This window comes from Oncorhynchus mykiss, chromosome 15, assembly GCF_013265735.2.
Source record: "Oncorhynchus mykiss isolate Arlee chromosome 15, USDA_OmykA_1.1, whole genome shotgun sequence".
NCBI lineage: Eukaryota > Metazoa > Chordata > Actinopteri > Salmoniformes > Salmonidae > Oncorhynchus > Oncorhynchus mykiss.
The window spans coordinates 23,843,795-23,907,565 of NC_048579.1; the positions used below are offsets into that span (position 1 = coordinate 23,843,795).

General features: G+C 44.4%; 1 long non-coding RNA gene across 1 annotated transcript; it reads left to right on the forward strand.

Moving 5' to 3' along the window:
- Window positions 1–13,618: 13,618 nt before the first annotated feature.
- On the forward strand, window positions 13,619–60,598 carry LOC118938911. The gene is made up of 3 exons (XR_005036305.1): window positions 13,619–14,002; window positions 59,805–59,910; window positions 60,464–60,598. It is a non-coding gene; the product is annotated as an uncharacterized LOC118938911 (long non-coding RNA).
- The last annotated feature ends 3,173 nt before the right edge of the window (window positions 60,599–63,771 follow it).

A 63,771-nucleotide genomic window follows, 5' to 3' on the forward strand; every position in this document is an offset into this window, starting at 1 on the left:
ACGTTGTACATCTTAACTTGATTGCTGACATGCAAACATTTAGAGACTATATCAACAATGGACTAATAAAACAAATGCCAAAAGAGAGATTTTGGGTGGAATTTTCCTTTAAGGAAAAAAACGAAAGCAAGTAGGGTGGTTGGTCAGGGTGGATGGTCAGGGTGGATGGGTGAACGCATGATGCGAACGTCTAGCAACCCAAAAGTTGCGTGTCTCTTCACGGACAACCATTAGCATTTTAGCTAATTAGCAACTACTTAGCCTGCTACTTTCCAACTACTCAGTATGTTAGATAACCCATCCCATAACCCTAACCTTAACCATTTAACCAAACTCCTAACCTTAACCCAGCTAACGTTAGCCACCTAGCTAGTGTTAGCCACCTAGCTACAACAAATTGGAATTCGTAACATATCATATGAATTGTTATTCCTAACAATTTATATGAAATGAATGATAAACATCCACAAATGAATACATACCAAACGTTACATGTCATACTAATGAGTGTCCCGGATTTACATTAACTATGTTACCCCTGAGTCCAAGTTGTTTTTAGCATTGCTGAAACCAGAAGTTATTATACACTGTCGTTTGGGAATGGCTGCTGCTAGGAGTGTGTGTGTGTGTGTGTGTGTGTGTGTGTGTGTGTATTGGCTTGGCTTGGCTTGTACTGTGTTGAAGGACAGATTGCCAGTATGAAACAAGTGTATTATGGCTGAGACATTTACAACATGTCTACTGAACCAGGGCAGTGCCCCAAATGGCACCCTATTCTCTATTTAGTGCACTAGGTCTTTTCACTATAAGGGAAAATGGTGCCATTTGGGACACAAACCATGTTGTTTACTTACACTTGAACCTCACTAGATGTCAGCTGACATCTCCTACAATATTAAAAAACATGTTTTTGTTATGTCCCAAATGGCACCTTATGCCCTATATTCTGCACTACGTTTGACCAAGCCCCATTTAGAGAATAGGGTAGGCGCTCCATAGGGTTCTGGTATAAAATGGTGCACTACAAAGGGAACAGGGCACCATTTAAGAGGCAGACTTTATATTTGATGTACTCCTTGGAAGATGACAGTGTAATGGTTAGATCCTGTGTTTCTGTCTCGTCTGCGTGCACAGACATCCACACCCAGATAAATATTGGGCCTCGCCGAGACTTTTAGATTTTTTTTCCTCTGGAACATGATCATTGTGTGTCTCGTCTTCTCTGCCATCCGTTCCAAAAAGCCGTTCTCCAAATTTTCCAGAGAAATACAGTATCAATGAATACGCTGAAATAATATGGAGATTTCTGTCTAATTGAAGAGCTTTTGAGTCAGCTGTGTTTAAGGTTGGCAGGAAGGTCAGATTAATGAGGTGGAGTACAGCCGTGTGTATATGTGTGTGTGCAGTACGCTGGCAGGTGGTGCGGTGGGTGAGGCTCAGACCTCGGTCAAATGAGTCGCACAAACTTGGCGTAACCTCTCGCTCGCTCTCTCAAGTCAATAAATGTTTTCTTGGCATGAATGGGTGGTTGCCACTGTTGCCAAAGCATGACAGACCAGGACGGTATCTGAAGAAAGATCTACTCTCTTGTTTTCTCATAACAAAATGCAGATTTTCTCAACAAGCAGTTCAAGTCTCTCTCTGTCTTTCTGTCTGTGTGTTTGTCTCTGTTTATGTCATAGAATCATCAGCCCCGTATAACTGGTGTTATTCTTTTAAATGGAAAAGGTCTGAGCTGAATCCTGTGGCGAACCGTCTTCTGTATATGTTTTGATGTGCGTTTATGTTTTATCCCATTCTGGAGAGGATTGAAACAGTATCTGATGGCAGAGAGACAAAGTACTGGTTAATGTGATATTTATACCTATTGTAAAAAAAAGGTGTGTGCCAATGATGGATCGCATTCGCTCTCTCCCACACTAGCCGTTAAACTCCCCTCAGGCTAGTGTCTGTGTCAAATCAAATGTTATTTGTCACATGCTTCACAGACAACAGGTGTAGACTAACAGTGAAATGCTTACTTAGGGGTCTATTTCCAACAGTGCAGAGTTAAAGATATAAATTAAAAACTATGAATAGTGACATGAAAAATAAATACACAGTGAATAACAAATTGAAGTGAATAACAAAAAATTAAGAGTAAAAATAAATGGCTATATACAGGGAGTACCAGTACCAAGTTGATGTGCAGGGGTACGAGGTAATTGAGGTAGTAGCTATGTACCTATAGATAGATGTAAAGTGACTAGGCAACAGGATAGATAATAGACAGTAGCAGCAGTGCATGTGGTGAGTGTGAAAGTGTGTGGTGTCAGTTTGTATGTGTGTGTGTGGCGTCAGTATGCATGTGTGTGCATGTTATGTGTGTTGGGGGGTGTGTGTGTAGAGTCAACGCAAGAGAGCAAAAAAGGGTCATTGCAGGTAGCTGTTTAGCAGTCTTGTTTAGACGTCTTGTGGCTTGAGGGTAGAAGCTGTGCAGGGTCATGTTGGTTCCAGACTTGTTGCATTGGTACTGCTTGCTGTGCAATAGCAGAGAGAACAGTCTGTGGTTTGGGCCTTCCTCTGACACTGCCTGGTATAGAAGTCCTGGAAGGCAGGCAGCTTGGCCCCAGTGATGCACTGGGCCATACGCACTCCCTCCTTAGCACCTTGCGGTCGGATGCCAAGCAGTTGCCAAGTGGTGATGCAGCCAGTCAAGATGCTTTCTGGTGCAGCTGTAGAACTCTTTGAGGATCTGAGGGACCATGCCAAATGTGTGTGTGTGTGTTTTCCCTGTCCCGTTCTGTTCCCGAGTACTAAAGCCTGAGTTGGGCTACTCATGATCCGGTCAGATCTCGTCTCTCTTATGTTAATTTACATATAAAGTTGCAGTGAATTTGATGCTCCTGCATATGGCTTTTGATTTAAGCCCTTATTTATTAGGTATGTTCATACTGTTTCATTTTCTGCCAGCTTCAGCTCTTATTCGTGCCTTTCCCCATTTTTCAAAGAATTGGGCAAATGCTGCTGGATGACAGGGGAAGGAGAGAAGGACTTTAGTGTGGGGCCAGAACCTTGTCCATGGCTTCAACTCTTTTTATTGGAGAGTATTTGTTTGTCTGTTGAGTCTCCCGTAATAATTTTCCTGTCCAAGTTTTGTCGCTGCGTGAGTGAGTCGAGTGCATGCTAGTGTGTCATCAAATGCATGGCTCCCTCTCTTTTCTACATTCTTAAATCAATGCCTCTGCGTTCCAAATTCCCTATATAGTGCACCACCCTACGGGCCCTGGTCAAAAGTAGTGCACTAAATAGGGGGCAGGGTGCCATTTGTGACACAGGCCAAGAAGTTGAGTAACAAGGGCTTTGGGTCTTAGAGGAGGCATCTAATCTGAAGGTAGCAGCACATTTGTGTTTCATGGCTCTCTTTATGATTCCAATCTCCAGATGTTATTGAGTGTGTCCCAAAAGGCACCCCATAGGCCCTGGTCAAAAGTAGTACGCTATAAAGGAAATGCCATTTGGGATCTATCGAAGGACAGCCAATCCAATGTGTTGTTTACTCCCCCTCTCGCTCGCTGATGTAGCATTACTAAGCAAATAGGACCAAGGAGCCATGATAATACAGCCCTGACAGACACTAATTGGAATCATGCCTCAGTAAATGCACTGTCATCGACATGAATGTTGTCTACCAGTCAGAGATATGGCCATTAATCTCATCTCCCAGTCAGATATAGGGCTAGCTAGCTGTCTGGGAGAGGCCAACGCACATTCATGTGTATGGGGGGATGTTATGTTAGATGGGTAACTGATGGGTATTGATAGCCTTACTCCTCAGTTTGAAATGTCTCTACCCGCACCATCGAATTGATAGCTTTTGGTGGCACAACTGGCTACAATCTTTCAGGAGGTCCGTCACGTGTGTGAAGAAATGGTCGTTGATGAACTTGTTGAACTTCTTACTGGCAGTTAGACAAATTAGTCTTTCAATTTGTGTGAGGAAAATATATATAATTCTCTCTTTGGGAGGGTGGTACATACCTTCTCTTGCTATAGGCTAGTCATTCATAAAAGATGGCTTTTTATAGCAGGAAATGTGTTACTGGAATGTTCAATACAATCAGTCCAACACGTTGTTTGCCGAGTTCAGACCGTCACTCTAAGATCCAAACTGCGTCGGTTCCAGTAAGTGACACCATGGATGGGTCGGCCACGGAGAGGAAGGGTGTGGTGGGAGAGACATGGGGTTGTAGGCCCACAGGGAGAGGAGGGAACGAGGGAAGGCGATCCCTCCCTCAACACCCCTGTTTACTAGCCCAGGACTCCTCTGATCACAGTAACCAGTAACACAAGAAAGGTGTAGCCACCATCCGCCTCCCTCCCTGCCACAGACCCAGCTGCTGCACGCACACACACCCATACACCCGTGCTGCCAAAAGTCTGATGTCAATTTCCCCAGCAAAGGGAAAGGCAGGGAGAATTATCCAGGCCTCAAAATGCATCAGCTTCAGCTACGATCTGGGACTGTGAGATGTGATGGGTGGACCAAGAAATGAAGAAGTTGTAGAAGTTTGTTGTCGTGAGGTACTGTCATGTTTCGCTAGCAAAAGATGGTAAGAACATCAGCGCTGTGGGACGTGATTCAGTGACTTTCTTTCTCAGCCCTGGCGTCGCGTAACTTTTTTTATTTCACAGTGCTTATTTAGCTCTAGAACACATTTATGAAAATTACTCAGTGTTTTTACTTTGGCTGTAAAAACGCTTTCCGGTTTTCTGGGCTCCAGTTATTATTTCCTTGAAGCAAGGAAGGAGTGAGAGGATGTTTAAAACAGCTGTCCTAACCCACTAACTCTCTTTCCTTACCCCAACGTGCACGCTCGCACACACACAGCCTTCCCGAGGACAGTTTAAACCTCCCCCGTGATTTACTTCCATGTACAACCGGCTGTAAACGTAATATTTATTCACAGATTGACTTCCTCCGACCCGTCAGCAGGTCGTTGGAGACACGAGTTGCAGGTTGTACTGTACCAGAATAAAAAGCAGGGGTCAGAAGGTTACGTAGTAGATAGAATATTACTATACTACTGTAATGTATGGGCCTACCTTAGGAAAGGCCCAAGAGGTGCACAAGGTGTTTGGTTACATTTCAAATGGCAGCCAATTCCTATATAGCACAGTCTTTGACTGATACTCTACTGTTTTACGGGTTAACAACATGACCAAACTATCTGAATGTATGGTACCAATAGCGCAATACCACAATGATACATTTTCCATATCAAAAAAAGAAAACACGAAGTAGCCTAAAGTCTATGGTCCTTTTGAAAAACCCTGCTGTATGTAAATAACTGTGTGCTATAGCTTGGCAAATAAACAAATGTGATTCAAACTGTAACAACATGAGGCTGTGAGTTTAGAAGATTAGAACTGTTTTCTGAGTATCGTAATACTGGTATCCGCCGAAATTGTTGAAACCCTTGTTACTAGCCTATTCAACCTCTCTTTCGTATCGTCTGAGATCCCTAAAGATTGGAAAGCTGCCTCAGTCATCCCCCTCTTCAAAGGGGGAGACACTCTAGACCCAAACTGTTATAGACCTACAGTTGAAGTCGGAAGTTTACATACACTTAGGTTGGAGTCTTTAAAACTAGTTTTTCAACCACTCCACAAATCTTGTTAACAAACTATAGTTTTGGCAAGTCGGTTAGGACATCTACTTTGTGCATGACACAAGTAATTTTTCCAACAATTGTTTACAGATAGATTATTTCACTTATAATTCACTGTATCATAATACCAGTGGAAAACTCCAGAAAAGGATGGATTTAGAAGCTTCTGCTAGGTTAATTGACGTCAATTGGATGTGTACCTGTTGATGTATTTCAAGGCCTGCCTTCAAACTTAGTGCCTCTTTGCTTGACATCATGGGAAAATCTAAAGAAATCAGCCAAGACATCAGACAACAAATTGCAGACCTCCACAAGTCTGGTTCATCTTTGGGAGCAATTTCAAGGTACCACGTTCATCTGTACAAACATAAGTACACAAGTATAAACAATGGGACCACGCAGCCGTCATACCGCTCAGAAAGGAGACGCGTTCTGTCTCCTAGAGATGAACGTACTTTGGTGGGAAAAGTGCAAATCAATCCCAGAACAACAGCAAACGACCTTGTGCAGATGCTGGAAGAAACGGGTACAAAACTATCTATCTGGATTATCTAAGTGAAATAATCTGTCTGTAAACAATTGTTGGAAAAATTACTTGTGTCATGCACAAAGTAGATGTCCTAACCGACTTGCCAAAACTATAGTATGTTAACAAAACATTGTGGAGTGGTTGAAAAACAACCTAAGTGTATGTAAACTTCCGACTTCAACTGTAGGTATTACAGACTTTGTCAGGGAGAGATTGAAAATATCAGTTAAGACACTTGCCAGTTGGTCAGCGTATGCTCACAGTACACGTCCTGGTAATCCATCTGGCCCTGCGGCTTTGAGATTGTTGACCTGTTTAAAGGTCTTGCTCACATCGGCTACCGGTAGCATTATCACACAGTCATCCAGAAAAGCTGGTGCTCTTGCCAAAACAATAGTTTGCTTACAATACATTTCTGGAGTGATTGAAAAACAAATTTTAATGACTCCAACCTAAGTGTATGTAAACTTCCGACTTCAACTGTACATCTGGCCCTTCTTTGGACACTGTGCTAACAAACCTCCAAACGAGTTTCAATGCCATACAACTTTCCTTCCGTGGCTTTTAAATGCTCCTTAAACTAAGTGCATGCTCTTCAACCGATTGATACCCTTACCCTCCCGACTGACTAGCATCACTACTCTGGACGGTTCTGACTTAGAATATGTGGACAACTACAAATACCTAGGTGTCTGGTTAGACTGTAAACTCTCCTTCCAGACTCCTATTAAGCATCTGCTATCCTAAATTAAATCTAGAATCGGCTTCCTATTTCGCAAACAAAGCATCCTTCACTCATGCTGCCAAACATACCCCAGTAAAACTGACTATCCTACCGATCCTTGACTTTGGTGATGTAATTTACAAAATAGCCTCCAACACTCTGCTATCACAGTGCCATCAGTTTTGTCACCAAAGTCCCATACACTACCCACCACTGCGACCTGTATGCTCTCGTTGGCTGGCTCTCACTACATATTTGTGGCCAGACCCACTGGCTCCAGCTAATTTATAAGTCTTTGCTAGGTAAAGCCCCACCTAATCTCAGCTCACCATAGCAACAACCACCAGTAGCACGTGCTCCAGCAGGCATATTTCACTGGTCATCCCCAAAGCCAACACTTCCTTTGGCCGCCTTTTCTTCCAGTTCTCTGCTGCCAATGACTGGAACGAATTGCAAAAATCACTGAAGCTGGAGTCTTATATCTCCCTCTCTAACTTTAAGCATCAGAGCAGCTCACTGAGCACTGTACCTGTACACAGCCAATCTGTAAATAGCACACCCAACTACCTCATCCCCATATTGTTATTTATCTTCTTTCTCTTTTGCACCCCAGTATCTCTACTTGCCCATCATCATCTGCACATCTATCACTCCAGTGTTAATGCTAAATTGTAATTATTTCACCTCTATGGCCCATTTATTGCCTTACCTCCCTACTCTTCTACATTTGGACACACTGTTCCTAGATATTTATGTTGTGATATTGACAGTATGATTGTTTATGTGCACCTCTGTGTTGTTTTTTGTCACACTGCTTTGCTTTATCTTGGCCAGGTCGCAGTTGTAAATGAGAACTTGTTCTCAACTGGCCTACCTGGTTAAAAAAAGGGGAAATCAAAAATAAAGAAATAAAATTGTGACAACCCTATCTGAAAGGAAGCGAGGCTGTAACCATGTTGTTGTTTGTTTGGAAAAAGCACCGCTTGCACAAATGCTAGTAAGGAGAGAGCAACTTACACCGTGTAAAAAGTGCATTTGTCGACCTCATGTGTAGGACACAAATGTATCGGTGCTGTCTGTGTGTAGGTGGTCAATTCCACTGCACGCAAACAATCTCCCGTGATCTCACTATCAGCAATGCTGTGCTACAAGAGAGAACTTGAACTGGAACTGTGCCACAAATGGCACCCTGTTCCCATGGGCCCTGGTCAATAGTAGTGCACTGTGTAGGGGGAAGGGTGCCATTTGGGATGCGGGCATAGAGTAGATTTATTGTACGACCCTGAGACGCTTCTTTGGCATCCGACGCAGGTTCTTGTTGCCTTGTTTGACTGTGGGAGGGAGCAAGAGCTTGTTATCACTAAGGTCTTACTATGATCATTCATTCAGCTGACACATTTTACTACCTGTTAGGGAGGTGAAGTATCGTACCGTCCTCACAGAACCAGACAGTAAAGAGGTTTTGGGTGTCCTGCCAACTCAATCCCACGTAACCGTCTTGAAATTTCTTCAGCTCTTCTCTGTGTTAGTATTGGCGTCTCAAATGGCACCCTATTCCCTATGTAGTACACTACTTTTTACCAGGGCACATATGGCTCTTGTCAGAAGTGGTGCACCACATAGGGTATAGGGGGCCATTTGGGTGGCAACCTTAGTTGGTGCATCTCATCCATTGGAGACCAACTGGGGTGATTCCTCACCACACCAGAACAAAAAAAAGATAATGATTCCAAATGGCACCATGTTCCATACATAGACCCTATGGTTCCTGGTCAAAAGAAGTGCATTAAGTAGGGAATAAGATTCTATTTGGGATGTAGACCCAAGCAAAACCTTAAAGTAGGCAATTATCACTTTATTCAGTACTGGCACCAAAATCACGAACCATAAACCGTTTTACTGCTGAGAGATTTGTTAAAGATTGATGTCGATGACTTCTGTGCATTGGCTCTGAATTGACACAGAACCAAATGGTTCCTATTACCGGTTAGTTTCCGCTCCTTTCTGACTCATCCCGTTCCATCATTGCGTCGCATCACCACCATCTCAACGAGACAGAAGCTGCTTATAAAATCCCTCATTCAGATTGCTCTATGATATTTATGTTACTGGCTGGTCGAGTCACCAATGACACCCAATATCCTATGTAGTGCACTACTTTTGACTCGGGCCTATGTAGAGAATAGGGTGCCAACTGGGAAGCAACCACATTCTGGTCGGCGTTAAAGAGCGGGACGCTGAGGGATAAATATTGGCTCAACTGTATTGGCTGATCCCTGGTTTAGTTTCATCCCTATTGGCTCAGCCATGGATTCGGCTGATTGCTATTGGCTCATCCTGGTTTCCTGGGGACGTTCTGCTCACTCATCAATAACGGAGTGCGTTTCTTTAGCGTTGGTTTCTCCATGATGTCAGTGGCAGTCAAGGCGAGGCGAGCTTAGCTCACAGTTGGAAGTGGGCTTATTGGACATAGCACCACTGCAGTTTAAGAGGCTTTTAAGCCCAGTCAAAACATTGATGGCTTTGGGGGTGATATTATTTTCTCTAATCCATTTCCATAAAACCGAGAGGTGCATGTCCTCTGCCAGGGAGGCAGAGATGCGGGAGGAGGGAGAGGGTGGGAAAAGTTAAGGGAGTGGATTGAAAGGAAGAGGTGTGGAAAGTTGCCTGCCGACGCATTCTCTTCTCTCTGGGCCTGTAAGAGAGAGGGAGTGGAGAGAGTGAATGAGCGAGAGAGAGGGAGGAGAGTGAGTGAGGAGAGTGGCTGTCCGTTGAACTGTGCCAATCTTCCACTAGAGGTCATGTAGAGTCAGCTGACATTGTTAAAGGGCCTGTTTCTCCTCCCAGAATCCTTGTCATGGTTTTGATGACATGACTGTTGGGCAGCCATAACGTTGGTCTCTGCTATGGTCATTACTCTCCTGCTGTTTGTTCATTATTAGCTGGGGCTGGTGTTGACTTGACTGAGGGGAAACAAAATCCTTGTAGGGACATTACAGCACTCATATGGTCATATCTCAATGATGACTGAAATGAAATAAACCCCATTTTTAGTGTGTACTGCTCTGTGTTGGGAATAAGGTTATTAGGAATGACTTATTCACCCAAATTGCTAAATTACATACTGGTGTTCCTACCCTGGAAGCAGTCTACGGATAAGGTAATCCGTAGGTAAGGTAATAACGCAATCCATGCTTTTGTTTTGTTTACCTGGCCACGCTTTCAAATGCTAACTTTTTAGCATTATTGACACAAATCCAATGCGCTTCATGTCCACAGTCTATAAGTAACTTCGTTGAGTCAAACAATCCATTTGTAGATACCTTTTGTTATTCCTTTTTGGGTAAGTCTTGATTGCAGTGTGGAGTGATGTTTGCTCTTATGACTAGGCAGAAAAGCATTTTGCTACTACTAAGATGCGTGAGAGCCTGCAACAAATTGAAACAACTTTTGTTTTACAGTTCAGATGGGCATCGAGCAGTGCCAAGGATTTTTAACTGAGGCATGTCAAGGGGCTGCATAACATCCAGCATTATAAAGTTAGAGTTTCATTATATAAGCCTTAATCCTAGTGTCATGGCTGTTTATGTTTCCTCTGACTGGGAGAGACTGAACGGGGTCTAATCCCTACGGCGGAAACACACATTAGTCAGAGACGCTCCATCCCTCTCCACCGTTCCTCGTGTCACTGTTTTAAACTGTTACTATAATCCAAGCTCAACCATGTTTTTCTAATGAAGCCACGAGTGGAAGCGTTTACAGTTTTTTGTAATTGTTAATAAATCATCGTAATGATTTCAGGGCGTGTCTTTACTCGAAACTCGAAACCCCTGGCATGGTCCTATGTATTCAACAGCATGACAGAAAGACAATGCATTACAGTTTCCTCCCCACGATCCTACTTCTAAACCCAATCAATTTGTCACATTTAAACAATCATTCAGGGACTGTTCTCGTTTTGCCGTGTATCAAGTGGCTTGATGACAATTGGCCAGAGAGTACGTGATATACATGTATTCATTACTAAACCAAGATCATGGCTTGCGTCTCAAATTGCACCGTGTTCCCTTTTAGTATCTTAATTTATGTCAGTTTGCTAAAGCAGCAACAGGAAATGTGAATTATTTTGGGGGATTATTATTAATGGAACATTTTGTAGGGATTGATACATTTTTCGAAAGGGAAAATCAAGTCTGAAATTTCAAAGTGTAAATTACAAACTTCAGAAGCCTTTTTAAACCTGTAGTGCAGGAAAGTTCTCCTTCAACAGGGTGATCAAATTCAGATTCTACATCTGTAGGGAAATGGATGCCATTTGAGACGGATATCCTGGAGTAACGGAGATATGGCTGATGACATGTGGTCCTAATATTCCACTGGACATGATGGATGATGGTCAACTGTGTTTAGTCTACTATAGCACCCTTAGGATGACAATGAACATCCTGTCTAAATAACAGTTCATCCATATCGTTTAGCCTAGTGTTAATGACCACTAAACTCCACCGCCACCCTATGGACTCATCTAAGGATTTGAATCAATGTAATGTAGCACATTTACAATTATTCTATCTGCCTATGTAAATGCATACGTTTTAGGACATTACAGGATCATTTAACAGATTTAGCCTGCTTCTGGACTAAAAAGCATGTTAAATGGACAATCTTCATAAGAAGACTAGTTCTTGAGAAAAAACCACTTTCTGCCGATGTACAGTAACTACCACGTAAATACACTGAACAAATACATAAACACAACATGTTAAGTATTGGTCCCATGTTTCATGATCATTACACAGGGGCACCTTTGCCACAGAGCTGCCACAGAGCTGTTGCCAGAGAATTGAATGTTCATTTCTCTACCATAAGCTGTTCTAGTGAGTTTGGCAGTACGTCCAACCGGACTCACCACCGCAGATCAGGTGTAACCATGCCAGCCCATGACCTCCACATCTGGCTTCGTCACCTGCGGGATCATCTGAGACCAGCCACGTGGACAGCTGATGAAACGGTGGGTTTGCACAACCAAATAATACCTGCACAAACGGTCTGAAACCATCTCAGGGAAGCTCATCTGTGTGCTCGTTGTCCACAACAGGGTCTTGACCTGACTGCAGTTCGGCAACGTAACCGACTTCAGTGAGCAAATGCTCACATTCGATGGCCACTGGTGGGCTGGAGAAGAATACTCTATGGCGTCGTGTGGGCGAGCGGTTTGCTGATGTCAACACTGAACAGAGTGCCCCAGCCAAGGACAATGAACACAATTGCAATTTAAATGCACAGAGAAACCGTGACGAGATCCCGAATCCCATTGTCGTGCCATTCATCCACCGCCATCACCTCATGTTTCAGCATGATAATGCACGGCACAATGTCGCAAGGATTTATGTAGTTCTGTCCTTGAGCTGTTCTTGCCTATTAATGTTCTGTCATCTTTAATGTTCTGTGTGGACCCCAGGAAGAGAAGCTGTGGCTTTTGCAACAGCTAATGGGGATCCTAAAAATATACTATCTGTACATGATTCCTGAAAGCGGAAAATGTCCCAGTTCTTCCATGGCCTGAATACTCACCAGATATGTCACCCATTGAGCCTGTTTGGGATGCTCTGGATCAACGTGTACGACAGCTTGTTCCAGTTCCCACCAATATCCTGCAACTTCTCACAGCCATTGAAGAGGAATGGGACAACATTCCACAGGCCACAATCAACAGCCTGTTCAACTCTATGGGAAGGAGATGTGTCACGATGCATGAGGCAAATGGTGAATACACCAGATACTGGCTGGTTTTCTGATCCACGCCCCTACTTATTTATTTATTTACCTTTTTCTTCCCAATTTCGAACTTGTCTCATCGCTGCAACTCTCCAACTGGCGTGGGAGGCGAAGGTCGAGTCACGCGTCCTCCCAAACATGACCCGCCAAACTGAGCCTGTTTAACCCAGAAGCCAGCCACACCAATGTGTCGGCGGAAATACCGTTCAACTGACGACCGAGGTCAGCCTGCAGGCACCAAGCCCACCACAAGGAGTGGCTAGAGCCAATGAGCCAAGTAAAGCCCCCCCGGCCAAACCCTCTCCTAACCCGGGCAACGCTGGGACAATTGTGCGCCGCCCTATGGGACTCTCGATCACGGTCGGTTGTGACACGGGATCGAACCCGGGTCTGTAGTGACGCCTCTAGCACTGCGATGCAGTGCCTAGGCTGCTGCGCCTCTCGGGAGACCCCTACTTTGGTATCTGTGACCAACAGATGCATATCTGTATTCCCAGTCATGTAAAATCCATAGATTAGGGCCTAATGGATTTATTTTCAATTGACTGACTTCCTTTAACTGTAACTCTTTTTAAAATCTTTGAAATTGCATGTTTTGCGTTTTATATTTTTGTTCAGTGTACATAGGGTGACATGTTCCTCTCCCAAAGAGGGATCATTCTCAGCCGGAACGTCTTCATTCTAGCTCCACTCTCCCTGTCTATCCAACAGATTGTCCGTCTGTCTATTAAGTGATCAGTGTGAACAGCTTCTCAGGGTAATGATATGAGCTGACCTCTGACCTCTGAGTCAAGAGTTCACCCAGAGAATAGTCCATCGCTGATTTACAGGACCATGTGGTCTCACCAGCGCTAGGCTTTTTGTCTTTGCAGTTGGTGTGTTGTTCCACAGCTTCACAGACAGAGTTGCACAGACCGCACTAGACAGTTACACTGTCAGCATTATGGGCGGTAGGTAACCTGATCCCAGATGTGTTTGTGCTCTTACAAACTCCATTGCTGTCATTGTCAAGCTAAACATTTTAGAGGAGTTGGCAAGAAAACGGAAACGGACTGGCATCAGGCAATGTGTAGTATTCAGACTTGATATCTGAGATCTCCTAACTTTAATCCCGTTGACAAAGTTTTTATGTGACAGTCAGTTGTCTCTCCTCTAAACTCTTAACACTATGGGCTTGTTTCCCAGACATAGATTAAGCCTAGTCCTGGACTAAAAATCTTTTTTTAATTGAGAATCTTTATTGATGATTATAAACTGGACGGTTCGAGGCCTGAATGCTGATTGGCTGAATGCTGTGGTATATCGGACCGTATACCACGGGTATGACAAAACATGTATTTTTACTGTTCTCATTACGTTGGTAATCAGTTATATATTATATGGCCAATATAACACGGCTAGGAGCTGTGTCCAGGCACTCTGCGATGCGTCGTGCCTAAGAACAGCCCTTAGCTGTGACATTTTGGCCATATACAGTACCCCACCCCCTCGTCTGTCAGTGTGCATTTTTTGCCTATAATACACAGAATATTTGCACGGTAGAATTCAATGGCTCTAGTTCATTTTTACATGTTGTGTTTGAGCTGCTTTTGAAAGCAAAAGTCTAATTTGAAAACAGTATCGGTATTGTTGAATTCGATTTTCATAATAGCAAGCTAAGACCGATGGTTTGAAACTAGCAAGTCTGTTTGGTTACCATAGCGACTACTGTAGCTATCTAGTAAACTTGCGAGCTACTTCAGTGGATATTGAACACATTTCTACCGGCAAATTAACACATTTCTAGTGGCAAATGTGTTCAATTATAGACATGGAATAAAAGGGATATTCAACTCGGGGCTGTATGCGTTAGAATGCAACTCCGTGGAAGGTCAGTTCCACTCCGCTGGCGCGGAGGTTAAAGGAGTGAAACACACCTTCCACATTGTTCGTTGTTTTCCATAGAATACATAGCCACTCCTTGATTATCCCTTACTTATTTTTAGTCCAGGATTCATCTGTATCCAGGAAACCAGCCCTATATGTGTCTGCAGTTCAGTTTCCCTCTTTGAGAGTTGAGTCTTGATAAAAATGTTTCATTTAGAAAGAATTGATCTTGTTATGGTAAATTATATGAGAACCGAGGGTGACATTTGTCTTGATATAAACCATACAGTAGGATGATACTGTAAGTATTGCTGTAAGTTGATCCTCTCAAAGTATAACCTCAGTGAGCCTCAACAATACATATTTACATACCTAGAAACTATCCCAGCGTAACATCCCATCTGTGTTTGAAATGTAGAGGCTGTGTCCCAAATGGCGACCTACATCCTCTGTATAGTACGTTACTTTTGACTGTGGAGCCTTCTGGCTCTACAGCCTCTATATAGGGAATAGGGTGTAATTTTGGACACATCCAGAGAGAAACCATCTGAGAACCATTTGACTGACTCCAACCCCTCCTCAACCCTCAACTGTAATCTGTACAGTAAACATCGAAAGCTTTTCATTTCAAATGGGCACTGTGCTGTTTTGATTGCACACTGTGTGAACACTCTTCCTCTGTAACCCCGGTCTAATTGATACCTATGCCAAGTGTGGGACACACACACACACACACACGCTAAGCCAAGTGACAGAGATCAAACATTTAACATGGAAGCAGCTATATGGGCGGTCCTGGGTCACTACAGGGGGGGGGGACCAACACTACACACACACACTACACACACACACACTCTCACCCCAACCCCTCTTCTGTGGCTGTCAGGGCAGAACAGAGGCGAGGAGACAACCACACAAAGGAAATATTTGTCCAGTCTGTCCAAGCAAGCTCTCCAATTGAAGGGTGAACTTTCCCATCGCCCGGGCCTGTGTTAGTGGGAGATGTAACTGGAAGACGGATGATGCTTTGAACTGAGCAGGAGGCAGCGGCCGCATCGGACAAATCGGACAAACCTAAATAAATTCTGCCATATTAGCCGTAATTAGCTTTGCCTTACTAAACGGTGCACCTGTTCTTCTCCTCTTTGTTGACCGAAGTGAAAATCAGCATTGAAATGTAACGATGAGGCAGATGAAAAGAGATCCCAGCATAACAATAACTTGGCACGGTGGTTCAAACACCAGCAGTCCTTAAGTGTTTCTGAACTAAACTTGAAAGCTAGGGGAAAAGAATATAAAAGATAAAGCCATAATGCTTTTAGACGACCACACTTATTTGTTTGTACGTATGTTGATCTTCCAGGATGTTAAAGATGTTATTTTTACTCCCCACATTAGACTATTGACCATTTAACGGGCCAGACTGATGTGAAGCCAATCATTACCATATGCAAACACTAAGGATGCATCTCAAATGGTACCCTATTCCCTATATAGCACACTACTTTTGACCAGAACCCTATTTGCCTGGTCTCAGTAGTGCACTATGTAGCGTATCGAGTGCCATTTGGGACACAGCCTATATCCCAACAGTGCTATGTCCCACAGTTCAGCAGCTTGCCCTTAAAAACCCAGTGTTTTCTCAACCCCTGTGTCCCATAGATATGTTCTTCTATTCCCTCCTTTCAGACTTTCAACCTCTTCCTGTCGTTATCTGGTAGTTTCCCAGAAGAGTTTGCAGCCGCCGCCCAAACACCCTGGAAGTCTTGGTCAGTTCCAAACGGCACATTATTTCCTACATAGTGCTCTACTTTTAACGAGAGACCCTTGTCAACAACAGTGCACTATGTAGGGAATAGCGTGCCATTTGGGACGCCATCTTATCAGTTGGTGACTACCCAAATGTTCATCTCCCTTCTACTTCTCCATGACCCATGTGATGTTGTTTAGGTGTGTGTGTGTGTGTGTTACCCCATTATACAGTGTTTTTTGAAAAAGATGGTATGATTTTCAATACCGTTTAAAAATATATAATTCAGTTGGGGACCCACCCGCCTCACGGGGTGCTTGAAACACCACTGCTTATAACTATAGTTAACTATTAGTTAGGCATAACTGTTAGAACTCTAAGAGGCTCCAAATATGCACTTGGTTTGCTAACTTGCTAGCTAATTGGCTAGATGTCAAGTTCAAGCTTCTTCGTAACAGCAGAGCCTGCCGTTCAGTGTGAACTGAACGGCAGGCTCCAGTCCAGTTAGTGTGTCAGGAGTCAGAATGGTTGCCAGGCAGGGCGCTGAAAGCCGGTGGTGTGAAAGCGATGGTGTTTGCTCATGTCCAGGCTCTGAGAATGGAGGAGAACACAGATGGGTTCTCTGTCTGACTGACCGCTCTCTGCTTCTCTCTTTCCTCTGTCTCTGTATGTTTGGACAGACATGGAAACGCTGCCTGGAGTAGACAGGAATCTTATTGAGAGGAGAGTTCACCCTTACAAGGCTTGAATAGGACGGGGGAGGTGTGTGTGTTTCAGGGGGATGAGGTCAGTGTAATGTGAATGCCCCTTACTGTCACTGAATGTAGGGGTTAAGGCTTGAAAACACATGGCTTTTTATACTACAATGTGATGAAAATCTTTTGAGAATCATATTGACAAGAGCAGTAAATGAAAGTCAAACTGTAGCTTACTGTCAGTGTATTTGTTGGAGGTTTCTAATGGACGTCCTGAGTATAACTGTTTTGCATTCTGTTACTACGATCGGTGTGTGTGTGTGTGTGTTTGTGCACAAACTTCTACAGGGCCATTAGGAGCATGTGGTAGTCATTGAGCGCGGCAGAGCAAGCGCGGTAGCCTACAGATGTGTGTGAAAGCCTTGTGACTGAAGTCCAGTACCATAAAACATCAAAGATCCTACAGCAGCACAATCGCCCTCTCCTCCCCTCTGGCCAGCCGCTCAATACCTCTGTTTGTGTTCTACATCTGGACCTCTGACAGTCTACAGGGGATTCGCTAAACAGCAGTGTATTGTCAGTCCACAGGGGATTCACTAAACAGCAGTGTATTGTCAGTCCACCGGGGACTCATTTTGCCCATTCTAATGTTCAATCGAACAGTAACTAGATGCCTGTCTGCCTGCTTTATAGAACAAGCTACGGGCCACCATTTTCATTAACGTGTTGGTATATCTAATAAACTGATCACTGAGTGTTTGTCTTCTGCAGAGAGATGAGAGAGCATGAGAAATTCGTTTTTTTATCAGTCATGGAAATAAAAATCCTGAAAACATGTTGGCTCACTATTAAAAAATATGGAGAATGAGCTATAGGATGAAAAATAGCTGAGTTTTGGAGCAGGTACAGCATACTAGCCCTAGCTAACTCTACTTGGACACTATTGAAGGGAGGGGAGGCAATGTCAGTGTGTCAATCATCAGCTTGCCTTCCCTCCCCTCAGTCTCTCTCCGTTCTTCCGTTCCTCCGTCTGACAGACAGGTCAAGGGCAGGTTTAGGATCTGGCCACATGAAACATGAACCTGGCCACTTCTCTCACTCGCTCTCTAGTTCTCGCTTGCTCGCTCGCTCTCTAGCCCTCTCGCTCTCAAGCCCTCTCGCTCTCTAGCCCTCTTGCTCTACCCAATACTCTCTCTTTCTCTGTTAGTTTAACCTGATATTAAAGGGATACATTGGTATTTTGGTAATTTCCTACTTACCTAGAGTCAGACAAACTCATGGATACCATTTTTATGTCCGTGTGCAGTTTCAAGAAAGTTGAAGGTAGCATATTGTTAGCTTAGCACAATTGCTGGAAGTCTATGGGTATCTACTAGCCAGCTCATCTCAAAAACAAGGAAATAGACCTAACTACTCCAAAGCTGGGTGGTTAGTTTGCACTTTGTACTCTTTTATTTACAAGTATATGTGAAATTATAATATTTACTCTCTCTTCCCTTCTCGGATGAAGTCTGTTCAAATAGGCCGCCCTCTCTCTCTTGACCTCTCTCTCTACCTCTTTCACTGAGGACAGCGTCAGTGTTAGCCCTACCTATATCTCTCGTTAGCCTCTCCTGTCAACTACAATTTATGGACATCACAACCTAACTGAGCTGGAATGTGCTTTCATGTCTGCAATCAAAGATGTGTACTGTACATGTGTAGTATGTAGTCAACACCATGCCAAGCACCGCAAGAGATTTATTACACAAGTCCTTCATAAGGGCCCAATCTGCCCCTTCAATAGCATTCCTCAACCACGTACATTAAATAAGGATCCTATTTACAAGGTGATATGAATGAATACACTTAGAAGGCAATAAATCACACCAAAATAATGTGCTTTAAGTAAACTCTTAGCTTACATAGTGTTTTATTTTAAGATGAGACAAATAGTACCAGTAAAAAGTTTGGACACACCTACTCATTCATGGGTTTTTCTTTATTTTTTACTATTTTCTACATTGTAGAATAATAGTGAAGACATCAAAACTATGAAATAACACACATGGAATCATATAGTAACCAAAAAAAGTGTTAAACAAATCTAAATATATTTTCTATTTGAGATTCTTCAAAGTAGCCACCATTTGCCCTGATGACAGCTTTGCACACTGTTGGTATTCTCTCAACCAGCTTCACCTGGAATGCTTTTCCAAAAGTCTTGAAGGAGTTCACACATATGCTGAGCACTTGTTGGCTGCTTTTCCTTCACTCTGTGGTCCAACTCATCCCAAACCATCTCAATTGGGTTGAGGTCGGGCGATTGTGGAGGCCAGGTCATCTGATGCAGCACTCCATCACTCTCCGTCTTGGTCAAATAGCCATTACACAGCCTGGAGATGTGTTGGGTCATTTTCCTTTTGGAAAACCAATAATAGTCCCACTAAGCGCAAACCAGATGGGATGGCGTATCGCTGCAGAATACTGTGGTAGCAATGCTGGTTAAGTATGCCTTGAATTCTAAATTAATCACAGCCTGTGTCACCAGCAAAGCACCCCCACACCATCACTCCTCCTCCTCCATGCTTCACGATGGCAACCACACATGCGGTTCACCTACTCAGTGTCTCACAAAGACATGGTGGTTGGAACCAAAAATCTCAAATTGGGACTCATCAGACGAAAGGACAGATTTCCACCGGTCTAATGTCAATTGCACATGTTTCTTGGCCCAATCATGTCTCTTCTTATTATTGGTGTCCATTAGTAGTGGTTTCTTTGCAGAAATTTGACCATGAATGCTGATTCACGCAGACTCCTCTGAACAGTTGATGTTGATGTGTCTGTTACTTGAACTCAGCAGCCCAAATATATGCTTCACAATCTGAGGTGCAGTTAATTCTAATGAACTTGTCCTCTGCAGCATAGGTTACTCTGGGTCTTGGTTTCCTGTGGCGGTCCTCATGAGAGCCAGTTTCAACATAGCACTTGAATTTCTCCACATTGACTGACCACAAGTTCATATCCCAACCAGAAGTCATGCATTACAGGCAACATCCGCATTTAGCTAAAGGCTAGAGCTGCCGCTTTCAAGGAGTGGGACACTAATCCGGACGCTTATAAGAAATCTCGCTATGCACTCAGACGAACCAACAAACAAGCAAAGCGTCAATACAGGATTGATATTGAATCCTACTACACTGGCTCTGACGCTCGTCGTATGTGGCAGGGCTTGAAAACTATTACGGACTACAAAGGGAAACCCAGACGTGAGCTGCCCAGTGATGCGAGCCTACCAGACAAGCTAAATGCCTTTTATGCTCGCTTCGAGGCAAGCAACAATGAAGCATGCACAAGAGCACCAGCTTTTCTGGATGACTGTGATAATGCTACCGGTAGCCGATGTGATCAAGACCTTTAAACAGGTCAACAATCACAAAGCCGCGGGGCCAGACGGATTACCAGGACGTGTACTGTGAGCATACGCTGACCAACTGGCAAGTGTCTTCACTGACATTTTCAATCTCTCCCTGACAAAGTCTGTAATACCTACAGTTGAAGTCGGAAGTTTACATACACTTAGGTTGTTTTTCAACCACTCCACAATTTCTTGTTAACAAACTATAGTTTTGGCAAGTCGGTTAGGACATCTACTTTGTGCATGACACAAGTAATTTTTCCAACAATTGTTTACAGACAGATTATTCCACTTATAATTCACTATCACAATTCTAGTGGGTCAGAAGTTCACATACACTAAGTTGACTGTGCCTTCAAACAGCTTGGAAAATTCCAGAAAATGATACCATGCCTTTAGAAGCTTCTGATAGGCTAATTTACATAATTTTAGTCAATTAGAGGTGTACCTGTGGATGTATTTCAAGGCCTACCGTCAAACGCAGTGCCTCTTTGCTTGACATCATAGGAAAATCAAAAGAAATCAGCAAAGACCACTGAAAAATAATTGTAGACCTCCACAAGTCTGGTTCATCCTGGGGAGCAATTTCCAAATGCCTGAAGGTACCACGTTCATCTGTACAAACATCAGTACGCAAGTATTAACACCATGGGACCACACAGCTGTCATACTGCTCAGGAAGGAGATGCGTTCTGTCTACTAGAGATGAACGTACTTTGGTGCGAAAAGTGCAAACCAATCGCAGAACAACATCAAAGGACCTTGTGAAGATGCTGGAGGGAACAGGTACAAACGTATCTATATCCACAGTAAAACAAGTCCTATATCGACATAACCTGAAAGGCCGCTCAGCAAGGAAGAAGCCACTGCTCCAAAACCACCATAAAAAAAGCCAGACTACGGTTTGCAACTGCACATGGAGACAAAGATGGTACTTTTTGGAGAAATGTCCTCTGGTCTGATGAAACACAAATATAACTGTTTGGCCATAATGACCATCGTTATGTTTGGAGGAAAAAGGGGGAGGCTTGTAAGCCAAAGAACACCATCCCAACCGTGAAGCATCATGTTGTTTCACAAAATAGATGGCATCATGAGGTGGAAAATGATGTAGATATGTTGAAGCAGCATCTGAAGACATCAGTCAGGAAGTTAATGCTTGGTCGCAAATGGTTCTTCCAAATGGACAATGACCCCAAGCATACTTACAAAGTTGTGGCAAAATGGCTTAAGGACAACAAAGTCATATTGGAGTGACCATCACAACGCCCTAACCTCAATCCCATAGAAAATGTGGGGGCAGAACTGAAAAGGCGTGTGTGAGCAAGGAGGCCTACAAACCTGACTCAGTTACACCAGCTCTGTCAGGAGGAATGGGCCAAAATTCACCCAATTTATTCTCAATCGCACTCCACGCTGCCCTTTCCCACCTGGACAAAAGGAACACCTATGTGAGAATGCTGTTCAGCAGCTCAGCATTCAACACCATAGTGCCCACGAAGATCATCACGGAGCTAAGGACCCTGGGACTAAACACCTCCCTCTGCAACTGGATCCTGGACTTCCTGACGGGCCACCCCCAGGTGGTAAGGGTAGGTTACAACATGTCTGCCACGCTGATCCACAACACTGGGGCCCCTCTGGTGTGTACTTAGTCCCTTCATGTATTCCCTTTTCACCCACGACTGCGTGGCCAAACACGACCCCAACACTGTATCATTAAGTTTAATGACGAAACAACAGTGGTAGGCCTGATCACCGACAATGACGAGACAGAGAGGTCAGAGAACTGGCGGTGTGGTTCCAGCACAACAACCTCTCCCTCAATGTTAGCAAGACAAAGGAGCTGATCATGGATTACAGGAAAAGGGGGGACGAGATGGCCACCATTAACATTGATGGGGCTGTAGTGGAGTGGGTCTAGAGTTTCATGTTCCTTGGTGTCTACATAACCAACGAACTGTCATGGTCCAAACACACCAAGACTGTCGTGAAGAGTGCACAACAGAACCTTTTCCCCCTCAGGAGACGGAAAAGATTTGTAATGGGTCCCCAGATCCTCAAGATGTTCTTCAGCTGCACCATCAAGAGCATCCTGAGTGGTTATATCAGTGCCTGGTATGGCAAGTGCTCGGCATCTGAAGGCGCTACAGTGGGTAGTGCGTACGGCCCAGTACATCACTGGGGCCAAGCTTCCTGCCATCCAGGATCTATATAATAGGCGGTGTCAGAAGATGGCTAAGTCATAGACTGTTTTCTCTGCTACCTCACGACAAGTGGTAGCAGAGAACGAGTAGGTGTGTACAAACCTGGTACTGTAAACCAAAGGGTTAACCCTATTCTTAACCTTCTTTCCCAGTGGCGCAGAAGTCTTGCCCAACCGCCTTTTATTGGTGGTGTAGTGAGGACATGCTTCAGTTTGTTGTTCTAGTCTTTTAGTCACTGTGGTTATACTGCACTAACCTACACCGTGAAGTGAACTGCCCAAACCTGTGTTGCCACAGTAGCCTATGTGACCCTTAACACCGCTGGTCCTCTTACACTTGTCAGCATGTCCCAACTGCACCCTGGGTTTCTGTTCGGTCTGTTCGAGTGGAGGAGAGGGAGGCTCCCCATCCCTCCCCCTTCACCAGCTGGCCAGTTGGTCAGGAAAGCGAGGGAGGAGGGAGGGAGAGAAATAAACAGTGACCGAGGTAATGAATGATGAGCAAATATATCTGTGTATGTCTGGACTAAAGAAGGGGAGCACTCCTACTGCTAGTTCGTCATACAGTCAGGTGTGTGTGTGTGTGTGTGTGTGTGTGTGTGTGTGTGTGTGTGTGTGTGTGTGTGTGTGTGTGTGTGTGTGTGTGTGTGTGTGTGTGTGTGTGTGTGTAAGGGAGGTTTGGGAGTGGTTGTCTGTGGCAGCCAGTAGTGAAAGCGTCGGCGTGTTTGTTTATGACTTGTGAAATGGAGGAAGTCGCAGTGTGGCGGAAGAGAGGACATGAGTGTGTCAGACTCAGGACAGGAGGGGAGAATTGACAGATGTGGGAATGGGAACTGACTGCCAGGTTGTATGTGTGTTTTTACTTTACAGTGTGTGTATGTGTGCGCCACTGCTTGCGCATGTGGGACAGTGCGGTAAGAATGTTGTCTCTGTCCTGCTGTTATTTACCTCGCAGGCCCTCACACAGGAAACCAGAGGTTGTGGTGAGGAGCAATAGACACACACTCCCTCGCTGGACCAGCTGACGGCTGCAGGCCGTGTGTGTGTGTGTGTACCCCTTGTAAAATCTCTCGTCTCCCTGACAGTAAAAAGCTCTAAAAGCTCTGATAAAGGAAATCATTACATACCTTCTTCAAAATGTTGTCCATGTAACACAATCTTAATCTTGTAAGAGGCGACAGTCACTTAATAAAGGCCTGTGGACAGTATGTACAGGTGGCTGAAATGGATAGGCATGAGAGTACGACGTAAAATGAGAATTTTAACTACTTTTACTGTTGACTTTTCCATTCAGGTGTCAAATGGAGCCGTATCTGGAATTTTACGATGGGTGAAAGCCTATAACATGTTGATTGATAAGTGACCGTTATGAGTCATGTTTTTTCTATCTGGATACCTAGGTACTTCCACAGCCCATGACATCAACTACGGATATAAAGCCAGCTGTCAAATCTACAAATATTTCCAATGGCTGTCCCAAATGGGACCCTATTCCCTACACAGTGCACTACTTTTGACTAGAGCCCTATCAAAATGAATGCACTACATAGGGAATAGGGTGCCATTTGGGATGTAGCTGACGTTATGGATTTACAATATTATTACCTAGCGAGAACTGTTGACACACTTTATGCTGGTACTTTATTAGGTTACAAGGTTGTGGAGGCAGCTGAAAAAACAGCCTGTACGAATGGTGTCGATTGAGAAAGAACTTTAATCCAATAGGTTTTTGTAACTATTTCAATTGGACTGATAATAGAACATTGTGTTTGTATCCCAAATGCACCCTATTCCTTATATAGTACACTCATTTTGACCAGCGCCCTATGGGGCTGGATGGAATAGGGTGCCATTTGTGACACAGACATGGTGTGTTCCTTCGATAATTTAAGTAGTTTTTATTGACTGACTAACAAGCAGATAAGCTACACATTTAGAAGTGCTGTGTTGATTTATTTCTTATACAATAGCTCCAAATAAATTAAAGCGAAAGGGTCAAGCAGTTTACACTTATATTCATTGAAGTTTCTGTTATGAAATGGGGTGGCAGGTAGCCTAGTGGTTAGAGCGATGGACTAGTAATCGAAAGTAATCGTCATCTTCTATGTAGGTACATTGCATTCTGAGAATTTAATTTCCCCCAAAACTGTACTTACATGATGCCTGTGGTAACAGAACTTTTGCTGTTACGGTACATTTATATACACCATTCAATATAAATCCTCAACAGTTTCTCTACTATTTGTCAATGTCATGGTTTCATCCATTGTCGTTCTTTACTGCTCCTCCAGTAAATGAGACCATCACTAGTAGTCAATGATGGGGAATCAAAAACAATTTGTTTAGCTGAGGTGTTGATATAATCTGCCCCCATAGCTTGACATTGAGGTGGCATATTCACCATTGCTTCTATCAGAGGATGTGAAAGCATTGAGAAAGTCGTAAGAGGGGGAATGAATGAATTACAGGAACTGAAAGGATTGTAATTGTTGTAGATGTGGCTGATATTCGAGGCTTAACTGTTTCTCTTGTTCACTTCTGAAACCATTGCTTGGCATTTGAATTTCAATTGTAGTTTTTTTTCCTGACTTTATTTTATTTGACCTTTTATTTAAACAGGTAGGCTAGTTGAGAACAAGTTCTCATTTGCAACTGCAACCTGGCCAAGATAAAGCATAGCAATTCGACACATACAACAACACAGAGTTACACACGGAATAAACAAAAAATACAGTCAATAATACAGTATAAAAAAAAGAAAAAGTCTAAATACAGTGAATGCAAATGAGGTAGGATAAGGGAGTTAATGTCAGGTGCGTGAATGAGGACCCAAAAGCGAATTAACAAACAGAGTTTCTTTAATGATGAACACACGTGGGCTCAGATGGACAGGTAGATTCCGACAGGACAGGACAAGGTTGCAGCAAACACGATGATAGTCTGGTTCAGGCATGAGACACACAAACAAGAATCCGACAAAGACAGGAGCAGAAACAGAGAGAGATATAGGGACCTAATCAGAGGGAAAAAGGGAACAGGTGGGAAAAGGGGTGAATGAGGTAGTCAGAGAAGACAAGGAACAGCTGGGGGAAAGAGGGACAGAAACGGTAACCTAGTACGACCAGCAGAGGGAGACAGGGTGAAAGGAAAGGACAGAAAGACACAACATGACAATACATGACAGTACCCCCCCACTCACCGAGCGCCTCCTGGCGCACTCGAGGAGGAAACCTGGCGGCAACGGAGGAAATCCTCGATCAGCGCACTGTCCAGCACGTCCCGAGAGGGAACCCAACTCCTCTCCTCAGGACCGTACCCCTCCCAATCTACGAGGTACTGGTGACCACGGCCCCGAGGACGCATGTCCAAAATCCTACGGACCCTGTAGATGGGTGCGCCCTCGACAAGGATGGGGGGGGGGGGGAAGACGAGCGGGGGCGCGAAGAACGGGCTTGATACAGGAGACATGGAAGACCGGGTGGACGCGACGAAGGTATCGCGGAAGAAGAAGTCGAACTGCGACAGGATTAATGACCCGAGAAATACGGAACGGACCAATGAACCGCGGGGTCAACTTGCGAGAAGCCGTCTTAAGGGGAAGGTTCTGAGTGGAGAGCCAAACTCTCTGACCGCGACAATATCTAGGACTCTTAGTTCTACGCTTATTAGCAGCCCTCACAGTCTGCGTCCTATAACGGCAAAGTGCAGACCTGACCCTCTTCCAGGTGCGCTCGCAACGTTGGACAAAAGCCTGAGCGGAGGGGACGCTGGACTCGGCGAACTGAGATGAGAACAGCGGAGGCTGGTACCCGAGGCTACTCTGAAAAGGAGATAGCCCGGTCGCAGACGAAGGAAGCGAGTTGTGGGCGTATTCTGCCCAGGGGAGCTGTTCTGACCAAGACGCAGGGTTGCGAAAAGAAACACTGCGTAAGATGCGACCAATAGTCTGATTGGCAAGGATGGGGGGGGGGGGGGGGGAAGACGAGCGGGGGCGCGAAGAACGGGCTTGATACAGGAGACATGGAAGACCGGGTGGACGCGACGAAGGTATCGCGGAAGAAGAAGTCGAACTGCGACAGGATTAATGACCCGAGAAATACGGAACGGACCAATGAACCGCGGGGTCAACTTGCGAGAAGCCGTCTTAAGGGGAAGGTTCTGAGTGGAGAGCCAAACTCTCTGACCGCGACTATATCTAGGACTCTTAGTTCTACGCTTATTAGCAGCCCTCACAGTCTGCGTCCTATAACGGCAAAGTGCAGACCTGACCCTCTTCCAGGTGCGCTCGCAACGTTGGACAAAAGCCTGAGCAGAGGGGACGCTGGACTCGGCGAACTGAGATGAGAACAGCGGAGGCTGGTACCCGAGGCTACTCTGAAAAGGAGATAGCCCGGTCGCAGACGAAGGAAGCGAGTTGTGGGCGTATTCTGCCCAGGGGAGCTGTTCTGACCAAGACGCAGGGTTGCGAAAAGAAAGACTGCGTAAGATGCGACCAATAGTCTGATTGGCCCGTTCTGCTTGACCGTTAGACTGGGGGTGAAAGCCGGAAGAGAGACTGACGGAAGCCCCAATCAAACGGCAAAACTCCCTCCAAAATTGAGACGTGAATTGCGGACCTCTGTCCGAAACGACGTCTGACGGAAGGCCATGAATTCTGAAAACATTCTCGATGATGATTTGTGCCGTCTCTTTAGCAGAAGGAAGCTTAGCAAGGGGAATGAAATGAGCCGCCTTAGAGAACCTATCGACAACCGTAAGAATAACAGTCTTCCCCGCTGACGAAGGCAGTCCGGTGACAAAATCTAAGGCGATGTGAGACCACGGTCGAGAGGGAATGGGAAGCGGCCTGAGACGGCCGGCAGGAGGGGAGTTACCGGACTTAGTCTGCGCGCAGACCGAACAAGCAGCCACGAAACAACGCGTGTCATGCTCCCGGGTGGGCCACCAAAAACGCTGGCGAACGGAAGCAAGCGTACCCCGAACGCCAGGGTGGCCGGCTAACTTGGCAGAGTGAGCCCACTGAAGAACGGCCAGACGAGTAGGAACGGGAACGAAAAGAAGGTTCCTAGGACAAGCGCGCGGCGACGGAGTGTGAGTGAGCGCTTGCTTTACCTGCCTCTCAATTCCCCAGACAGTCAACCCGACAACACGCCCCTCAGGGAGAATCCCCTCGGGGTCAGTGGAGGCTACTGAAGAACTGAAGAGACGAGATAAAGCATCAGGCTTGGTGTTCTTAGAGCCCGGACGATAAGAAATCACGAACTCGAAACGAGCGAAAAACAGCGCCCAACGCGCCTGACGCGCATTAAGTCGTTTGGCAGAACGGATGTACTCAAGGTTCCTATGGTCAGTCCAAACGACAAAAGGAACGGTCGCCCCCTCCAACCACTGTCGCCATTCGCCTAGGGCTAACCGGATGGCGAGCAGTTCGCGGTTTCCCACATCATAGTTACGTTCCGACGGCGACAGGCGATGAGAAAAATACGCGCATGGGTGGACCTTGTCGTCAGAGAGGGAGCGCTGAGAAAGAATGGCTCCCACGCCCACCTCTGACGCGTCAACCTCGACAACGAACTGTCTAGAGACGTCAGGTGTAACAAGGATAGGAGCGGATGTAAAACGATTCTTGAGGAGATCAAAAGCTCCCTGGGCGGAAACGGACCACTTAAAGCACGTCTTGACAGAAGTAAGGGCTGTGAGAGGAGCTGCCACCTGACCGAAATTACGGATGAAACGACGATAGAAGTTCGCGAAGCCGAGAAAGCGCTGCAGCTCGACGCGTGACTTAGGGGCGGGCCAATCAATGACAGCTTGGACCTTAGCGGGATCCATCTTAATGCCTTCAGCGGAAATAACAGAACCGAGAAATGTGACGGAGGAGGCATGAAAAGTGCACTTCTCAGCCTTCACAAAAAGACAATTCTCTAAAAGGCGCTGGAGGACACGTCGAACGTGCTGAACATGAATCTGGAGTGACGGTGAAAAAATCAGGATATCGTCAAGGTAAACGAAAACAAAGATGTTCAGCATGTCTCTCAGGACATCATTGACTAATGCCTGAAAGACAACTGGAGCGTTAGCGAGGCCGAAAGGAAGAACCCGGTATTCAAAGTGCCCTAACGGAGTGTTAAACGCCGTCTTCCACTCGTCCCCCTCCCTGATGCGCATGAGATGGTAAGCGTTACGAAGGTCCAACTTAGTGAAAAACCTGGCTCCCTGCAGGATCTCGAAGGCTGAAGACATAAGAGGAAGCGGATAACGATTCTTCACTGTTATGTCATTCAGCCCTCGATAATCTATGCAGGGGCGCAGAGACCCGTCCTTCTTCTTGACAAAAAAAACCCCCGCTCCGGCGGGAGAGGAGGAGGGGACTATGGTACCGGCGTCAAGAGCTACAGACAAATAATCCTCGAGAGCCTTACGTTCGGGAGCCGACAGAGAGTATAGTCTACCCCGGGGGGGAGTGGTTCCCGGAAGGAGATCAATACTACAATCATACGACCGGTGTGGAGGAAGAGAGGTGGCCCTGGACCGACTGAACACCGTGCGCAGATCGTGATATTCCTCCGGCACCCCTGTCAAATCACCAGGCTCCTCCTGTGAAGAAGAGACAGAGGAAACAGGAGGGATAGCAGACATTAAACATTTCACATGACAAGAGACGTTCCAGGAGAGGATAGAATTACTAGACCAATTAATGGAAGGATTATGACAAACTAGCCAGGGATGGCCCAAAACAACAGGTGTAAAAGGTGAACGAAAAATTAAAAAATAAATGGTTTCGCTATGATTACCAGAAACAGTGAGGGTTAAAGGTAGCGTCTCACGCTGAATCCTGGGGAGAGGACTACCATCCAGGGCAAACAAGGCCGTGGACTCCCTTAACTGTCTGAGAGGAATGTCATGTTCCCGAGCCCAGGTCTCGTCCATAAAACAGCCCTCCGCCCCAGAGTCTATTAAGGCACTGCAGGAAGCTGACGAACCGGTCCAGCGTAGATGGACCGACAAGGTAGTGCAGGATCTTGAAGGAGAGACAGGAGTAGTAGCGCTCACCAGTAGCCCTCCGCTTACTGATGAGCTCTGGCTTTTACTGGACATGAAGTGACAAAATGACCAGCAGAACCGCAATAGAGACAGAGGCGGTTGGTGATTCTCCGTTCCCTCTCCTTAGTCGAGATGCGGATACCTCCCAGCTGCATAGGCTCAGCTCCCGAGCCGGCAGAGGAAGATGGTAGGGATGCGGAGATGGGGGCAACGGAGAACGCGAGCTCCTTTCCACGAGCTCGGTGACGAAGATCAACCCGTCGCTCAATGCGAATAGCGAGTTCAATCAAGGAATCCACGCTGGAAGGAACCTCCCGGGAGAGAATCTCATCCTTTACCTCTGCGCGGAGACCCTCCAGAAGACGAGCGAGCAAAGCCGGCTCGTTCCAGCCACTGGAGGCAGCAAGAGTGCGAAACTCAATAGAGTAGTCTGTTATGGATCGATTGCCTTGACATAGGGAAGACAGGGCCCTGGAGCCTCCTCCCCAAAAACAGATCGATCAAAAACCCGTATCATCTCCTCCTTAAAGTCCTGATACTGGTTAGTACACTCAGCCCTTGCCTCCCAGATTGCCGTGCCCCACTCACGAGCCCGTCCAGTAAGGAGAGATATGACGTAGGCGACACGAGCAGTGCTCCTGGCGTAAGTGTTGGGCTGGAGAGAAAACACAATATCACACTGGGTGAGGAACGAGCGGCATTCAGTGGGCTCCCCAGAGTAACACGGCGGGTTATTGATTCTGGGCTCCGGAGATTCGAAAGCCCTGGAAGTGGCCGGTGGATCGAGGCGGAGATGGTGAACCTGTTCTGTGAGGTTGGAGACTTGGGTGGCCAGGGTCTCAACGGCATGTCGAGCAGCAGACAATTCCTGCTCGTGTCTGCCTAGCATCGCTCCCTGGATCTCGACGGCTGAGTGGAGAGGATCCGAAGTCGCTGGGTCCATTCTTGGTCGGATTCTTCTGTCAGGTGCGTGAATGAGGACCCAAAAGCGAATTAACAAACAGAGTTTCTTTAATGATGAACACACGTGGGCTCAGATGGACAGGTAGATTCCGACAGGACAGGACAAGGTTGCAGCAAACACGATGATAGTCTGGTTCAGGCATGAGACACACAAACAAGAATCCGACAAAGACAGGAGCAGAAACAGAGAGAGATATAGGGACCTAATCAGAGGGAAAAAGGGAACAGGTGGGAAAAGGGGTGAATGAGGTAGTCAGAGAAGACAAGGAACAGCTGGGGGAAAGAGGGACAGAAACGGTAACCTAGTACGACCAGCAGAGGGAGACAGGGTGAAAGGAAAGGACAGAAAGACACAACATGACAATACATGACAGTTAAGGCAATAAATAGGCCATGGTGGTGAAGTAATTACAATATAGCAATTAAACACTGGAATGGTAAATGTGCAGAAGACGTATGTGCAAGTAGAGATACTGTGGTGCAAAGGAGCAAGATAAATAAATAAATACAGTATGGGGATGAGGTAGATAGATGGGCTATGTACAGGTGCAGTGATCTGTGAGCTGCTCTGACAGCTGATGCTTAAAGCTAGTGAGGGAGATATGAGTCTCCAGCTTAAGTGATTTTTGCAGTTCGTTCCAGTCATTGGCAGCAGAGAACTGGAAGGAAAGGCGACCAAAGTAGGAATTGGCTTTGGGGGTAACCAGTGAGATATACCTGCTGGAACGTGTGCTACGAGTGGGTGCTGCTATGGTGACCAGTGAGCTGAGATAAGGTGGGGCTTTACCTAGCAGAGACTTGTAGATAACCTGTAGCCAGTGGGTTTGGCGACGAGTATGAAGCGAGGGCCAACCAACGAGAGTGTGCATGTCGCAGTGGTGGGTAGTATATGGAGCTTTGGTGACAAAATGGGTGGCACTGTGATAGACTGCATCCAATTTGTTGAGTAGAGTGTTGGAGGCTATTTCATAGATGACATCGCCGAAGTTGAGGATCGGTAGGATGGTCAGTTTTACAAGGGTATGTTTGGCGGCATGAGTGAAGGATGCTTTGTTGTGAAATAGGAAGCCGATTCTAGATTTCATTTTGGATTGGAGATGCTTAATGTGAGTCTGGAAGGAGAGTTTACAGTCTAACCAGACACCTAGGTTTTTGTAATTGTCCACGTATTCTAAGTCAGAGCGGTCCAGAGTAGTGATGCTGGACAGCGGGCAGGTGCGGGCAGTGATCGATTGAATAGCATGCATTTAGCTTTACTTGCATTTAAGAGCAGTTGGAGGCCACGGAAGGAGAGTTGTACGGCATTGAAGCTCGTCTGGAGGTTAGTTAACACAGTGTCCAAAGAGGGACAAGAAGTATACAGAATGGTGCCGTCTGCGTAGAGGTGGATCAGAGAATCACCAGCAGCAAGAGCGACATCAATGATGTATACAGAGAAGGGAGTCGACCCGAGAATTGAACCCTGTGGCAGGCCCATAGAGACTGCCAGAGGTCCGGACAACAGGCCCTCGGATTTGACACACTGAACTCTATCAGAGAAGTAGTTGGTAAACCAGGCGAGGCAATCATTTGAGAAACCAAGGCTGTCGAGTCTGCCAATAAGAATGTGGTGATTGACAGAGTTGAATGCCTTGGCCAGGTCGTTGAATATGGCTACAGAGTAATGTCTTATCGATGGTGGTTATGATATCATTTAGGACCTTGAGCGTGGCTAAGGTCCACCCATGACCAGCTCTGAAACCAGATTGCATAGCAGAGAATGTATGGTGGGATTTGAAATGGTCGGTAGTCTGTTTGTTAACTTGGCTTTCAAAGACCTTAGAAAGACAGGGTAGGATAGATATTGGTCTGTAGCAGTTTGGGTCTAGAGTGTCACCCCCTTTGAAGAGGGGGATGACCGCGGCAGCTTTCCAATCTTTGGGAATCTCAGACAATAGAGAGGTTGAACAGGCTAGTAATAGGGGTTGCAACAATTTCGGCAGGTAATTTTAGAAAGAGAGGGTCCAGATTGTCTAGCCCGGCTGATTTGTAGGGGTCCAGATTTTGCAGCTCTTTCAGAACATCTAGCTATCTGGATTTGGATGAAGGAGAAATGGTGGGGGCTTAGGCGGGTTGCTGTGGAGGGTGCCGGGCAGGTGACCGGGGTAGGGGTAGCCAGGTGGAAAGCATGGCCAGCCGTAGATAAATGCGTATTGAAATTCTCAGTTATAGTGGATTTTTCTGTGGTAACAGTGTTTCCTAGCCTCAGAGCAGTGGGCAGCTGGGAGGAGGTGCTCTTGTCAGACACGGCTAAGACATCCGGGTTGGCAGAGTGTGCTAAAGCAGTGAGTAAAACAAACTTAGGGAGTAGGCTTCTAATGTTAACCTGCATGAAACCAAAGCTTTTACGGTTACAGAAGTCAACAAATGAGAGCACCTGGGGAGTGGGAGTGGAACTAGGCACTGCAGGACCTGGATTAACCTCTACATCACCAGAGCAACAGAGGAGGAGTAGGATAAAGGTAAGCCTAAAGGCTATACGAACTGTCCGTCTAGCACGTTCGGAATAGAGAGTAAAATGATGCAGGTTTCTGGGCACCATAGCATAGACTCAAGGCATAGTCTACAGACAAAGGTAAGGTAGGATGTGAGTACATTGGAGGTAAACCTATGCATTGAGTAATGATGAGAGAGATATAGTCTCTAGAGACCTTTAAACCAGGGGATGTCATCGCATATGTAGGAGGTGGAACAACATGGGTGGTTAAGGCATATTGAGCAGGGCTAGAGGCTCTACAGTGAAATAAGACAGTAATCACTAACCAGGACAGTAATGGATGAGGCATATTGATATTAGAGAGAGGCATGCGTAACCAAGTGATCATATGGGTCCAGTGAGTGGTTGGGCATGGCTGGGGACACGGCGATTCAGACAGTTAGCAGGCCGGGGCTAACAAGCTAGAAGTTAGTAGGCCGGGGCTAACAAGCTAGCAGTTAGCAGACTGGGGCTAACAAGCTAGCAGTTAGCAGACTGGGGCTAGCAAGCTAGCAGTTAGCAGACTGGGGCTAGTGAGCTAGCAGGTTAGCAGAATGGGCCTTCAGCGGCTGAGGTGCCTGTTGGAATCCTCGGGCAGATTATGTCGGTATTCCAGTCGTAGAGGATCGGTGGGGTTCCGTGCCCTGTTCCGGCAGTAAAAGGTGCCCGGATATTGTAGCCCAACAGTGGTCTTCGGTGGTAGCCCAGGAGCCCTAGCCGGGCTAGCTTCAGGCTAATTAGTACTTGCTCCGGGATGGAAACGCTAGCCAGGAGTAGTCACCCGGGATTGCGTTTAGCTAGTTGAGAGGATCCAGATGAAAAGGTTCAGATTTTGCGGTAGGAATCTGGGGATATGGAGAGAAAAATAGGTCCATCATGCTCTGGTTTGAGTCACATTGTATGAACTGGCGAGGTTAGCTGATGACCGCTAGCAGTGGTTTGCTGACTGATAGCTGGTAGCTAGTTAACGTTAGCTTGCTAGCTTCAGTTGAGGGATTCCAGAGCCAAAGTAAATAGAAATACTTTAGAGAGAAAAAACAGATCCACACCACATTGGGTGAGGCGGGTTGCAGGAGAGTATTTAGAAGTTGAGGTTTACGGAAATATTTGTAAAAAATATGCGATAAAAATATATATAAAAGGGACACGACAGGACAAAGACGTCTGACTGCTATGCCATCTTGGAAAAGAGTAAGAGGAAAGAGAATGAGAGAAAAAGGGAGCGAAAAGACTGAATCCTTGTATTGAATCCTCCAATTAGACTAGTTTTTGGGGGTCAATGGTTTTTACAGTAGACGTTATGCATTGTCTCTATTTAGATGCGTTAAAAAGGACACTGTGCTTTTACAACCGTAATGAAAATGATCACTGTCTTGGGTCAAACACCTCACTTCCTCTGCCCTTCCTTCTATCCTATGCTCTTGTTCCTGACTGTAAAATGCTAATTTTATGGTCATTGTCCAAGAGGATTTCTGCTTCAATTACCAGAGTAGAGTACAGTCCTCCCTCCTCAAGACAGGATGTGATGATTTTACTGTCCTCTTCCTCTAGCTGTCTCTGTGTCTCTTTATGGTCCGCTCAATACATGGTGAAAGCCACATAATCCGTGTAAAAGGATTCCACCAAAGGTATGCCAAACCTCCTTTCCCCAAAGGATATATTTATGGCTTAATTTCATATATATCTTTGGGCCAATCCCATTTGGAATCCCCCAATTATCCGTATACTGGCACTTGAACTTAGCATGCATTATATTTCCTTCCAGTGACAAAATAGATAGGAAACACCTTTATCTTAGAGCCTATCAACCCATGAGTCTATAGGTATAATGCTTTGTAAGACTTGGCATAACTACAAATGACCCTTTTTATGTATTGGTATAATCTTGTAATAATCCTGAGTTATTAGTCAATCACTTTGTTGCTTTTCTGTACTGCAGTGTACTGTCGTCATTAAACGCCAGACTACATGCATAATTTGACCCTGGGGGAAAATCCCTTCGTTCGTGGCCAACAATACTCCATTGTAGATCCAGAAGTGTTGGAATGAGTGTGTTTTTATTTTGTCTGTAAAGTGTAAGTGCCAAGAGGGATGACATCCTGTCGTGCTGATTGAGCCAGTCACGCGTGAAACACACACACACAGATACACACACACACACACACACACACACACACACACACACACACACACACACACACACACACACACTTTACACACCTCGTCTCCAATGTGCTGTTTGTTTTTTGATAAACCCTATTTAAGTGCCCGTTAAATCACATTTTCCTGAGCAGCCAGTCAGAAGTAGGTCCCTTGAGGAACACCTAAAATAAACTGGTGGTCAGAATACTTATCCTTGGGGAGTGCCCATATAAACCTGAATTCCCCTCAACTGAAATCCCCTTTATGCCACAGGTTGCTGTTTTGTTTTACACTGAGTTATACGTGGAAAACTAACTGACCAACTAAAGGTTTGTTTGGATAACATCAGAGCTTTTTTATTTTATCACACGTAATGACCGACTTGTAACGACTCCTCAACTTGTGGTTTTAGATTTACACCACCATAGTATGTTCTTTACCTAGATAATTATTTCTACAAAGCTTTTTTATGTCTTTACAAATGAGCTACAAGAGAGGCTGTAGTGTGTTTCAAGCCTGTATACTGTAGTACATGTTTGTTGCACTGCATGCTCCATTTTAGTCTGACTTGACACAGTGTCATTGTGAGGGGACCCCCCCCCCCCCCCCCCCCCAGTCTATCCCCTAGAGACAAATTACTGTCACAAACTGCTTTATATGTTATGTTATAGACAAAAGGGGCGGGATAAGGTGGTGTGAATGCAACAATTTGCACTGTAATTTTACAGCAGACCCTCAGAGCAATAAAATAGAAAAGGTATATATAAAATAAAAAATGTATTCATTGCTATGAAAAAAGGCATTGAACACAAATAAAACCATAACTGGTAGCCAAATATAGCTCGGCAGGTAGCCTAGTGGTTGGAGCGTTGGGCCAGTAACCAAAAGCTTGCTGGTTCGAATACCTGAGCCGTCAAGGTGATGCATCTGTTTGTGTCCTTGAGCAAGGCACTTAACCCTAATTTGCACCCGGGGCACAGTACTATTACGGCTGACCATGTGAAACAACACATTTCACTGCACCTATCCGGTGTATGTGAAAATAAAAACGTGCGTACTAGATACACTATATGACCAAAAGTATGTGGACACCTGCTTGTCGAACATCTCATTCCAAAATCATGGGCATTAATATGGAGTCCACCCCCAGCCTCCACTCTTCTGGGAAGGCTTTCCACTAAATGTTGGAACATTGCTGCAGGGACTCCATTCAGCCATGAGCATTAGTGAGGTCGGGCACTGATGTTGGGCGATTAGGCCTGGCTTGCATCGGTGTTCCAATTCATCCCAAAGGTGTTCGATGGAGTTGAGGTCAGGGCTCTGTGCAGGCCAGTGAAGTTCTTCCACACTAATCTCGACAAAACATTTCTGTATGGACCTTGCTTTGTGCACGGGAGCAGTGTCATGCTGAAAGAGGGAAGGGCTTCCCCAAACTGCTGCCACAAAGTTGACAATGTCATTGTATGCTATAGCGTTACGATTTCCCTTCACTGGAACTAAGGGGCCTAGCGCAGACCATGAAAAACAGCCCCAGACCATTATTCCTCTGCCACCAAACTATACAGTTGGCGCTATGCATTCAGGCAGGTAGCATTATCCTGTCATCCACCAAACCCAGATTCGTCTGTTGGACTACCAGATGGTGAAGTGTGAATCATCTCTCCAGAGAACGCGTTTCCACAGCTCCAGCCAGATGCTTGGCATTGCTCATGGTGATCTTAGGCTTGTGCGTGGCTACTTGGCCATAGATACCCATTTCATGAAGCTCCCGACAAACAGCTCTTGTGTACTGACGTTGCTTCCAGAGGCAGTTTGGAACTCCGTAGTGAGTGTTGCAACTGAGGACAGACGATTTTTAGGCGCTTCTCGTTTCAGCACTCGACGGTCCCATTATGTGAGCTTGTGAGGCCTACCACTTCACGGCTGAGACGTTGTTGCTCCTAGCCGTTTCCCTTCACAATAACAACACTTACAGTTCACTGGGGCAGCTATAGCAGAAATTTGACAAACTGACTGATTGAAAAGTTGGCATCCTATGACCGTGCCACGTTGAAAGTCACTGAGCTCTTCAGTAAGGCCGTTCTACTGCCAATGTTTGTCTATGGAGATTGCATGGCTGTGTGCTCAATTGTATACATCAGTCAGCGATGGGTGTGGCTGAAATAGTCGAATCCACTAAATTGAAGGGGTGTCCACATAGTTTGTATGTATGTTTGTCTGTCGTTAGGCTCTGTATTAGGGAACTGTATTAAATCAAATCAAACTTTATTTGTCACATGCGCCGAATACAACAAGTGTAGACCTTACAGTGAAACGCTTACTTACAAACCCTTAACCAACAGTGCAGTTCAAGAAGAGTTAAGAAAATATTGATCAAATAAACTAAAGTAAAAAAATAAATAAAAAGTAACACCATAAAATAACAATAACGAGGCCATATACAGGGGGTACCGAGTCAGTGGGCGGGGGTACAGGTTAGTTGAGGTAATTTGTACATGTAGGTAGGGGTGAAATGACTATGCATAGATAATAAACAGCGAGTAGCAGCAGTGTATTACTGAAGGAAACCGCGAGAAAGCCCAGGACTTCTGGAGGAGGACTGTTCCCTGAGGGGTGTGTGTGTGACGCACGGATCTACCATGCTGATCAGAAGAGGCCTGCAGAGTTACAGGAGTCTCTCAGTGCTGTCATTTCCTCTTTAACACGTCTCCCTTTAAAGACGTAATAGAATAACGTTTACTAGCCCGTTACCAGAGCTCAACACCCCTACACTACCCTCTACTGACTCTTTGTTTATGTTACAGAGCTGTTCTGTTGGGACAGGTGTGCTGAATGGTTTACTGTCAAATATATTTTTAATGTAACAGAATAGTTTTGGTGGTGAATATTTGTATTTGGTGAGGAAAATGAAGTGATCCGTCATGCTCAAAAGGTCTGCAGTTTAATCTCCTTTCTCACCAATGCCTTAATTTAATGGAAGTGTGTAGTCGGGAGTTTATTGTGCTGGCGTCAGAGCCACAGTGTCCAGGTTGTGTGGGTGTAGGCATGGCCAGTGGTGGTATGCATTTCAAATGGCACCCTATTCCCAAAATAGTGCCCGACTTTTGACCAGAGCCCTATGGAGCCCTGATCAAAAGTAGTGCACTATATAAGTAAAAGGGTGCTATTTGGGACGTGGACCACCACATCACCACCACACTAAAGGGTGCCACTGCCAGGACCATAATAAACACACAACAATGGAGGTTGCTAACGGAGATCAGCCAAGCTCTGGGGCTGCTGGAAATCGCACACCGTGGGCTACTTCGAGAGGGAGAGAGAACAATCTGAATGGAGAAAAAGAAAGCAGAAATGTGATTGCATGTTAATCCCCTTAATGGGTCCTAGTGCCACAGTTAGGGAAAGGCCAAGTGTGACAGTATAAAGACATTGGCTTCTATGAGGGTGTATGTCTTTGTGTGTAATGTAGCAGAGAGCTTTTCAGCACGAACGCATCTACCATTTTCAAAATAAGCCCCCATGTTTACACTGGCCAACAGACAGAGGAATGCAGCCTGAAATATGGTCAGTCTTTGATGCAAGATGGCCATCCCCTCAGCTTGATGCTATCATCACCCCAATAAGCCCTTCTGAGGGCGAGATAAGAGCCAGCATATCATTCTGGTTTTCATCAATGGGCAGCCACTTTTATCAATGGTAACTAGTCCAGAAGTTGAGTGCTGTAAAGAAACTCACTAACAGACTGTTGTTGAAGCTGATGTAATGTGGATGGGATGCTGGCTCTTCGTGCTTAGACAGATATCAGCACACAGAGGCTGTCCTAAATGGCACCCATATTCCCTACATAGTGCACTACCTTTGAGCAGAGCTCTGTAGAGAATAGGGTGCCAAGTGAGACACGTCAGTAAAGGCCTTCTCCAAGGGCTGGAGTCGAGTTGCTGGCTTAAGAGGTTAGATGGGCCAAATACCCTGCACCTGCCCGCCTGTCCAACATCACTACTTTGGACGGTTCTGACTTAGAATATGTGGACAGCTACAAATACCTAGGTGTCTGGTTAGACTGTAAACTCTCCTTCCAGACTCATATCAAACATCTCCAATCCAAAGTTAAATCTAGAATTGGCTTCCTATTTCGCAACAAAGCATCCTTCACTCATGCTGCCAAACATACCCTTGTAAAACTGACCATCCTACTGATCCTCGACTTCGGCGACGTCATTTACAAAATAGCTCCTACACCCTACTCAATAAATTGGATGCAGTCTATCACAGTGCCATCTGTTTTGTCACCAAAGCCCCATATACTACCCACCACTGCGACCTGTACACTCTCGTTGGCTGGCCCTCGCTTCATACTCGTCACCAAACCCACTGGCTCCAGGTCATCTACAAGTCTCTGCTAGGTAAAGTCCCCCCTTATCTCAGCTCACTGGTCACCATAGCAGCACCCACCTGTAGCACCCGCTCCAGCAGGTATATCTCTCTGGTCACCCCCAAAACCAATTCTTACTTTGGCCGCCTCTCCTTCCAGTTCTCTGCTGCCAATGACTGGAACGAACTGAAAAATGTCTGAAACTGGAAACACTTATCTCCCTCACTAGCTTTAAGCACCAGCTGTCAGAGCAGCTCACAGATTACTGCACCTGTAAATAGCCTATCTATAATTTAGCCCAAACAACTACCTCTCCCCTTACTGTATTATTTATTTATTTAGCTCCTTTTCACCCCCATTAATTCTATCTCTACTTTGCACATTCCTCCACTGCAAATCTACCATTCCAGTGTTCTAGTTTAATTTTTTAATTTTTTTACTTGCTATATTATATTTACTTCGCCACCATGGCCTTTTTTGCCTTTACCTCCCTTATCTCACCTCATTTGCTTACATTGTATATAGACTTATTTTTCTACTGTATCATTGACTGTATGTTTGTTTTACTCCATGTGTAACTCTGTGTTGTTGTACCTGTCGAACTGCTTTGCTTTATCTTGGCCAGGTCGCAATTGTACATGAGAACTTGTTCTCAACTTGCCTACCTGGTTAAATAAAAAAAATAAATTAATTTGACACCATTATGTTACCTTTCTCTAATGTCCAGTTGGACTGTGATATCCTGGTCTGACTGTCTCTCTCTCTGTCTCAGACCACTGGTAACCAGAGTGTGTGTGTGTGTGTGTGTTGGCTCACAGCCGGTCCGGGTGCTCCCCTCATGAGTAATTTCTTAGACAACATAGCGTCTCAGGGTTACTGCTCATATCTGGATAGTTGAAGGCATGAGAGGGGGCTTACACAGGTTTAGTTGGGGGAAGAAAAAGAGGTAACAGATGAGAGAGGGATGAAGGAAGGGGGAAAGGGAGGGACGTCTGACAGGAGGAGTGAAGGATTAATAGAACCATTGTGACAGATGAGAAAATCTGTACTGATGGAATGGAGACAAAAGGATGGCGTGATAGTGGAGCGATGGAGAGGAAGAAAGAGTGAGTGGTGAAGGGTAGAGAGGGACATTGATGGATAGAGGGAGAGATGGAGCGATCTATTCTCTAAAGCGTTGCTCACATTGGCAGTTTAAAGTGACTCAAATCAAATGTTTTTGCATATTCAAATCTGCCACATGGAATCTGATATTTCAAGCCACATTTCAAACCACCTTCATATATGGTTTGAAGTCAGGTACAAATCTGATTCCTGGCCTTGTGACTTGTCTGAATGGTCAAATCTGATTTATTTGCCCACAAGTGATTTTTAGACTGTTATTTGGCATATCTTGTTGCTTGCTAGCTACTCTGTTGACAGTTTGACAAGAACATTTAGTAGCTAACTTAATTGTTAATGGTTTACAAAGAAGTTAGTGAATGTGCTAGAAAGCTAATCAGTACCTAGCTAGCTAGTTGACTGCTGTGGCTAGCCAAAAAGGACTTGTTTTGAAAGTTGCATCATCTTCTCCTTTGAGGCTTTAAAAGTGTTCTTGCACTCTGGTTTTGTACGTTCAAATCAACTGGGAAACATAACTTCTGAGAGATAGGAAGGTCCAGCACCCCCACCAATACGCCTACACACCCTTTGTTACTATAACTTGTTGTTTGGACAGTCAGGTTTGAAAAACAAAAACTGATTTGAGCATTAAGGTCTGCAGTGTGAACAGGGCTTAAGATACCGGAGACAGGACAGCCAGCCAGTGGTTTGCTCAGCAAGTTACTCGTCACAATGAGATCATGGGGTAAAGGAGACGAGACAGACAACTGTGCTGAGCTGTACGCATGGGACCTCAAGCATGGCACATGTACTGTACCCTCCCAGTATACCTGCACACTGGATTTATGATTTGGGGAAATCTAATTTTAACAAGCTCAACCAAAATAAAACCATGTGTACACAGGTGTACATTTCAACTAGCTCCACGATCCCGATCCGTGCTCTATGCATCTCTCGCATGTTGTGGTCTATGTCCTGTGACCAGTGAGCCAGTACCGTCTGACTGGGCAGCTATATCCATTTCACTTCACTAGTTTGACTGCATCCAAATGATGCTATATTTCAGCTATATTTCTAATACCCATAAGAAGTTTATTGACTTGAATAAGACTTGAGCAACACGGTTTCATGGTACGTTGAACGATGTTGGTATGGTCCCATTCTCACCTATTAGGGAATATAGGGTAAGTGTGTTGAGGAAGATATATACTGAACAAAAATATAAACGCAACATGTAAAGTGTTGGTTTCATGATCTGAAATAAAATATCCCAAAAATATCCCACAAAAATTGTATTTCTCTCAAATGTCTTTACCTCCCTGTTAGTGAGTATTTATTCTTTGCCAAGATTATCTATATCACCTTATCTATCTAAAATGTGCAGTTTTGTCACTCAACACAATGTCACAGATGTCTCAAGTTTTAAGGGAGCGCGCAATTGGCATGCTGATAGCAGGAATGTCCACCAGAGCTGCTGCCAGAGAATTGATTGTTCATTTCTTTTACATAAGCCACCGCCAACATCATTTTAGAGATGTTTGCACAAATTGTCAGAAACCGTCTCAAGGAAGCTCATCTGCGTACTTGTCATCCTCACCAGGGTCTTGACCTGACTGCAGTTGAGCGTCATAACCGACTTCAATGGGAAAATGTTCACTTTCGACGGCCACTGGCATGCTGGAGAAGTGTGCTCTTCACGGATGAATCCCGATTTCATTTGTACCGGGCAGATGGCAAACAGCATGTACGGCGTTGAGCGGGCGAGTGGTTTGCTGAAGTCAGCGTTATGAACAGAGTGCCCCATGGTTATGGTTATGGTTATGGTATGGGCAGGCATAAGCTGTGGACAACGAACACAATTGTATTTTATCGAAAGCTAATTGAAAGCAGAGAGATACCGTGACGAGATCCCGAGGCCCATTGTTGTGCCATTCATTTCGCAAGGATCTGTACACAATTCCTGGAAGCTGAAAATTTCCCAGTTCTTCCATGGCCTGCCTCCATTGGATCGATGTGTACCAGTTCCCGCCAATATCCAGCAACTTCGCACAGCAATTGAAGAGGTGTGGGACAACATTCCACAGGCCACAATCAACAGCCTGATCAGCTCTATGAAGGAGATGTTGTCACAGCAGATACTGACTGCCTTTCTGATCCACGCCCCTACCTTGTTTTTAAGGTATCTGTGAACAACAGCTGCATATCTATATTCCCAGTCATGTGAAATCCATAGATCAGGGCCTAATGAATTTATTTCAATTGACTGATTCCCTTATATGAACTATAACTCAATAAAATCTTTGCAATTGTTGCATGTTGCGTTCTGTATTCATTGTCCAGTGTACAGTAGGTTATTTCAACATCTGTGGTCCATAGCATAGTGCTCCCAGTTCATCAACTCAGTAACAGCAGAAGCATAAAATAGTGCTACCATTAAAATACTGTCTAACCCCCTATTATACAGATGTCATAGTTGTTCACATTGGGATTATACAGCTGTTAAAATACAGTGGAGTGTCTGTATTGACAGCCATGACTATTTCCCTTTTCAATCTGTTAGTCAGTTCAAGTAAGAGCGCTCTTCTGACAACATCACTGGCATCACTGGCATCACCGCAACCCCCTCCCTCACTCCCTCTGTGTAAATATGTGTCTCTGTCCCCGGCCCGAGCCCCCTGTTTTACTAGCATTCTCTTTGTATCCGAAGGCTAGAAAAATGAACACTTCAAAGACTGTTCTCTCTTACCCCACCAATTATGCATGATGGGGTATTTGAGTCTGCGTCAGAAAGATTGTGTGTGTGTGTGTGTGTGCGCGTGTGTGTGTCTCTGTGTGTGTGTGTGTGAGCGCGTCGGCATGTGTGCATGCCAGGGGGGAAGCAAGAGGACTAACAGGTGTGTTCAATTTTCAGCCCCTCTTTTTATTTATTTTGTGAAATGATCATGGTTCTCTAGCACTGATAGGGTCAAAGTAAATACCTACAGGATCTGCCTGATGACTTACTACCCCGTCTCCATCCCAAATAGAAACTTATTCCATATGGGCCATAGTCAAAAGTAGTGCTCTCTATAGGGAATATGGTGCCATTTGGGATTCAGCCCCCGCACCCAAGGGGTTGTTTTGAATTTGGTCAATTAATTGGTGAAGCCTGCAATGTTTGCTGTTTGTTTGATACCTTGTAATAGGGAACCTCTGGAGACACACACACACACACACACACACACACACACACACACACACACACACACACACACAGAGAGCGAGAGTGCAGTTAAATGTAATTGAGGGCCATTTGGTGGAGTCATCTCTAGTTATCTTCACTTAGTCTATTGTTTTGGGTTGTTTCAGCCACATGTACACTAGGCACCCAGTTCCCTTTCTTGTGCACTACTTTTGACCAGGGCCTATAGGGACACACACTAGGTCACCTATTCTCTTTAATTACTTTTTCTTTAGTATTTTATTGCTTAGTAAAATGTCAAAAGTTTAGACGTATAACTTTTTGATGCCTCTTGGCTTGTTCCGTATGTGTTGTAAATCACGGTTTCCCAAAGTCAGTCCTGGGCCCCCCCCCCCCCCCCCCCCCCCCTAGGTGCACGTTTAGTTTTTTCCCCTAGCACTACACAGCTCATTCAAATAATCCAAGCTTGATGATGAGTTGGTTATTTGAATCAGCTGTGTAGTGCTAGGGCAAAAACCAAAATGTGCAACCAGGGGGGAGGGGCCCCGCTCCGACTTTGGGAAACCTTGTTACAGATATTGTTTGAAGGAAAGGAAAAGTAGTTTCAAATTGATATGTTTTGTTATTTGATCAAAGTCCAGTGTCAGTGTAAAATCTCCAAGGAGTTCCACTGTTCTGTTCCACTTAATACTGCTGGGTCGTTCCACCTGAATTCAAGCACTTTTTGACTGCACCCCTTTTGATTTAAATCAAGTGTTCTATACATATTTGACATGTTAGACGTAGTCAGAAGGGGACTTTTGGATCTGAATGCCACACCATTTAGGAGATGGAGGTGCTCAAAGGTGACCCATTTGGCATAACCTACCATTGAGACGTCCATGTCTTCATCATTCAAAAATATATATGGTTGAGTTTGATATAATTTAAAAGCTGTCAAACCGGGCCTCCCGAGTGGTGCAGCCATTTAAGGCACTGCATCGCAGTGCTAGAGGCATCACTACAGACCCAGGTTTGATCCCGGGCTGTATCACAACCGGCTGTGATCGGGAGTTCCATAGGGCGGCGCACAATTGGCCCAGAGTCGTCCGGGTTAGGAGAGGGTTTGGCCGGAGGTGCTTTACTTGGCTCATCACGCTCTAGCGACTCATTGCGCTCTCTGCAGACTTGACCCCGGTTGTCATTTGAACAGTGTTTTCTCCGACACATTGGTGCAGCTGAATTCCGGGCGGCTGTTAAGAAGCACGGTTTGGCGGGTCCACAAAGTGTCTGACCACTTCTACAAATGTGTATGAAAAGTTTTGATCAAATCAAAAGGGGAGCTGTTAAACAGTGTTTTGAAATCAAATGGAACGACACTGCCTGAAGAGGGACAGTATTGGGACATCACCTCTTGTTGTCCTCACTTTTACAATGTACGTTGTGTTTGGTGTTGTGAATAGGAACAGAGTATGTGTGTTGTGAGCTCCACATGTAGACCATCTCACAGAGGTCACCTATCCTGCCAATATACTTTTTCTTTCTTCTTTATAGCATAATTCTACCTTTTAGAAAAATAAGCCCTGACCTTTTTGTTGCCTCTTGGCTTGGTTCTGTGAATTAGTTGTTGTACTATAGTTCATCTAATATGACAGCTTGGTTCTGTGAATTAGTTGTTGCACTATAGTTCATCTAATATGACAGCTTGGTTCTGTGAATTCTGTGTCGTACTATAGATGATCTGATATGACAGCAATTGTTGGTGTTTGAAGTCATCGTTATCGGAGGATCAAAGTTCGTTATTCGATCAAAAACTTCACTTATACTGTAAATCTACCAAAGATGTTCCATTCAATACTTTCCCAAGATGGATTCCAAAAGTTTATAGCATTGTGATGGGGGAATGTTAAGTAAATTTGTGTGTGTGTGTGTGTGTGTGTGTGTGTGTGTTGTGGCTGACATCCCCATCTGCTTCAGAAAGGAGGAATGTTAATCTATCTTTGAACATAAGGCATATTCATACACAATGTAATTAATACATATGGAAAGTACACACACACACACACATTCATACAAAATGCACATCAGAGGAGAAGCCAGCATTACGCTATATAAAAATGTCCTCCAAGTCTCTGGCTCTCTTTAAAGGGGCAATCTGGGATTTGTAACAAACACTGTATCACTTCAAATCAGGGTTAATCCTATCATTTTGATCTCATGGATGGTCAGTCCTGGCATCCATAGCTCCGTCTATGAATTTCCGAGGGGTTACATTTCTCCAGCCCCATCCCTTAGTTTTTTACCAAAACATTGGCTGGAGGAGTACTTTATTGTTTGAATCCCAGACTGCCTCGTTAACTTCTTACTTGGCTAGCTTGCTGTTCTTATTCATTCTCATTTGGTAACGGTACATTGGGCCTATACTTGGATACTAGTTTAAAGAAAACAGTTCACTGAGCTAAGTGACCAAAATGATATGTTTATCTTTGAGGTAGCCTCCCATAGCCAGACATTGTATTCTCATTCACTCTGCAATGACATTGGCAAGACAAGGCTACCTCAGAGGTAATTGATGACAATTATTGTGAGAAAATGAGATTTGCTAACAATCTGGTTTAATTTATTTGGAAAAGTTTGCATTACGAGACTGTGAATCCAACATTTGAATTGGTTTATTGATAAATGCATTTAAAAAAAATATATATATATTTTTTTAACCTTTTGGTCCTTTAACAGACAGTCTTATCCATAGCAACTTACAGTAAGTGCAAAATAGGCACACAGTTGCATGAACTTACTATAGGTTAGACAGACCAGTTTGTCTTCAGCCGTTGACAATTTGTGCGTGCATGTGCGTGCGTGCGTGCCTGCCTGCCTGCCTCTTCCAGCTGTTCCTCTCAGAACTTCTTAAACAGGGAGCATTTTGTCATAGACACCATAACTTCTCCTTCTGACGGTGGAGAGAAGAGAGGGAGGGGATGGGGGAGAGAAAGGGACAGAGAGAGGCAGAGAAAGGGGGGAATTATATTTTCAGATGTCCTGGCAGGCCGGTGGGGTCTTGCGTTTTACACCTGACTGTAAAGCAGCAGTCTGGTCCATCACTTAGTTCTCCTCTAGTTGTTTCATAACGCTAAGAACAGGTGGTTTCCATTGATGTCCGTCTTTAAGCGTCTCTTCCTACCCTGAGTCCCAAATGTCACCCTATTCTCTATGGGCCCTGGTCAAAACTTGTGCACTATAAAGGGGAATAGGGTACCATTGGGACGCAGCGGTGCTACTTTCCTACTGCCTCCTGTCTATCCCTCTGTCCCGTTTTCTGGGAACAGGGAGAGATGACTGTAATATGACTACCTGAATCTTTATCCACTTTGAGAGCCGTCTAATGTTCCTAAATGAGTCTATTCTAACCTGAACATCTGCAACATAAAGAATAATGTTCCACTTTTTCTTGGTAAGGCCTCGACTGACGTCTTTATGACCTTGTCTTTGAAGTGCAGTATGTCTTTAGGACCAAGTATCTTCTCTGAATAGCACCAGGACTCATCTGGCTCTCTCTTTGTTCTCTCTACCTCATAAAGAGGGCTAGATTGATTATATGGACGCTGACTTTCCACAAGTTCCCCCCTAAATTACTTGAAACGAAACATAGCCGTGAAATTACCGAACTCTAATCAAACCAGATATTTCAGCAAAGCCACTTCAATTCTATGCATGAAGAAGACCAACAACAGCTGTTGAACATAATGAGAAGAATCCTGTTTCTCCAGAGTTATATCTCAAATGACCTACTATTCCCAATATAATGGATCACTTTTGATGGGTCCTGGTCAAAAGTAGTGCACTATATATGGAATATAGTGCCATTTGGGACGCAGCTTTGATCTCTGGAAGTGGCTCCCCACCTGAGAGGATACATGTGCCCAAAATGGGCTCTCTCCCCTGGGATTAGTACCAACCCTGGCCCCCTCTTTTAAAGGCTTGGCTGGAGAGCCCCTGTAAAAGTTTTGGGAGCCGTTTGGAAGCGGGAATAAAGAGAAGAGAACAAGGCATCAGCGTGTAGCCACTCATTAAGTAGCATGGTGCCAGCCACTCAGATACACAGACCAGGACTTCGTCCAAAATGGCACCCTATTCCCTATATAGTGCACTTCTTTTGACCAGAGCCCTATGGGCCCTGCTCAAAAGTTGTGTACTGTATAGGGAATGGGGTGCCATTTGGGACACAGCCCAGTATGGACACTGGAACAGTAGAGGTTTACTAGCCAGCCAGCAGGACTCAAACACTGCATCAGGTTGGACTGTTTACAAAGGACAATGGTCCCGTTTTCCAAATTTAGTGCACTACTTATCAGCAGGGTCCATAGAGCTCTGATCAAAATTAGTGCACTTTTGACACCGCCATTGACATGAAATACTTTCAAAATATTTTCCACTGTCATGATAGTCATTGAGCAAATTAAGTATTTGAAAATTGCTCAGTAGACCGATCATATAGCATGTCCACTATCATTAGTGTTAGGAGTTACACAGCACATGTTTCGGTATGCAGTTTGTTGTGAATAGGAGTACAATTTCTGGATGAATTCTTTGAATCCTGCAATTCTATAAAATTGTCCATTGGCAAAGGGGGTCTATAACTCTTAGTTGGCCTTGAAAAACAGTGATGGACAATTAATGACTAACAACCGGATAGTAAATCATGTAGAGACATTTTTGTGTTTCAGAACAATGCTAGCCTTCATGGATGGTTTCTGCAAAGGATTGGATGGAGGGAGGGAGAGAGGGTAGAGGGAGAGAGGGAGAGAGGGTAGAGTGAGAGATGGAATGGGGGAGTGGGGGAGGGGAGAGAGGGATAGAAGGGAGAGTGAGATGGAATGGGGGAGTGGGAGAGGGGAGAGGGAGAGAGGGATGGAAGGTAGAGTTAGAGATGGAATGGAGTGGGAGAGGGAGAGAGGGATGGAAGGTAGAGTGAGAGATGGAATGCGGGAGTGGGGGGGAGAGAGGGAGAGAGGGATGGAAGGTAGTGAGAGATGGAATGGGGGAGAGTGAGAGATGGATGGAAAGTAGAGTGAGAGATGGAATGGGGGAGTGGAGGAGGATGGGGAGTGGGGGAGGGGAGAGAGAGAGGGATGGAAGGTAGAGTGAGAGATGGAGTGGGGAAGGATGGGGGAGTGGGGGAGGGGAGAGGGATGGAAGATGGAGTGGGGAGGGGAAGGGGGTGGGAGGTAGAGTGAGAGATGGAGTGGGGGAGGGGAAGGGGGTGGGAGGTAGAGTGAGAGATGGAGTGGGGGAGGGGAGGGGGATGGAAGGTAGAGTGAGAGATGGAGTGGGGAGGGGAGAGGGATGGAAAGTAGAGTGAGAGATGGAGGGGAGAGGGAGAGCAGTGTTTTTGACATTTAGACCTATGGTTTTCCTCTGGCTGAAGCAGGACTGTAGTTCGTCCCAGCGTCATAAATCACAAGACGACCTGATAGCCCAGCAGGACAGAGCAGCATGGATAGTACAAGAGAGATCTGTTCAAAGCCAGACAAAAGGCTGAACAGGTATACCTGACCAGACAACTAAGCATCTACTATAGGATATCATCCTAGCACAGAGCCTGCAAACTTTTCCAAAATTCCCAGATTTTCCAGAATTCCTGGTTGGAAAATGTTGAATTTCCTGCTTCTTCCCTTCCGTTCCCAGGAATCTTCCAACCAGTAATTTTGGAAACCTTGGAATTTGACAAAAATGTTGCAACCCTAGCCAGGCCTTTACAAAACAGTTTCAGTACAATAAGAACCAAGCAAAGCATGTAGACCAGCTTGTCCTAACACATTCCAGCTCTGACAAGACCAAACCGGAATTGAAGAACATATTACAACTGAACAGCACCCTGAGTACAAACAATGTGAAACAAACCCCATGAGAACTCCACAAAACCCGAATCAAACAGTGTTTCAGCATACTACAACTTCCCTGTCTGTAACATCCTTTTATCCCACAGATTGCTTCGACGACCAAAGCTTGTCTTTTGGTTGCTTGGGGGGGCCAAACCTAATTTGTTCTGAAGGCCAATGTTCAAAGTGGCAGATGGACTGTGTTTGCATCCCAAATGGCACCCTATTCCCTATATAGTGCACTGCTTTTGTGGTATGGTACATAGGGCTTTGGTCAAATGTAGTGCACTATGTAGGGAATAGGCTGCCATTTGAGATGCTAACCTCTGTGTCTTTAGTGTGTGCATCAATATGAGCCAAATCATATTTTGGCTGTGGTGTAAGTACGCAGGTGGTCCGAATGGGACTACCCACTCTAAAGCCAGATCCAGATTTAGTTTTAATCTTTGGAATATGGATTCAATTTGCTGTGTATTTGAGCGATTACATGCCCTGGTAATAACGTCCATAGTCATGAATGTATTTGTCGTTGGACATGAATCTCTTTGACAGAGAGAAGAGACTTACTGCTGGGATCTTTTCCTTCTTGTGAATCAAAACAACTAGATTTACTGTTACAGCATGTGGGAGCGTTGGGCCAGTAACCAAAATGTCACTGGATCGAATCCCCGAGCTGACAAGGTAAAAATCTGTTGTTCTGCTCCTGAGCAAGGCAGTTAACCCAATGTTCCCCGGGCACTGATGACGTGGAAGTCGATTAAGGCAGCCCCACGCACCTCTGTGAATCTGAGGTTGGATTAAATGTAGAAGACTCATTTCAGTTGATTGCATTCAGTTGTACAACTGACTAGGTATCCCCCTTTCCCATCTGCAAGGCTGCGTCCCAAATGGCACCCGTTTCCCTATATACAGGCAACTGCCAAAATAAAGGAAACACCAACATATATTCAGTTTATTAGGTACACCCATCTAGTACTGGGTCGGACACCCCTTTGGCCCCAAAACAGTCTGAATTCTTTGGGGCATGGAAACGTTGCTCAATTGGTATCAAGGGACAGGAAAATATTCCCCAAACCATTACGCCACCAGCCTGTACCGTTGACACCAGGCATGATAGGGCCATGGACTCATGTTGCTTATGCCAAATCCTGACTCTGCCATCAGCATGACGCAACAGGAACTAGGATTCGTCGGACCGGGGCAATGTTTTTCTAGGCTCTCGAATGGCGCAGCAGTCTAGGGCACTGCATCTCCATGCTAGAAGCATCACTACATACACCCTGGTTCAAATCCAGGCTGTATCACAACTGGCCGTGATTGGGAGTCCCATAGGGTGGTGCACAATTGGCCCAGGTTTGGCCAGTGTAGGCCGTCATTGTAAATAAGAATTTGTTGTTAACTGACTTGCCTAGTTAAATGCAAATGTATATTTTTAAACATTTTCCAGACCTTGTGACTGACCAGCTCAAATCGGTCTTATGAAGCAAAATTTGAAATAGTTTTTTTTACATTGGATAAACGCAGAGACTCAGAGCTCTGCTTTTATCCAATTATGGTCCAGTGTTGTTGATTGCGTGCTCACTTGAGCAGCCTCTTCTTGTTTTTAGCTGATAGGAGTGTAACTCGGTGTGGTCATCTGCCCGCAGTATCCATCCATGTCCATCCATGTCATGGACCGACAACTTGTGAGAACCAAGATGCCGTTCTGCACACCACTGTTGTACTGTGCAGTTAGGTAGACCCATTGTAGCAGCAATCGACTCTGTGACATCCAACATTTCTACATTTGTGGATTACCACATTAAACCGATGGTTGAGAATCTCCCATCTTATGCCAAAGACACTAGTCACATGATCTCATTGATAGAGGGCTTAGGAAGGATACCAGATGGCACCCTGCTGGCCACTTTTGATGTGGAGAGCTTGTACACTAACATCCCACACACTGGAGGCTTGCAGGCGCTGCAACACTTTCTTCAGCAGAGAGACTCTACCCTTGCTACATTCCAATGGTTGCATCTTACAACTTACTGAACTGGTATTATCCCATAACTATTTTGTCTTTGAGTCAGACTTTTTCCTTCAAACCTTTTCCTTCAAATCTCCCCAACTATGGAAACCTGCATTCCTTTTTAAAACAGAGACACACACCATACTTTCTAAAATACTTCTATGGAAGAGATACATAGATGATGTCTTTGTGCTCTGGGAGGGAAGTCAGCAGGAACTAAATGAATTCCAAACTCTACTAAACGAGAGCTCTGAATACCTCAAATTCACCATGCAGACTGATGAGAGAAAAATGAACTACCTGGACTTATGGATCATCAAAGGGATTGATGCATTACACACAGACTTATACACAAAGCCCACAGATCACAATACCTTGCTATATGACACTGCACCTGTACATAGCTCATCTGTAAATAGCCCATCCGATCTACTTCATCCCCATACTGTATTTATTTATTTATTTATCTTCCTCCTTTGCACCCCAGTATCTCTACTTGCACATTCGTCTTCTGCACATCTATCACTCCAGTGTTTAATTGCTATATTGTAATTACTTCGCCACCATGGCCTATTTATTGCCTTACCTCTCTTATCATACCTCATTTGCACATGCTGTATATGGATTTTTCTACTGTATTATTGATTGTATGTTTGTTTATTCCATGTGTAACTCTGTGTCGTTGTGTGTATCGAACTGCTTTGCTTTATCTTGGCCAGGTCGCAATTGTAAATGAGAACTTGTTCTCAACTAAGCTACCTGGTTAAATAAAGGTGAAATAAAAAATTAAACATGTGCAGATAGTATGGATCTCCTTCCCCTCAAGAATGGTCTACCATATAGCCAGTTATGCAGGGTTAAACAAATCTGTGGCCACCAGTCAGATTTTGACAGCAATGCTAAAAAAATGACAGATACATTCACAATGAGAGGCTACAAGGACAAATCTCTTGATGCTGCAATGATGAAAATATCTCAAAAACCAAAAGCGGAATTACTAAAAACTCAACCAAAGAAGAAAAACAACGCAACCGTCTTTTGCACTAAGTACACCAAGGGTTCGGAGAAAATGAAAGCAATCCTGAAAAAGCACTGGCATATTCTGCAATCAGACAAAAAAAAATCGCACACCTCTTCAAGGAACTCCCACTGGTGGTCTCTAAGCATGGTCGCAATATTGGAGATAGTTTGGTGTGATCTGCCATGCCCACTCAGACACTCTTGACAGCTATCCCAAATGGGAACTACAAATGTGGCTCATGCGCACAGTGCAATAACACTATAAAAACGTCTTTCTTCAGACACCCACTTACAGGTCGAAAGATCCCTGTACCATCTCATGCAAGACCAAGGGAGTAATCTATCTCATCACCTGTTCATGTGGAAAAGCCTACGTAGAACAAACGAAAAGACAATAAAAACAATGCATGGCTGAACCCCGCAGCTCAATCAGGTGTAAGAACATTGACTATCCAGTAGCAGCTCACTTTGTTGAAGCTAACCATCCCATCTCCTCCCTCAAATACACAGACATTGAGCATGTTGCTCTACCAAGGAGAGGAGGTAACATCGAGATCCTACTACTACAAAGGGAGGCTTACTGGATATCCGATCTAAAAACATTGACCCCTAGTGGTCTGAATATTGACTTTGATCTCAGGCCCTTCTTATGAACACATTTTCCTTTATGAACAAGTCTTATAAATTGAAAAATTATTTTTTACAGCTTATTAGCGTACACCTAATATGTTCCCCCTGTGGATGATGCTCATTATATATTAAGGTTGAACCAAAAGATTACATGTAACAAAAATGAAATGAAATATGAAATTATTATGTGAAATTGAATGAAACAATAATGTATGTTGATGCTAATATGATGTACAATATTCCACTATGTTTCTATATGATAACAATAGCATAAAATATTTAATATGCCATATACTGTTTTTTTTTTAACAATTTCACTAACGAATTTGAATTAACTTGATCATTATGACACACCCCTCACTACTGTCATTGGTTACACAAATTGCACTCTGTTTCTACATAACCTGGTTCAAGTATTCACGACATTACCCTGAAGAAGGCACAGTGATGTTGGTAAATAACCATTAAATTGCTGGGAGATTATACATGGAGTGTGCGACATTCTTTATTTTAATAGTTTATAGTTTATTCGCCGTTAGTCAGCACCTCCACACAGACTATTATTCTGGGTGTGCGCCAGCTCATGTTTTTATTTATTTGGCAGCTACCTGTAGTACACTACTTTTGACCAGAGAATGATGTGCCCTGGTCAAAGGTAGTGCATTATAAAGGGAATAGGGTGCCATTTGGATGGCATACTAAGTCTCAGAGCTGAGGGTTCTGGTTAGTGGGTTGATTCTGGGTTAGGTCGGCATGGCATGTGGTGGGTAGGAGGGATGGCTGGGTGGGCACAGCTTCGGAGAAATGGTTTTATGGTGTTATCTTAATTCGAGTCAGTACCTAACCAGGCTCCCACACTCAGAAATGTTGTGGTTCAACTATGTTTGATACTTGGATTAGTGGAGTAGTTTTGAAATACTTTTGCTTGGCTAGTTCATGTAGGGCAAAGATTCTGGGAATAGTTTTTGTTGTTGTTGTCTTCTCTGGTATGGACCAGTGAAGATGGCTTATGTATGTCGCCCACTGTGTCAGTTCCAGTCATTACCGAGCCAAGATCCCACACTCAGAGAGGTTGTGGCCCAAGCCTGTTTGATTCTTGGATTAGTCGAGTAGTTTTGAAAGACTTTTGCCAGTTTGCGTCACACTGTTTATGTTGGCTAAGCATCCAATTCCCAATGTCATGTTTATTTTCTCAGCCTGGTATTGTCACCGGAACTACTTATCCATGCTGCATCAAAACCCACCTCAGAAAGATTCCATTCAGCCTTCCTGAAGTACTGTATGTACTGTCTAGGAATGCTGCGTGAACATAAACTCAATAGCAATTCCCTGCTAATCTTTACAAATCATTTCTGAATCGGCCAGTAAATTCCTATATTCCCAGGGTGGTAATCCAAGGCTGTGTCCATAATGGAACCCTATTCTCTATATAGTGCACTACATTTGACCAAAGCCCATAGAGCTCTATGTAAAGCAGGGCTGCCCAACCCTCTTCCTGGAGATCTACTGTCCTGTAAATTTTCAGCCCAACCCTAATTTAGCAGTTCTGATTCAGCTAGTTAAGGTCTTGTTGAGCAGCTAATTAGTAGAAGAAGGTGTGTTGAATTAGGATTGGACTGAAAACCCACAGGATGGTAGATCTCCAGGAAGAGGGTTGGGCAGCTCTGATTTAAAGAGTAGGTGGTGCATTACTTTTGACTAGGGCCCCATACTCTGGTCAAAAGTAGTGCACAATGTAAGAAATAGGGTGCCGTTTGGGACACAAGCCAAATGAGTTCTCACAGCAGAGTTGGCTGTAGGCTAGAACTGCGATCACGCGACGATGTCATGGTGTGTAAAACAACGTGGCTCTCTGTCTGCTCTAACGATGCGGTCTGGGATGGTAATATCTGCTGCAGTATCTCCTTGGCGATAGGGGCCTTGATTGATGACCTGGAGGACACACCAGAGGCAGATGGTGATGGTATGCTGATGCTCTCTATTCAATTCAAAGGGCTTTATTGGCATGGGAAACATGTTTACATTGCCAAAGCAAGTGAAATAGATAATAAACTAAAGTCAAATAAACAATGTAAAATGAACAGTAAACATTACACTCACAAAAGTTCCAAAGGAATAGAGACGTGTCAAATGTCATATGATGGCTACATGCATGGTTGTAACGATGTGCACATAGTTAAAAGTACAAAAGGCAAAATAAATAAACACAAATATAGGTTGTATTTACAATGGTGTTTGTTCTTCACTGGTTGCCCTTGTGGCAACAGGTCACAACTATTGCTGCTGGGATGGCACACTGTGGTATTTTACCCAGTAGATATGGGAGTTTGTCAAAATTGTATTTGTTTTCAATTTCTTTGTGTCTGTGTAATCTGGGGGAAATAGGTCTGCCGATGGTGGCCTTTCTCAATAGCAATGGCTTACTGAGTCTATACATAGTCCAAGCTTTCCATGATTCTGGGTCAGTCAGTGTATCCTCTGTTTAGGGCCAAATAGCATTCTAGTTTGCTCAGTTTTTTCGGTTAATTACTTGACACATTGGAAATAATAGTATTTTTTTGTTTTCTCATGATTTGGTAGGGTCTAATTGTGTTGCTGTCCTGGGGTCTGTTAGTGAACATCTTGCTAAAGAGACTTTTCTCCAGGTTCATCTCTCTGTAGGTGATGGCTTTGTTAAGGAAGGTTTGGGAATCGCTTCCTTTTAGGTGGTTGTAGAATTTAACGTCTCTGCATGCATTATTTGGTGTTTTACATTGTACATGCAGGACATTTTTACAGAATTCTGCATGCAGAGTCTCAATTTGGTGTTTGTCTCATTTAGTTAATTATCGTCTCTCTCTCTGTCTCTCTGTCTCTGTGCATAGCTTTGAGAGAGTGTAATAGTTTAGCGGCTGTGAGTGCTCTGTCAAAGCACAGTACAGTTACACCACAGGGGGCTGGTGAGAGGAAGACTGCTCATAGTAATGTCTGGAATGAAACCATATCAAACACATGGTTTCCATATGTTTGATTACATTCATTCCAGTCTTTACAATTCGTCTGCCCTCTGATTTCAAAGTGCCACCACTGCTGTACACAGAGCAGAGACAGATATGAGATATCATTCAAAATAAAAACACTCTAATGCGTCCTAAATGGCTCACTATTCCCTATATAATGCACTTATTACGACCAGGGCCCATAGGGTTGCAGCCAGACTGCCTGGAGACGAATGGTGTATAAATCCATGGCTATGAAGGACCATTTGTCTGCCTTATGGGCTCTGTGTGGATGAGTGGCCATGATTCCATACATAACAACTACAGAACTACCAGGGGAGAGTGAAGGAGTACAGGGAGATTCTCTCTCTCTCTCTTGCACGGGATGATGGGAGGCAAATTTAACCAAAGGAGAAGAGAAATCACAAAGTGGTCATTGTGACTGATGCTATATGATTATATAAACGGGAAGGTATGTTGTGCTTTTCAAGTCAGCTATGATAATGCGTTCAGTGTGGTTAAAAGGCCTGTTCTGCACGCTCAACGTAATTCTTCCTATGCTTTTGATATCAGAGGTATTCTTCTCATATTTTTTTTCTATATGATCGTTCGCCAATCACTTGGGCTTGACGTGTACTCACTGTACTGTATGACGTAAGCTATATACAGAGATCTGACTCAGATTGATATATCAGTATATGGAATCTGTGACCTGGGGAGATGCAGAAAGAGGAGGAGCTCTCTGTATTGCATATCCCAAATGGCCCCCTCTTCCCTATATAGTGCGCTACTTTTGACCAGGGCCCAAATGACTCTGGTCAAAAGTAGTGCACTATATAAGGGATAGGGTGTCATTTGGAACTCAGCCTCTGAGAGAGTGAATGGGGACTGGGAGATATTGATGTTTTTGTCAGAGATGGAAACCAGGCCTCGGATCTTTCTGGGTTCTAGAAGTCCCCCTGGCTCTTGTTCTCTAACGTTCCGAGCGGCGGAACAACACGCTGATTAGGACTGCCACCACAAGAGCTCTGGAGGATCCTTTGAGAATTAAGACGCATGGAACGTTCAGAAGTTCCATCGCTGCATTCTGGGATTGGGACTGGAACCTCCAGGCTTCTGAAGAACTTTACGAGAGCAGCAAGAGTTTGTCCCAAATTGTACCTTATTCCCTTTGTAGTGCACTACTTTTGACCAGGGCCGAGAGGGCTCTGGCCAAAAGTAGTGCACTATATAGGAAATAGGATGCCATTTAAGACACAACCAGAGAGCTGAGAGTGCTGTAAGGAGCTCGGGAGTTTTAACTTGAACTTGTAACAGTTCATCAAAATACAGATCAACAACTGTCTAAGTATTCTGTGTTAAATAAACCAAACTAGTCAGGGGTTTGATTCCCCTTGGCTGTTTAAGGGTACATAGAGTGTGGTCGTGTCCCAAATGGCACCCTATTCCTGACATAGCACACTACTTTTGAACAGGCCCCATGCGCCTTGGTCAAAAGTAGTGCACTAAATAGGGAAAAGTGTGCCATTTAGGACAGAATCCGTGTGTGTCCCAGGAAAATCTCAAGCAGATGCAGGCCATCTTATTGATCAAAGCGTCAGGGAATGGGCACAGTGAAATCAGGCCTACTGTACTCTCTTACATCTGTAGCCGGAGGTGTCAATCACACAGGTGCAGGCTCTGTCCCCAATGGTACCATATATAGTGCACTACATTTGACCAGGCCCCATTGGGATCTGATCAAAAGTAGTGCGCTATGTAGGGCAGGCGTGACAAACTCATTCCATGGAGGACAGTTTTTTTTGTTTATCCTTTCAATTAAGACCTAGACAACCAGGTGAGGGGAGATCTTTACTAATTAGTGACATTAATTCATCAATCAAGGGAGCAGGGAAAACCTGCAGACACTCGGCCCTCCGTGGAATGAGTTTGATATGCGATGTAGGGAATAGGGTGCCACTTGGGACGTATTCCCTGTGTTCAGTAGTTCATGACTCTCAGGCTCTCTCTCTTTATTACAGACATGTTCTGCTCTGAAGCTGATTCCATTTCAAATGGGGATCAGTTTACAAATCTTTGAAAACGTGAAACATTGGCCTGTCTGCGTCACAAATGGAACCCTATTCCCTATCTAGTGCACTGCTTTTGAGCACTGGTTAAAAGTAGTGCAAAAATAAAGAGCTTCATAGGGAACAGGTTGCCATTTGGGACATAAACATTTTCCTGCACTTGTAGTGACCCCTTTCGTCCGGACTGTAGCTAACATCTGTAACGTGGACGGATGAGGTGGTGCCTCTCCTCTTCTGGGATTTTAAACACGGTGGGCTAGAGTTACCTTACTTATAGTACGATTTACAATCTGCAACCTTCTGTGTCAGCTTCCTCTATATGAGTTATGATTCTGGAAACTGTGTACAGGAAACGAGTCAGTGAAGATCCAAAATGGAGAAGTAAATCCTATCATTACAGTAAAAAATGGACAATTACATAATGCTATTTCTCAACATAGTCTGACATGTTTAGATATTTGCTCCAAATGATTGATTTGCAGACGCCTATTAATTTGTCTTTGATTATTATCTTGAGTAGTTGTATTATTTATGAGAAGTTCTGTATTACTGTTGAAGTCCTCGGAATCTAGTAATCTTTTCCCTATTGTTTTTTGAGCCATCCATTCCAGAATATACTGTGTAGACCTTTGGAACGAACTGTGGAGAAGTTTAGAACAGGTTCTACTTTTAACCATAAACAAGCACTTGTATCAACTTCTACTGTCTTTAGAGAGGTTCTAAATTGTGTCTTCACTTCAGTTTCTCCTCAATTCATGCATCTTGGAGAGCAGCAGTGTTCACTTCCCTTAGAACTATTGAAAAGCATGGAAATGGATTTGTAGACAGGCATCTGGTTTAGTGTTGTAATTCTAACCTCCTGGGGTTATCTCTTTGATGTAATCTGTGACACGGATTTTATCCCAAATGGCATCCTATTCCCTATGTCGGGCACTACTTTTGACTAGAACCCTATGGACCCTGGTCAAAGTAGTGTACAATATAGGGAATAGGATGCTATTTAGGATGCAGACAAGGAAACACACCATAGCTGGTGGCTTTCACTAAATTACATACTGGCTGGCTGTTGAGGCTAACAGGTAATGCAATGGTTACCTACTATCATTTGTCAAAGGAACCACTTCTCTGTAATTGTTTTAGTGTGTGTGTGTGTGTGTGTGTGTGTGTGTGTGTGCATGTGTGTCCTGTCTCAGCCCCTGCTTCTCCTCTTCCACCAGGTCCTCAGATTGCAGCTCCCATATGGTTCAGTCATCTACATGGCTTTGCTCAAGGGTGTTGTTAGCCCTCCAGTTGCCAGATCAATTTCCCCTCTTTTTTCCAGCGACCGGCCCAGGATTCGAACAGGCGGCCTTTCGGCTACAGGTCTAACTCCTTAACTGCTGGGCTACCTACCACCCATACTCACAGAAAGTTTACCAACACGTTTGGTGAGTACATCCAAAACATTTGGGGATGTTCAGATAGATGGCTTCAGTGTAAATGTCCGCTGTAGATAGTAGTGAGCAATACATGAAGCAAGTTTGTCTTGAAGTTCATTCGGTAATGAAAATGGCTTAACCAGACAGTGCCAGCTTCCTCTATATGAATTATGATTTACGAAACTGTGTACAGGAAACGAGTCGGTGAAGATCCAAAATGGAGAAGTGAATCCTATCATTGCTCAAAAAAAATCGACATATTCTGACATGTTTAGATACTTTCCCCAAATGATTGATTTGCAGATGCCTATTAATTGGTCTTTGATTATTATCTTGAGTAGTTGTATTATTTATGAGAAGTTCTGTATTACTGTTGAAGTCCTCGGAATCTAGTAATCTTTTCCCTATTGTTTTTTGAGCCATCCATTCCAGAATATACTGTGTAGACCTTTGGAACGAACTGTGGAGAAGTTTAGAACAGGTTCTACTTTTAACCATAAACAAGCACTTGTATCAACTTCTACTGTCTTAAGAGAGGTTCTGAATTTTGTCTTCACTTCAGTTTAAACCTAAAAAGGTTCTTCAGCTGCACCATCGAGAGCATCCTGACTCATTGCATCACCGCCTGGTATGGCAAATGCTCGGCCTCCGATCGCAAGGCACTACAGAGGGTAGTGCATACGGCCCAGTACATCACTGGGGCCAAGCTTCCTGCCATCCAGGACCTCCATACCAGGCGGTGTCAGAGGAAGGCCCAAAAAATTGTCAAAGACTCCAGCCCCCCTAGTCATAGAATGTTCTCTCTGCTACCGCATGGCAAGCGTTACCGGAGCGCCAAGTCTAGGTCCAAGAGGCTTCTTAACAGCTTCTACCCCCAAGCCAAAAGACTCCTGAACATCGAAACAAATGGCTACCCAGACTTTGCATTGCCCCCCCTCTTTTACGCCACTGCTACTCTCTGTTATTATCTATGCATAGTTGCTTTAACTCTGCCTACATGTACATATTACCTCAATTACCTCGCACATTGACTCTGTACCGGTACCCCCTGTACAGGTAACGAGTGGCGGACAGAGGAGCCTCTTAAAGAAGAAGTTACAGGTCTGTGAGAGCCAGAAATCTTGCTTGTTTGTAGGTGACCAAATACTTATTTTCCACCATAATTTGCAAATAAATTCATTAAATTCCTACAATGTGATTTTCTGCATTTTTTTCTCTAATTTTGTCTGTCATAGTTGAAGTGTACCTATGATGAAAATTACAGGCCTCTCTCATCTTTTTAAGTGGGAGAACTTGCACAATTGGTGGCTGACTAAATACTTTCTTGCCCCACTGTATCTACCTCAATTACCTCGTACCCCTGCACATCAATGATTTATTATTACTTTTATTATTACATGTTTTACTCATGTATTATTTCTCTATTTACCTTCTTTCTGTATTGTTGGGAAGGGCCCGTAAGCAAGTATTTCACTGTTAGTCTACACCTGTTGTTTACGAAGCATGTGACAAATCAAATTTGATAGAGCGAGGTAGCAGCAGTGTTACCTTCCCTTAGAACTATGGAAATGAGTTTGTAGACGGGCATCTGGTTTAGTGTTGTGATTCTAACCTCCTGGGATTATCTCTTTTGAAGTAATCTGTGACAAGGACTGAGTCCCTAATGGCATCCTATTCTCCATGACAGGCACTGCTTTTGACTAGAACCCTATGGGCCCTGGTCAAAGTAGTCCACTATATAGGGAATAGGGTGCCATTAAGGACACAGACAAGGAAACACAACGCAGCTGGTGGCTTTCACTAGATTACACACAGGTAATGCAGTGGTTACCTACTATCATTTGTTAAAGGACCCACTTCTCTGTTATTTTTTTAGTTTGTGTGCGTGTGTGTCCTGTCTCAGCCCCTGCTGCTCCTCTTCCACCAGGTCCTCAGTTTGCAGCACCCAGATGGTTCAGTCATCTACAGGTCTCAGTCAGGTAACACACACATGCACACACACACCTGAAAAAACAGCTAGAGATGGCCAGATAAATATCTTTAATGTAAATGTCTCCTTCATACTCACAGAAAGTTTACCATAAAGTTTGGTGAGTACATCCAAAACATTTGGAGATGTTCAGATAGATGGCTACAATGTAAAATTCTGCTGTAGATAATGTGTACTGAACAAAAAAATAACCACAACATTTTAATACTTTCAACGATTTTACTGAGTTAAAGTTCATATAAGGAATCAGTGAATTGAAATAAATAGATTAGGGCCTAATGTATCAGCCATGGGTGGGCCTGGGTTGTGAGGCCGGTTGGACATGCTAAATTCTCTAAAATGATGTTGGAGGTGGCTTATGGTAGAGAATTTAAAATTAAAATATCTGGCAACATATCTGTTGGACATTCCTGCAATCAGTATGCCAATTGCACGCTCCCTCGACTTGAGACATCTTTGGCATTGTGTGACAAAACTGCACATTTTAGGGTGGCCTTCTTATAATCCCCAGCACAAGTGTATACACACCTGTGTAATTATTATGCTGTTTAATCCGCTTCTTGATATGCTACAACTGTCAGGTGCATGGATAATCTTGGCAAAGGAGAAATTCTCACTAACCGTGATGTAAAAAAATATGTGAACAAAATTACATAGGAATAAGCTTTTTGTGCATATGGAAAATTGCTGGGATCTTTTATTTCATCTCATGGAACATGGGACCAAAATGTTACATGTTGCGTTTATATCAAAGTGAGATAGTCTTGAAGTTCATTGGATAATGAAGATGGCCAGACCAGACACATGGTCTGTAATAGTGTCCCGAAGACAAAAGTTCTAACTCCCAGTAAGAGTTAACTACCATGAAGTTGGAACAGTTTCAATAGGGTTGCATTCCAAATGGCACTCTATAGGACCGTGTCGCATATAGTGTGGTCTATATAGGGAATAGGGAACCATTTGGGACATTTATCTCAAAATCATTCTTCAGTAGGTTGCTGTAGTGAACTGTCACCTTTATCCCGTAGATGATTTTTCCTCGTTTCTCTTTTTCTCTATGATGTCCCAACTGGCACCCTAACCCTCTCTATATAGTGCACTATTTTGGACCAGGACCAATAAGGTTCCTACGTTCAGGTTACCCAAGCCTGTCTACCTACAGTGGCTTGCGAAAGTATTCACCCGCCTTGGCATTTTTCCTATTTTGTTGCCTTACAACCTGGAATTAAAATGTGCTTTTGGGGGAGTTTGTATCATTTGATATACACAACATGCCTACCACTTTGAAGATGCAAAAAAAATTGTTTACTGTGGAACAAACAAGAAACAAGACAAAGAAACAACTTGAGCCCCCCCAAAGTCAATACTTTGTAGCAACACCTTTTGCAGCAATTACAGCTGCAAGTCTCTTGGGGTATGTCTCTATACACTCGGTACATCTAGCCACTGGGATTATTGCCCATTCTTTAAGGCAAAACTGCTCCAGCCATTTCAAGTAGGATGGGTTCCGCTGGTGTACAGCAATCTTTAAGTCATTCCACAGATTCTCAATTGGACTGAGGTCTGGGCTTTGACTAGGCCATTCCAAGACATTTAAATGTTTCGCCTTAAACCACTTGAGTGTTGCTTTAGCAGTATGCTTAGGGTCATTGTCCTGCTGGAAGGTGAACCTCCGTCCCAGCCTCAAATCTCTGGAAGACTGAAACAGGTTTCCCTCAAGAATTTCCCTGTATTTAGCGCCATCAATCATTCCCTCAATCCTGACCAGTTTCCCAGTCCCTGCAGATGAAAAACATGGAATGGTGTTCTCGGAGACATGAGAGGTGTTGGGATTGGGTTTGCGCCAGATATAGCGTTTTCCTTGATGGCCTAAAAGCTAC